Source organism: Musa acuminata, chromosome BXJ3-6, assembly GCF_036884655.1.
Source record: "Musa acuminata AAA Group cultivar baxijiao chromosome BXJ3-6, Cavendish_Baxijiao_AAA, whole genome shotgun sequence".
Taxonomy (NCBI): domain Eukaryota; kingdom Viridiplantae; phylum Streptophyta; class Magnoliopsida; order Zingiberales; family Musaceae; genus Musa; species Musa acuminata.
In genome coordinates this window covers 27,278,384-27,340,000 of record NC_088354.1, presented here as the reverse complement: position 1 = coordinate 27,340,000, position 61,617 = coordinate 27,278,384, and the positions used below count along the sequence as shown (strand labels likewise).

The 61,617-nt window shown below is 40.2% G+C and overlaps 1 protein-coding gene across 2 annotated transcripts; it reads right to left on the bottom strand.

Moving 5' to 3' along the window:
* Window positions 1–1,710: 1,710 nt before the first annotated feature.
* On the bottom strand, window positions 1,711–18,972 carry LOC135641590 (L-galactono-1,4-lactone dehydrogenase 2, mitochondrial-like). Of its 2 annotated transcripts, none has more exons than XM_065157070.1 (6): window positions 18,212–18,972; window positions 9,456–9,706; window positions 9,171–9,353; window positions 8,561–8,963; window positions 7,974–8,228; window positions 1,711–2,123 (listed from the first exon to the last, which is right to left on the bottom strand). In XM_065157070.1, the coding sequence occupies exons 1-6, from the start codon at window positions 18,833–18,835 to the stop codon at window positions 1,953–1,955; spliced, it is 1,887 nt and encodes a 628-aa protein (XP_065013142.1). In that variant the 5' UTR covers window positions 18,836–18,972; the 3' UTR covers window positions 1,711–1,952. The 2 variants fall into 2 exon arrangements, with proteins under 2 accessions (XP_065013142.1, XP_065013144.1); XM_065157072.1 differs by having other exon boundaries at window positions 8,088–8,228; window positions 18,212–18,970.
* Window positions 18,973–61,617: the final 42,645 nt, after the last annotated feature.

The following is a 61,617-nucleotide window of genomic DNA, read 5'->3' as shown; positions in this document are numbered from 1 at the left end:
GAATACAACTTTTTGAGAAGCAATTGATTGAGAGGAAGGTCTTAGAAAAGTCTTAGCAAGTCTTGTTTTCAATTTGCTAGTGTTCATCTCCTTCCTTCTTGCTGAAAATCTGTAAGAGAGTGAACCGCTTGTAAAAAGTTGTAAGAGGGGTATTTGCCCTTCCCCTTCAAGAGATTTGCTATTGGAAGGTGGGAGCCTCATCGAAGAGGGTCTCGCAAGTGGATGTAGGTCATTTGACCGAACCACTTTAAAATCTGCGTGATCTTTGGTTTGTATTTCATTATTACTATTTATATTACTGCAAACCTTCTTACGTGCTTTATTTCCTCATTACCTTTGTTGCACAACTTTACGAATACACTTTCAAGTTAAGCATTTCCGAGTTCGATTTTTATCGTACGAAAGATTTGTCAAAACTGACATTTTAATCCGCTGCACTAATTCACCCCCCCCCCCTCCCCCTCTTAGTGCCGCTCCGATCCTAACAATTGGTATCAGAGCTAGGCTCACTCTCATATTTGGTTTGATACCCAAGAGAGATGGCTTACTCCGGCATACATGAGGGTCATTCTATCACATGTCCACCCATGTTTAATGGGTTGGATTACACTTATTGGAAGACTCGTATGAGGATCTTCCTCATTTCCATGGATTTCGAGCTTTGGACTATTGTTGAAAATGGATTTCAAAAATCTTCTCTTCCGATGAGCGAATGGAATGAATCGGAGAAGAAGGTTTTTGCTTTAAACGCAAAGGCTATGAATGCCTTGTTTTGTGCACTAGACAACAATGAATTTAATCGTGTTTCAATTTGTGATTCGACTTTTGATATTTGGAGAACTCTTGAGGTCACTCATGAAGGCACTAGCCGAGTGAAAGAGTCCAAAATCAACATCCTTGTGCACTTTTACGAACTTTTCCGTATGAAACCAAGTGAGTCCATCGGAGACATGTACACCCGGTTCACGGATGTCATCAATGGACTCAAAGCTCTTAGTAAAGATTTTACTAACTTTGAACTAGCAACTAAAATCTTAAGATCCCTCCCTAAAAGTTGGGATCCAAAGATACGGCCATTCAAGAGGCCAAAGACCTTGGTTTACAAAGGTACGAGCTTTTTTTTCTTAATTTACCAAATATAACTATGACAAGATTAGAAAGTATATCACAATCGGATAGCTTTATTAGAAAAATGAGACAATTGAATTTGTGGACAAGAATCAAATATTTATGAAAACGATTGACAACAAGGTCCTAGTTTTGAATTGGGCCATTCCCTACTTATCCTTTTGCCAAAAAAACAAATTACATACTTTAAATCTATCACAATCCATTTACGGCTGAGATCTGAGCAAAAAAAGCAACGAAAACTTATGATGACAGAAAATATCTGACAGTATCCATTCTTTGGATGTTGCTAATTTCCATAACATTGCCAGCCATTATTTGAGATGAAAAGTAGCCCCATTCTCGTCGGGTCCCTGCACCGTATAACGTGTTCATCACTTCCAGAATTTATCCAGGAGAACATGGCATGAGCACATGACAGCTTGCAGAACTCCAGTCTAGTCAATTTGAAATAGAAGGAAAATTATATTTTATGTTTATGCAATCAGATAATTCTTGAAGCTAGTCTTATTTCTATGGTAAGTAGGAAGTACTACACTTGGGAGTAAATAAAATTACACACAACAAATACAACATCTCATGTTGAACTGAGAAACAACCACTTCTTATTTCCAAGAGAAATGTGAGAAATTCTTTGGCAATTGCAATGGCCAACCCAGATATATTGACAAGATGAAAGGCATGGAACAAAATCTTGCCTCCGATGCAATTATTAAACCATAAGAGCAGCAGATTATTCGTCTCTCTCAACAGATTCCAGTTATCTCAGTATATAATTGTAGTCCAGAAAAGCAAAGCAACAGACACAAGCCAATCCAGTTCAACTAACATGAGACTCGAGCAGTCTCCTTCCATGGGAAAAGCTTTTCTAGCACTGCATTTGAAAGAATCCTATTAGGATCCAATTCCCCGCGTACTTTGTTATAGGTGTCAACAGGAAAACGCTTCCTTAATCTTTCTTGGAGTGCAGCAAGCTCTTCCTTGTCCTTTGGAACCTGCGGAGAGACACCACAAGTTCTGAAATTAATGAAACTTTGAGTAATTGACATAATTCCAAGATTGCATCAAGAAACACTTATTTGCATTTTTGAGTCCTGTACCTTCAAAATGTATAGAATATATCTAAAGAAATATAAATTTCAGCATGAAAGTGAAACATCTATCTTTTATATGCTCCTCCGCAAGTATTATATTAAGCACCCTTACTGTACACAAAGACATCCAAGTATCACACCAACACCAAAAATTACTGAATTTAAACGGTTCACTTGATATTATTTCTCTCTCTCTCTCTCTCTCTCTCTCTCTCTCTCTCTCTCTTGAAATGGCTCCATTTTTGGAGGGGAAGAAAAAGGTGGTCAGGAAAGAAGTAGGTCCCATCACTTCTTCCTCATGGTATCTGATGAAAGAAAATTACCTTCCATCTGCTTCTCTCATCTGTTGAAACAAAAGAAGATAAATTAACTTTCTCCTGATTTCTATTCTCTCCTCCCCACTACCCTCCATCTAAACATGTCATTGAAGAAACACATAAGATAAACCATCAATTCTACTACTATAAAACTATTCCTTGATAAATAAATGATGACAATTTTCTTATCTTCTCAAAAGTGATCATAATCTATTGGCAATATAAAACAAAAAGTAACTTTAGCATGTGAAGCACACAAAAAAACCCTAGAAGGCTTGTTTCCTAAATAAAGTCATCCAGTTTTAAAAGACTTATTTGCACACCCGAATTGTACTTCACGCATGCATATAGCTAATACAAGAAGTTACATTACAAAGACCTACAAAAGCACTAAATACGACATGGTCCAACCCAACCTGGACATGCCAAGACCTCTATAAAGGGCTAGCTTGACTGCTGATCAGAGATACTTGGAAAAAACACCTGGACTGGGTACAAACTACAAGGCTTATTACTCATTGAGGAACTTAGTCAAGGGCATTCATCACTTGGCCTCTCTCCAACTTGCCTCAACCAGTGATTTAAAAAGCGCTAGGCACCATAGTCCCAAAACGCCCGAGGCACTAGGCGCTCACCCAAGCAAAGCGAAATGCTCTGAAATTTTAAAATATAAAAATTATATAATACAATTGATATATAGAGATTAACAATGCTAAAATCTAAATAGGGACTATTATATGATAACAGTAGTTAACAATCTACTGTTAACAGTATTTAATCTACTGTTAACAGTAATTAGAGGGGAGAAAAGAGTCACCAACGATAGAAAGTGAGGAAGGAGAGGGCGGCGATGACGGAGAAACTTTTAGACAATGGTGGCGGCGACAGAGGAAGCTACGAACGACAGTAGCAGCAAGGAAGGAAGCTTCGGACGACAACAGTGATGGAGGAAGCTACAGACGACTGCAGTAATGACAGAGAAAGCTTCGAACGGCTATGGCAATATGTTAGGACTCTAGCTAGGAGAGTCCTAATTGAAAGGGGCATTCATGTAAAACCTACCTAGCCGACCCTTATTAAAGAGGTGAAGAGGCCGGCTAAGGATAGGATTAGTTTGGAGGTTGCTTCTTAGAGAAGCATTAGGAGTTGGTTAGAATTAGGAGTCTTGAGTAGGAGCCCTATTAAGAGTCTTGAGTAGGAGTCCTAATTGAGTAGGAGTCTTGAATAGAAGTCCTATTAGGAGTTGGGTTTAGAAGACCTATAAATAGTCATGTATTCATCCTCTTTTGATAAGAAATAGATGAATCTTTTTAGCAGCCTTTAAGCAGCAACTTGGAGGAAAGAACCCCTATGGAGTTCCAAGGAGGCCGATCCCCTAAAGAGATCAACCCCAAGCTTAGAATCCGCAAGGGTTCTAACACTTAGTATCAGAGCAGCGTTCTTGGCGTCTCGCTGCCCTTCCACAGCCATCCATCATCCCTCCACAGCTGCCCAAAGCAAGTCCCACAATTGCTTAAAAGATCATCGTCGAATTCCATCGTGAATTACAACAACGGATTTCCCTTTGGTTTTATCAAAAAATTCTCAATATAAACCATTGACCTTTTACATCCAAACTGCTACACTTTAGATGCAAAAATCTACTGCAGTACCTTTCCATGATCCTTAATTTTTTCGAACCTTCCACCACCCCATGCTATTAACCCGTCAACAGAAAAAAGAAAGAGACATCTCTGATCTACAAGCATATTCTATGGCTTCTCAAGAACCAATTGATGCCAAATTTGAAGCATTGGAATCTCGGATTGAATCGCGGCTTGAATCGCGCTTGGAGGATAAATTGCGCACATTGTTTGCATATTCAAAATTGGACAACCACCGAGTCCAACCAAATTTCTGCGATGAGAGAGTTCAAAGAGACCTCCAGACAAGGAAGGACAGCCCTCGGACATGCTTCAGCCACGCATGAGGGTGGACTTTCCGCGATGGGAAGAAGTAGACCCGGCGGAGTGGATTTCATACGACGAATGTTACTTTCGCTACTACCGAACGTCGGATGATGCTATGGTGGAAATTGCTATCATCCACCTTGAAGGAGATGCTATTCAATGGTACAATTGGCTGGAATACAATTATGGGGCTCCGACGTGGAATCAATTTAAGAACACACTACTAAATCGTTTCGGACCTACGGAGTATGAAAATATCGATGGGCAACTCGCAAAGATTCGACAAACCTCTACGATTCAAGAATACCAAACCAGGTTTGAGAAGCTATCCTACCTTGCTTGTGATTGGACTGACCGTCAATTATTAGGAACATTCATCGAAGGACTCAAGCCAGAGATAAAAGGGGAGGTTAAGGCGCGACAGCCCCGTACCATGACAGCTGCGATTTCTTTCGCTCGAATACAAAAAGAACGGCTCAAGCAAGATGCTCGGAGGTTGAGAACCTCTCCTAGGCCCGTGACATATAAACCTCCTTCTGCTCCCAACCATTCTTCGCTGCCAAGAAAATTGAGAAGGGAAGAACTACGTGACCGATCGACAAAGGGTCTTTGTTGGCATTGCGACGAGTCGTGGAACCGCGATCATCGCTGCAAAAGGGACAGCCTCCTACTGATTGAACCTCTTGAAGACATGGAGGAGGAGGTCCAGGAGCATGAGGAAGAGGTCGCGGATGAAGAACAACAGCCGATTGATATTACGATGCATGCCCTTGCCGGTTGCGTGAACCCGCAAACGATGAAAGTGGGAGGACTTCTGAAGCAACAACCTATCACCATTCTTATTGACACCGGGAGCACTAATAATTTTATGAACAGCATGGTTGTTGTCCGGATGGCCTTACCTATCGAGAATTGCAGCAGGTTTAACATTAAGGTCGTCGACGGACGAATTTTAAAGTGTGATCATAGGTGCCCGTAGGTGAAACTGTTGCTGCAAGACTAAGAGATAATTGCATATTTCTTCCTCCTCCCTCTTGATGTTTATAAGGCTGTGCTCGGCATCGAATGGCTGACGGCATTAGGTGATGTTTCCTGGAACTTTGTAAACTAATTATGAAATTTTACAATAAGAGGAAACCGATGATACTGCACGAGAAACGTGGGGGCGACGTAACGACGATTTGCACACAACGAATGAAGAAGGTTTTGCACAAAGCATGCAGCGGTTTTTTGGTACAACTTGAGCAGCAAACTAAGGGAGAGCCAACAGAATTTGAAGATCCAAACCTACTTCCTTTGCTTGCTGAATTTTTAGATATATTTGACGAACCGCGCAACCTACCTCCTACCCGTCGGCATGATCATTGTATACCGATTCTTCCGGGCAAACCTCCAGCAAATACTCGACCATATCGGTATCCACATCTCCAGAAGGATGAAATAGAAAGGATTGTAAAAGAGATGCTCAAAATAGGAGTTATTCGGCCAAGTTGCAGCCCCTACTCTTTACCAGTGCTCCTCGTATGAAAGGATGAAACATAACGAATGTGCGTTGATTACCGAGCTCTCAACGGCATAACCGTCAAGGACACATACCCTATTCTAGTAGTAGATGAATTGCTTGATGAATTAAAGGGAGCACGGGTCTTCACAAAGCTGGACCTTCAATCTGGGTATCATCAAATACGAGTGTACGAAGAAGATATACCGAAAATCGCCTTTCGAAAACACAACGGCCAATACGAGTGCACGGGTCTCACCAATGCTCCCTCCACCTTCCAGAGTCTTATGAATGATATTTTCCGAAATGTCATTACTGATCAACGGATCGTGCCCTGCATCTGGAATAATTCTGTCTAAAATCTGCTCATGAAGACCCTATCACGACCACTTACAATAGATCTCGACATCCCATGCAATTTTCTAAACCAACGGCCAGACTAAAGTAGTGTCATTATTGATCGACGGATCGTGACTCGACGACGACAACCCACTACTGAAGTGCTAATATAGTGAGCGAACCTACTAACAGAAGATGCCACTGGGGAGAAATATGACGACTTGAAGATCAAATTCTCAGAATTCATGGATCGTCAGCCTCGAGGACAAGGCTGATTTGAAGAGGACGGGTATGTTAGAACTCTAGCTAGGAGAGTCCTAATTGAAAGGGGCATTCATGTAAAACCTACCTAGCCGACCCCTATTAAAGAGGTGAAGAGGCCGGCTAAGGATAGGATTAGTTTAGAGGTTGCTTCTTAGAGAAGCATTAGAAGTTGGTTAGAAGTAGGAGTCTTGAGTAGGAGTCCTAATTGAATAGGAGTCTTGAGTATGAGTCTTGAGTAGGAGTCCTATTAGGAGTTGGGGTTTAGAAGCCCTATAAATAGTCATGTATTCATCCTCTTTTGATAAGAAATAGATAAATCATTTTAGTAGCCTTTGGGCACCAACTTGAAGGAAGGAACCCCTATAGAGTTCCAAGGAAGCCGATCCCCTAAAGAGATCAACCCCAAGCTTAGAATCCGTAAGGGTTCTATCATAGTGGTGACAACAAAAGCTGCAGACAACAGCGTCGTGGGCAAGGGAAGCTTTAGATGTGTCCATCAATAGAGGACGTTGCAGTCTTCTCCCTTAATATTGGAAGGAGCTACACACGGAAGCAACGATGGCGGAGAGAACTACACATGAAAGCTACACCTTCAAACACTTCCATCGATGACAAAGAAAGCATCAGTCTTGTGCGTCGACGACAGAGGCAGTGGCAAAGGAAGCATTGGTCCTATACATCGGCAACGGAGGTAAAGGCTACGCTAGAGTTGCTTAGGGTCGCGCGAAGGGGGGGGAGGAGGGGGAGAGGCGACGTGCAGGGGGTAGATTTTGCAAATAAAGTAACTTTATGTAGCTTAGTTGGTTCAATCGAACCAACTAGCTACTATTCAATCGAACTGTAGGTGCTAGGGTTGCATGGTTTCAATTGGGCGCTGGACGGAGGCACCCAATGCTCAGGTTCAAGCGAGTGCCCAAGCGGCGCTTCATTGAAGCACATCGCCTGGCGAATCTATGAGGCGCTCGAGCCTCGCCTCGCCTCACCCGAGCGCCTAAGCGAGCACTTGAGCACCTATTTAAACCATTGGCCCCATCCTATCTTATCAGGAGTAGAAGTTTCCATGGGCTAACAAGCACATCTCGTTTAGCGCACATAACCGACTTTCACTAATGGAAGGTTAGCGCTCCACTAAATTATCTGCTCAAACGACATGCCAACACCACCTACATGCCCTCATAGCCCCTATATGACCAGTGATGGTCGTCCACAAGATAGGACCTCAGGCTAAATAAAAGTATGGACTCCAACTACCTGCCTAGGTACACAACTGACACCCAGAAACTTCCCAACATTCCAAAGATATAATCCTGTCATATTTATAAATGGGAAAATTAAGCACTAGAACAAAACAATAATGAGACATTCTATCACTTTTTAATACCTCAATCTTAGCCCAATGTTCATAAGCAGAATATTCATCCCTCGTTCTAGTTTTTTTCAAATGTATTTGTAGTTGAACAAAAGAGTCAGATGATATACTATAACTGATTGATACCTCAATCTTTGCCCAGTGTTCATAAGCAGAATATTCATCCCACAGTCTAGTTTGTGTCAAATATCTGTAATGGAAAAACTCCTCTGTTATATCCTTCCTTTGACGAGCATCTATTGTAGGCAGGTACATGATGATGCCAACCTAAGAAAACAAAGGACAAGGATACAATAAGTGAGCACAGGAGACTTTTTTTCCAATTACAAAAAAAAAAAACTATTTCTAGTGCTTTATTGTGTCACATATAACAACTGTATAGTAAGCTTATGTTGTAAGAAAACTTTCAACGAAGATTTGCAATTGGCAGAAGGAAAATATACTAAAGCAAAGACCAATATTTGAGGACTAAAATGTAAGAGGTTTGATGTTAATTAGAGGAACTGCAGATTAAAATTTCTCTAAAAATGTAGCCAAAAATTGACTACACATAAATTGTGCTCTTATTAAAGAATTGAAAATGGCAAATTTTGTCTTACCCATGAAAATATATCATCTTCTTCTGAGCTTGAGGCTGGGCTCATGAGGCTCTTGCTGCAAGCAGTCCAACGCTGCTCAATTGGAGCAGGTGCTGGTATATCCTCCTGCTCTATGAGCTGCTTTAATTCTTCTATGTAGTCCAAATCCTTCATGTTAGGCATTTTAAGGGTCCCTGCTGGGAAACAGGTTTCAGACACCCATTGCTGCCCACCACAATCAAAACCCAGTATTTCATCACTCCATCCTACACGATATCCTTCAGACTTCTTCCAGTACTCAGCTTCTGCTTGGTTGACTTTCATGACATGATCTTTATTAAGAGGATCAAGGGCAAGAAGTTTATCTCTCAATTCTGTGAAAGATAGTTGATTTATATCTTGTTCATCATTACCAACATCAGTTCTGCAACCATTTACAACTTCAAATCAATGTCTTTGCAGATAGGACCAGCACAAAAGACTCAGAAAACTACGGGCAATGTAATCAAGAAAGCCTGTGTAATTGTTGCAAAAAGGCCTGAGTGCTCCAAGGATCACTTGTTTACAAGCTTAAGTGATGAGATCAAAGTAATTATCACGATAGAGTAAGCTGCCTGGGCAATATGTTCACCTGTACTTCCTGAGTGAATCACGGTAGAGATCACGGATGTGTTTCAATGCTTCATCCTTCCCATATTTTGGTTTAAACTTTGGATTTTTCCACTTAGACAGAGGATTGCACCGCACCACTACAACCGCATCTGTATACGGAATCCATAAATATTTTATATGCTTGTTCTCAGCTAGCCACTTCCTGAATAATAACATATAAAATAGATAAACAAGAAGGACCAAAACAATAACTAGGATAATATTACTTGCGAATAGTTAAACAGCCACTTAGTGATGATATTACTTGTGATTTTTCCTGATCTCACTGGCATTAGAAACAAATGTGTGTTCTACAAGCTCGTGTCTATCTACACATTGAATGGTGACTTCTGCAACGACTCCAAGGCCACCTAGACCACAGCGAGCTAGAAAGAACAGTTCGGGATTTTTCTCTTTTGAGACCACAATTGTTCCCTTCATGGGGGTCACCAACTTCATGCTGATAACCTGCTCATCAATGGGCGGCAACCATGCGCCAGTACCATGAGCTCCAACCTGGAGATAAGACAACTCCAGTCTAAGAGACCTTGTGATGACTCAAGCAGATCAGATAGAAGATTGATTTGATATCAATCCAACATGAAGAAATAAATGTAGCACAAAGCTCTCAGGCTGACAGATGTATTGCAAATAAAGCAAACTCAAGAATATGATAATCCAGAAAGCAATAAACACCCAAGAAAAGGTAAAAAAAGAAGAGAGAAGAGGCTGAAAAGATCTAAGTAGAAAATGTTTAACGACCATTCTGGTCAGATAATTTGATATTTGATGAGTTATTATCTGAGCTTGATGGCTTCAATTAATTTGCAGACCAACCTATTCTATTGTTGCTTAAAAACTGATAGTGAAACCATAAATGTGTGTTCATTGACGCAGTCCACCATCCATTATTTTACCTAAATTTTCATGATGTACTATGAACTTTTCATGATCAGGTCTCTTGTGGTTATAATATATTCAAAACATATGCCAATAAGATTCTGCCAATTATAACTCAGTACAAAATTTACTAGGAACCTAACACTGCTGTTGAGTGTATTAGTTTTAATCAAACTCCACTGAGCAGAAAACAGTCAATATGGACCCCACTGGCTAATGGACCTGTCATAAGTGAAGTTGATAAAGACTGGCTGGTTAAAGATGTGACTGATCAGGTGTGCAATTAAAGGTGATAAGGATCTAGATTGTGATGGCTACACCTCCAAGCTTCTTCAAATAGCCTGAAGCATGCTTCGTAGCAATGTCTTTGGACATTATGTGCAGCCTACTATAAACTAATGGTGAAGAGGATCATAACATAGGCACCAAGCATCACTTGTTTCATCTACAATTATCATTGAATGTATGTGTTATGCAAAAGTTTACATAGAGCGAACTTCTGCAACCCATGTCACTCAATTGACCATCACTTCATCTCTAAAAAATCCATCTAGCCAAGAAAGATCAGATGGCAAAGCCACACAGAAGCACATTCTATCCTCCAAATTTTGGAATAAATAACAGATAGCATTGTCATCTTGGAGTCCTTGCACTAATCCTGCACCACATTAGTATAGAAAAGAGGCCATCAGTGGATGACATGTATCACATGATATGCACTGCAAAGGAGAAGATATGTTAAATGCTTGACAGGGCTTTCTTGTTTGCTTTGTCTCTTTTAGTGTATGAATGGGCTTCAAACTATCCACATCTAATCTACTTGTATTTATAGCCCTTGGTACTATCCTTTCATTACCGCTACTGTCCTAGTAGTGGTACACGTCAGCTGCATATTATAAATTATCTTTCTTTAAATATATACTCCTCTCACCCTTTTGCAAAAGAAAAAGGATACATTAAATACAAATTGAGGCAATATAAATCTGAGTCATATATCAACTCAGCAGACATCTATTTCAAGAGGCTTTGGGCACATTTAACAAGAAAATTATCCAATTTATTACTAAAATTACTAAAAGTTGGCTCTCTTCATATCAATCAAATAAGTTCATATTAATGTGATTGTTTAAGTACCCTTTGTCATCGTATGTTGACCACAATTTTGGAGAATCCATATTGAACTTAAGGAAAGTAACACCGAAGTGTCACGGACTTAGCTGGTTTTGCCTAAGTCGTGCGGCACCCTTGCATGTCCGTCCGCAAAGGTCAACCTCCCCGAAGCCTCCCATTTTCCCTTAGGACCAACAAAAGAGAGAACGGGTTAGAGAGAACGCCTAAATCGGGATCCACAAGCAAACATCTCCGAAAAACACTTCATAGACAATGCAAATTACAAACAGACTTTACAAGCTCTGAACAGTGGCACAACAAAGGGTAAAATGGTCCATTACAGACCGAAAATCTCTCGCACGTGTCCACATGACACAACCTTTATTTACAAGCCTAAAGAGGCCACCAACCCAACTAAAATGGGACTATTAATCCTTCGGTCGTCCCTCTACATGCTGTACAAGGCATGAACATGCCAAAAGACACGGACATACATAAGCATTACATCAAACATCTTGTTTAGAAGTTTGTTCGTGACATTCTCCCCCACTTATTCCTTCGACGTCCTCGTTGAAGCCTTTGTCGACACTGCAACTCCTCGCCTTTGCTGAGTCTTCAATCTTCTGCTCCAGCTACAATGCGCCTCTTGGCTCCTAGCTGCTCTCCGTTGCTGTTTTTGAGTAGTCGAACCTTTGATCCGCCATGCTGCTTCAACTCACCAATGACTCTGACTCTGGTGTGGGGTTGGCTGAGTTGTGTTGATCCTTGTTGATTCCTGCGGATCCCCCAGATGAAGGAAAAGACCATCCTTACTGCGCTAGTCTCTCAAATTCCTCATGCTGCTTGAATTGGGTGGATGCTTGTTGGAGCTTTAACGAGCATCGTCTCGCAAACTTCTGAAGTTTTGGGTCCTTCCTCCACAAAATTTGCTCATTGACTCTTCTTTCACTTAGTTGTCACATCCAAGTAGGTTCGCATCACTTCCGCTTTCGATTGGCATTTCGTTGGGAAATGAAGCGGACAATCTACTCTCAGTAGCATTGATCACCGTTGGTGAGGATTTGACAACTATTGTCTTCCATTATCTTCGAAGGGTCTTTGAACTTGTGTAGAGCTCCTCTGCTGGATAGATAAGAGAATTGGGGTACTCGATTTCGTCCATTCTCTTAAGAGTTGAGAAGGCAAAGGTTACTTGACTTCGCCCGCCTCCTCGAGGTTGTACTTCATGCATCGAGCTGGTTACTAGCCTTCGCCTGCTCTTTGCTCACACTTCTGAAGCACTTGAAGTGTTTGCACTCCTTGCGTTGAGTTAGTTACTGAGATTCACCTTCTCAATGCCATCGAACTTCTGGAATGCAGGAAGTTTTCACCCCCTAACTTGGAGTAATTCTCTCATAGGTTTGGTCGCCTCTGGGATTGTACCATCTTCTCCATCAACCCTGCCGCCTACTCCACTGAGTAGCAAAGGTACAGCACCGCGTACTGCCTGCTTCGTTCCTTGGTTATGCACTCTTGCATGACCCGAAGTCCTTCACTTTCGGCTATCTTGATGAGAAGCTCATTGACACTGGTCTTACGATGTTCCTTGGCCTCTGCCCTTCAGCCTTGTCTCGGTACTTAGATATTGCCTCTGCATGCTCCACCTCCTCGGCCCCTTTCACGACCAAGCGCTCTCCTCCAGGAGAGCAAGGGATCAATAACTTTCACGGAAGTCCCGCCTCTGCGGTACCATGGCGCTGCCATGCCCATGGCACTACTATCCGTCGCCTCGCATCTGCATCCCTTTTCTTCACAATCAGTAGATATGCCTCTATGATACTCCTCCGAGTCCACCTCCATTCTAACTGATGCTTAATTTTGGATAGCTAAGTCCCTCTGGACTCGTCGTCGCTTCCTCGCCCCTTTCGACCCCCTGCTTCAACACCTCTGTGTTCTCCAAGCAGTCCGTTTGGTCGACGGAAAGACAGACTGCAACTCCCATGCATGGCCTCTGCCATCACATTGTAGGGTTTGCACCGATTCTGTTCTCCTTAGCTTCCTTGGTAGCAACGTTCGCTTACTCGACCTTGTCCTCTGACTTGTCGGGCTCCCTTAAGCGAATATGAGCTCTGGAGCAGTCCAACTCTCCAACTGCTTCGATCATACCTCTGTATGATCTAGTTCCTCCCATGGAACTCACTGGTACTTACATTCGAACTTTTCCCTTGGTGGAACACAGCCCCCATATGCTGATGACCAAGGCTTTCATCCGATGCAAAATTCGACGCACGCACGGAAGACCCGCCTCTGCGGTACCATGGCCTTCACTCCTTGAATCCATAGCCCTTCTTGCCGTCGTGTTGTTCACCGAAGTGGAGCTTCCAGTAGCTCCCGATCATACCTCCGTATGATCTAGTCCCTCCCGGGACTATATCGTGTGTATCGCATTGCCACGAACTGTTCCACCACGATCCGCTGCACCATGTCGCCTCCTGGTGACATCTCCATTGCATTCTGATCCTTGTGAAATAAACTCGAATTGTGAACCCTCCATGTGTGGCCTCTGCCAATACATCGCAGGGTCTCCTCCACCTTCGATTTTGTTCGCTCCTTTGGCAATCGACCTTCATCCACCCACTCTTGAGTCACACCTAGATGAAGCACCGCTCTAGGACAGTCTGTCGCCTAGTAGCTCCCGAAGTCCACCGACTTCATTGTAATTTGTGCATCATTGTCTGGATCCTGGGCCTCTGCCCCTACCAGCACAATCTCCGCTGCGCACCGCTTCCTTCAAGGCAACTTGAATGGCAACACTGTGACAGATTCTTCAAGAGTACCCGCCTCTGCGTCCTCTTGCCCCGTGCTAAGGCCTTCTGAACCCAACTTCGCCTCTGCAAATTGAGTCACCTTAGTTCCTCCATCAAATGCTCCTCCGAGATAAGGTGCATGTGCCTAGAAGCTCCCTTCGTCTTTGGCACCATGCAAGATGAGTCTGCTCCGTTAGAATGAAGGACCCATGGAACAACATGATCCTACTCTTGCCTCTGCAAGAGTTCATGTCCTTGACCTCTGTCTAAGGAAAGCACTGTGCCTCTGCTCCATGTTCCAACTTCTATGCTGGCTCCCTTCATGCGGCTTGGGTACTTCGCCAAGTTACACCCAAGTTGCTCCGCTCCTCGTTTTTGCATTGAGTCGATGGTGGCCCTCGTGCCCACCATTCCACGGGTCAGCCCTCCCTTGAGTCCGATCTCCACATCGACTCCAAGTGTGCCTTCATTTAAGTTGCTTTGGGTCGCTCCCCCACTTGATCTCGCAATGCATTCTCTCAAGCGAGATCATGCGACGACTCCTCGCCGCCTGCTCAGTCCATCGAGCTTCGTGGAGTTGTTGTTTGTTGAGGTACTCCTCCTCAACATGTGAGGTCCGTCCCACATGATTCTCCCTCTGGAGAGCCGGGACTTATCCCTCCTGGATAACTATCCCGTTGGAGCAACATCTCTCTTAGTTTTGGAGACCACCATCCCCTTGGACTACTCCGATCTGCTGAGCAAACTGTGCATTGTTCTGCCTCCTGCAAACGCACTTGCTAGATTGCGACTCCCCGTCAATACAGTCCCCGCTGCACCCCTCAAGGCCTAGCAACATGCTAAACTCGTTGCACACTTCAGCCTCCTACGGACGTATCCTTCACATGCCGAAGAGAAAGTTTCAATGCTCCATGGCACCGAGTTTCGGTCGCCTTGGGATGGCCACGAACATTCCATCGTCCGCATACAAGCCCATGCATGAGTACCAAATTCTTCGAGTTAGCAATTCCCCTCACCTTTGTGAGCTCTGCAGAACTCTTTTGGTCGTTGAGCAACTCATTCCACCTTGGATGGTCTCATCCTTTACCAAGCGCCTCGCTTGTCTTGAGCACCATCAAGTATAGTTGTCAACGTTGAGCCGTAGCTCAAACTCAGTCATCCCAACCTTTGTGCGCTTCGCATTCTTCCAAGCTTGCCTGTTCTCGTGGTGCCTTTTGCGCAAAGGGTTGGCCATTCCTCTGAATGCCAATGTCAGATGCCCGCTCCTCCGAGCGACTCCTTTTCCCTACATCTCCATGCCCGTTTTCCCCCAAACGGTCGCGCGTGTGCTGACTGCCCTCAACGCAGCCCTGCTAGGTCCCCCACGTTTGCATGCTAAGTGTTTCTATGAGTGCTTGTCCCGCTCTGATACAATCTGTCACGGACTTAGCTGGTTTTGCCTAAGTCGTGCGGCACCCTTGCGTGTCCGTCCGCAAAGGTCAGCCTCCCGGAAGCCTCCCATTGTCCCTTAGGACCAACAAAAGAGAGAACGGGTTAGAGAGAACGCCTCAATCGGGATCCACAAGCAAATATCTCCGAAAAACACTTCATAGACAATGCAAATTACAAACAGACTTTACAAGCTCTGAACAGTGGCACAACAAAAGGTAAAATGGTCCATTACAGACTGAAAATCTCTCGCACGTGTCCACATGACACAACCTTTATTTACAAGCCTAAAGAGGCCACCAACCCAACTAAAATGGGACTATTAAGCCTTCGGCCGCCCCTCTACATGCTGTACAAGGCATGAACATGCCAAAAGACACGGACATACATAAGCATTACATCAAACATCTTGTTTAGAAGTTTGTCCGTGACAGAAGGTCAACCATTTTATCTAGCGATCACAAGTGTGACTGGTTGACATTTGCCTTGATGCACATAAAAGTCCACAATTAACTTTCTTATAGGCAATTGGAGAAAATTGTTTATCTTCATCATAGCATGCCTGTCAAGCTATGTTACATAAACTTGGTAAGGAACAAAGGAGCCCAAGACAAATCCATCTATTCTAAAGTTTTATAATGATGACTCAAACTCAATGACAGGTTGGAATGTGCAACAGAAAGCTTAGGTGATCCACTTTTGGATACAAGAGGAGATCCATCATATGCTAATCATTTTATTTTAGAGGTAATCGAGGAGGATTGACTAGGTACCAGGAGGCTTAATATGAGGAAGAGCGGCATCAGATATCAGTATAAGGTTGGACTATAAGCAGTCAATCCTCCATAGACCATGGTAGAGCACGTTAGAGTCGATTGTCCAGCTTTCAGGGCAGAAAAAAGATTGCTCATCACAATTGGTTGACCTTTGGATGCAATCGATGAGCAACAAGTACAATTAAATGAGGAGATGCCTTTTCCCTCAAATTCCGCACTTCATGAGATTCACAAAGATGTCAAGATATCATGTGTTGGTATGCCCCAATGTTGAGATCATACCAAGTCAAGACCATGCCAGTTCGCCCAGGAACGGATATGAATCTCAAACCAAGATTTTGAGCCTTGGTCTATTGAAACTAAGAGGGATCAAATCTGGCTTTAACTTGTTGCTCTTCTACCGTTATGTTCTATGCTCTTATTTGCTATAAAGTTTTAGCCAGAAAGTGGCAAACTTCCATTACAATTTTATGTGCTTTTTCAATTAAATAACATCTTATTTTTGCTCAGGGATTAAATTAACTTTTTAGTGATAGCTTATAATTCCAAGCCTCATTGCTGTGAGATAATGCAAATATACAAAATAAACTCAATAACAAGGACAACCATAAAGAAAACCACTTATGAAAGGGCTTGTTTAGATAGTTAAGAATTCAATAAACATGACGTGTGCATAAGAATCTAAATGTTAAATTCAACAACTATTATTACTAGAAAAAAGAAAACAACTAATAGAACATATAATTTATCATGTGTATACAGAGAAAGGTCATTGAAAGATATATTAGTAAATGACCTAGGAATTGCTATATCCATAGTAGAGTAACTGGTTGCTAATCTCTAATAAGGAGACTCAAGAATGAACCAATAAGATATTGGATAAAATAGGGTATTATGAAGTTGTGAAGAGGATAATATTATAAACATGGCATTGTCACATAGCATCATCGAAATAGCACACAAGTCAGTAATCCAGGAAGCATGTTTTAACTGCAATAAAAAGAACATAAGCAAAGAAAAATAAAAAAAGAAGCAAAATATGACAGATAAGCCTGGGACATCTCAATTTGACAATAGAACATTCATTTAGATAGTTGGTGGGTTCATTCATTTGTTATACATAAAGTCCTATGTAAAAAAAGAGTTAAATGGTACTAAATAAAGCATAGTTATGAGACACGAACCAAAATAAAGAATAAGAACAATAAATAATCAAATTAGGCATCACTGAGTACAACAACAACCAGTAATGAAGAGGCTAGAATTTACATCTAAGAAGATTTTATGTATGAAGATATGCAAACTGACATAAAAAATAGACTAGCAATTAAAAGTTACCAGGAAATTATAGGCAAGCCCATAGGTACTTCTCTTTCTTCTCTACTTCTCTCCTCTTCTCTTTGTTTCTCTTCTTCTTCTTGTTTATTCGTTACTTTATACTCTCCTCCTGTCCTCATGTTCTCTATTCCTTTACACTTCTCTTCTCTTCTATTTTGTCTTCTCCTCTTCTTTTATTCTTTTTTTTTTTAACAGTATAATTGGAGAGGGCAGTGGAATCCAAATCATTCTCCCTCCCTCCACGTCTCTTCCCCAATAGATGTGGCATTCAAGAAATTCTGACCTTTCTCTTCAATTGTCATTGTCCAGAATAACCCTCAAATGATGGGTCTCGTATACATTCAATAAAAAGTTACTTTCTTGCAAGATGTGCAAACTTATATAACCAAGTAAGATTGAAAAATGAAATCTAGACTATCAACCAGCTTTTTTTGACACTCAAAAAGAGTCGCAGAAAATCCCTTCAAGAAATAACCTCACTCCATATGCATGAATCTCCTAAAGTAATCATCAAAAAAGACAATGTAGGATAAACCTAAACAACTATATTAGATTGTTTGAATAAGTAACTATTTTACCTGACCTTGAAACAAATTAATCCTAGCAGGAGTCTAATTCTTTTTCTATCTTCAAGTGGAATATATGCAGCTTAAAGTGAAGGAACAATATCTATGCAGACGGACCTGTAAGATTCCTCCGATCTGCTGTTCCCTGATGGACGCGAAGTTCTGGAGGGTAAGGCCATGCTCCTTGAGTGCATCCACGAGTTGCGATACCCTAATCCCAGCCTGAACCGTCACCCGCTTCGCCTCGCGGTCCACCTCAAGCACCTTGTCCATGAGGGCCAGGTTCACCATGCCGGACTTGGCGAGGCCAAGCCCATTGGGAGAGAGCCCGGAGCCGACGGGACGGATCCGGCGGCGGTTCTGTTGGGCGTCTCGAACAGCGGCCTCAAGGTCCGCGAGGGTCTCCGGCTGGAGGAAGACGCGGGTGTGTACCTCGTGGGTGCCACTCCAGTTGGAAACCGTGTGGAGGTCGTCGGAAAGAGGGGCGTAGCGGAAGATCTGGGCCTTCTTGTGCTTGGCATCCGCCGAGAAGGGGAAGGAGTAGTAGGTGGCGGCGCCGCACCCGACGAGTAGGACAAAGTAGCCGGCATACTTTCGGAGTTCGGCGTCGGAGTCGGCGGAGGAGGAGAGGGGGCGGAGGAGGTGAGAAGTAGGGCTAGGGATGGGGTTTAGGGTTGTAGGGGGATAGCGGGGAAGGAAGGGAGAAAAGCGGAGCGCCACGCGGGCGGTGCGCCGAAACATCCCGGCGCCTGCAGCAGTGCAGTGAGATCCAAACGAAACTTCTTCCGAAACTTTTTGGAGCCGTTTACAGTTTTGGGTGGAATATAATGGAATGTCGTCTCTCCTGACGCTTCGACGAAGGATAGACGAAAACCTTTTCAAGATTTATTCGATATGGATTCGAGCGAAGTGTTATTGGTGTTAAGTACGTACACGTTCAACTGTTTCATGTCTTATAAATTACAAAAAAATTTTCAAGATTTTTATTATAATTATTCAAATTTTAATATAAATTTTTATTATAATTTTGATTATATTATAATAATCTAATTTAACTATTTCAAGCTATGCATGATAAACTACAGAAATTCTTCAAACATTTTTAATATAATAAACTAAATTTTAATATAAAATTTTATTATAACTTTGATTATATTACAATAATCCAAATTAACTGTTTTAAGCGATGTCTTGTAAATTACAATATTTCTTCGAGGGTTTTTATTATAATGATCTAAGTTTGAACATAAAATTTTATTATAATTTTGATTATATTAAAATGATCCAAGTTCAACTATTTCAAGTCATACATGATAAATTACAGGAATTTTTTGAAAGTTTTTATTATAATAATTCAAGTTTTAATATAAAATTTTATTATCATTTTAATTATATTATAATGATCCAAGTTTAACTTTTAAGTTAGGCTTTACAAATTACGAAATTTCTTCGAATGTATTTATTATAATGAGCAAAGTTTTAAAATAAAATATTATTATACTTTTGATTACATTATAATGATCCAAGTTCAATTGTTTCAAACCATGTCTTACAAATTACGGGATTTCTTCCAAAGATTTTATTATAATAATCCAATTTAAAATTTAATTTTAATTATATTATAATGATAGAATTTCAACTGTTTCATGCTCGACAAATTACAAGATTTTTTTGAAGGTTTTTATTATAATCATCAAATTTTTAATATAAAAATTTATTATAATTTTGATTATATTATAATGATCCAAGTTCAACTATTTCAAGCTATTCCTTACAAATTACAAGATTTTTTCAAAGGTTTTTTGAAAGCACTAATTTATAGAGGATTGTGGAGGCAACATTACATGTACAACCGAAGAACAGAAAATAAAAATCCTCATATTTCTCATAAATTATATTCGTCATCATGTGAAAATTAGTACGTAAAATCCGTAAAATTGAAAACTGAGTATATGATGTTGAATCTTGGATTTTGATGATGAAATCAATTGATAACTTGTTTGATCTAATCTATATGTTGAGAAAAGTATACATGATTAACTATGATAGGCGTAAGACATAAAGCAAATGTTGTGTCAGAGTCAAGATCGAGATCTCATTGGGAGTTCAAGAGTTCTTCGGAAGTCAAAATGTTCATCGAAAGTTCCACCGGAATTAACCGAGAAGTCCAAGAGATTGCCAAAGAAGCTCGTCGAAACTCGTTAAGAATATCGTTGTGAAGTCCGGGAGCTTGCCGAAAGTCCGTCGGAACATTGTTGAGAGATCGTCGGAAGTTCACTAGAAGAACGATTGACATACCGGAACAAGAATGTCTTAATTATCGTAGTTAGACCTTAAGTTGAGTTAGGATTGGGAGATAATCTCACTAAGGCTCTTAATAGGGCTGAAGTGGGCCAGTTGAGTAGCCTATTCAGCACCTGAAATCACGGTCGATGGTGGCATCGCTTGGGACTCAGTCTCCCAAGTTCTTAGGGCAGTGGTACCGCTAGCAGTTATTACTTACCAGCGGTGGTACTACTTATCAGGCGATGGTACCACTAGAGCTCAATCTTTGAGAGCTTTGTCAAGCGGTAGTACCGCCTAGTGTTAAAGAGTCAAGCGATAGTACCACCTAGTGTTAGAGAGTCAGGCAGTAGTACCACCCAATAATGATGGTGGTACCGTCAGTACTACAAAATCTAGGGAAGTGACACTTTTTGGCTCCAATTCTGAAGCCATTGAGGTCTATAAATACCCCACCCTTTTCTATATAAAAGGGTAACAAAGTGCAATCAAAAGTGTGAAAAAATCATCTAAGAAAGAGGAGTGAGACTTGTAAGGGTTATCTCCTAAACCCGTGAAAAAGAGAAAGCACTGTAAAGAGGTGGTTGGTCTTCACCTATTGAAGGAGGACCATTAATGGACGCTAGTGACCTCGATGGAGGAGGAATCGAAAGTGGATATAGGCCACAATGACCGAACCACTATAAATTTCGGTGTGTTCTTTCCTTATTGTAAATTCTCTTTACTACATTCAACTTTACTACATTACAAACTGCCCAACCTTCTCCTCTCTACTTATTCAAAGTGAAACAAATGATTTGAGTCGAAACCGATTTTTATCGAAACGAAATATTTTTCGGAATCGACGTAATTTTTCCTCTGCACTAATTCACCCTCCCCTCTTAGTGTCACTCTTGATCCTAACAATTAGTATCAGAACAAGGTAGTTTGGTTTAAAAGGGTCATTCAATTACACGTCCTCCCATGTTCAATGGGACGGATTACACATATTAGAAGACTAGAATGAGGATCTTTCTAATTTCAATGGATTTTGAGTTATGAAATCTTGTGGAAAATAGCTTTCAAAAGTCTTCTCTTCCAATAAGCAATTAGAATGAGTTGAAGAAGAAAACTTTCACTTTAAATGCCAAGGCTATGAATGTCTTAATTTACGCTTTAGATAAAAACAAGTTCAATCGAGTGTCTATCTATGAAATGGCCTTTGATAGTTGACACACACTCGAAATCACTCACAAAGGCACTAGTAGAGTAAAGGCAATTGTTTCGGATAAAACCAAGCGAGACTATTGTCGACATGTACACCCGTTTTATAGATGTTGTCAATAGTTTAAAAGCTCTTGGCAAATATTTTTCGAACTTTGAACTTGTTAATAAAATTTTGAGATCACTTCCAAAAAGTTGGGACCCTAAAGTAACGGTCATTCAAGAGGCCAAGGATTTAAATAACTTTCCTCTCGAAAAACTTATCGGGTCACTAATGACCTATGAGATGACTTTTAATGCTTATGAAGAGCTTAAGAATAACCTTCCAAATAACATGAAGGATATGATACTAAGAACTCAAGAAGACCACTTGAAAGAAAATTCAAGTGATGAGGACTATGATGATGACTGATACTCTTAACAAGAAAGTTAAAAAAATTCATAAAAAGGAATAAATTTAAAAATGACACTAAAAATAAATTTGAACCCAAGAAAAAACAAGTTATATGCTACGAATGCAAAAGGCCGGGACATTTCAAAAGTGAATGTCCCCAAGTAAAGAAGAAGCAACCAAAAAAGAAGAAGGCTCTTAAAGCAACTTGGAACAATTCAAGTGCATTTGAAGAAAAGGAGCCAACTAACACAAAGCAAGTTACTCACTATGCACTAATGGCTATCAGAGATGAGGTAAGCAGTTCATTAGATACAAATTTATCTTTCAATGAGCTTTTAAGTGTTTTTTATGATTTATTTAATGAATGTAAATTAATTAGTAAAAAATATAAACCATTAAAAAAAGAGTATGCTTCTCTTGTTAGTGATTTTGATAAATTAAAAGTTGAGCACAATGATAGTTTAGGTCCTTATACAAAATGTGATGAATTAGAAATGCTTAAAAAGAAAAACTTACTACTCAAAGAAACCTTAGAAAAGTTTGAGGTTGGTAGCAAATCCTTGAACATGATCCTTGTCAATAAGACTCACGTTTATGGAATAGGCGGAATTAGATTTGTGAGTAGCTCTCACCAAAATCCAACCACCTTTGTTAAAGGCTCTACCTTGCATGTTTCACCCCAAAACAAATGTAACTTTTATTACAAATTTGGATATGTTTCGTATAAATATCCATTTAAGAGACATAGTCCATATAAATTGATTTGGATTCCTAAAGGAACCTCAAATGACTCAATGCAACATGATAAATTATGTAGATTGATTTTTGAGGTGCCCAAGGTCAAATAAGTACCTAAAAATCATCTTTTTTTATAGAATTATCTATCATAATAAGCTAAGAGCAAGAATGATAGTTTGATAGTAGATGCTCAAGGCTTATGACTAGAGATCCAAAATAACTCATAAAGCTCTCTAACCAAAATAACAAAGAAAAGATCATTATAATTAAAACTATCAATTACAAAATGATACTTATATTCCATAAGATCATGTTTGATGACTTGATGATGCAATGATTATTTGAAATCTTATATGATAAACACTTGATCTTGATCTCTCGATATTTGAAACTTGAGAATTCTTATGCATGAGTTTCTTTCTCACAATTTTTGGATTTCTAGATTTCTCGGCATTTGAAAATTGAGTCTTTATTTGCTATTATTTCTTCTCATTGCAAAAAGGGAAATTTGATTCATGGAATATTGGTATAATTGGTCTTTTATGAATTAATAATTTTAATAAAAGTTCTTCCTCCCAATTACGAAAATTGAACTTCATTTTGACTTGATACAATATTTACGTGAATAAGCATTCGCACCACAAAATGACTAATGTCTTGCTTAAAAGAGTAGGTAAGAATTCTTGCCTATTGAGAAGCAATGATGCTAGATGAAGAAAAATAATAAGTTAAGGAAAACAGTGCACCGGCGGTGGCACCGTCGGATTGGCAGTAACACCGCTAGTAGGCACTGGTTGTAGGTAGTGGCACCGCCAGTAACTCTGTCCTATAAAAAGGCTTTTAGGACCGATGGTAAAACCGACCGCAGGCCCTCCTACATCTCTTTCCCATACCTCTAAACCCCTCTCCACCCCTCATTCTCCTTGCTCCTCCTCTGGAAACTCAAGGAAACCCTTCTCTTCTTCAAATCAAAGGATCAATCTCAACTTTTCAAGAAGATCACTACAAGGGTAATTCTCAAACCTTTTTTCTCAATTCATTAATAGATCTTGCCTCTTATATATAGTTCTTGTTAGGATCAAGAGTCGGCACTAAGAGAGGGGGTGAATTAGTGCAATGGTAAAATAACGTCGGTTTAAAAACTTTCGTACGATAAAAACTGATTTCGACGAAAATCGATTTCGGAAGCTTAATAACTTGGAAGCGTATGGAAGTGTAGTGACTAAGTAAAGTAGTTTGCAGTATGTAAATTATAATATCCCTCACTTTTGAAAATTATTAATAAAGATTTATTTATAAATCGGAGGACCTATATGTAAATATAGAAATTTCAAGGACTAAACTGTTAAGTTACAAAAAAAAAAAAAGAAAACCGAAAATTTCAGTTTTATCCCACCGCCCCCACGCTCTCTCTGTTTCTTCGCGGTGGGGCGTGGGGAGAAGAAGAAGAGAAGTAGAGGGAGAAGAGAAGAAGAGGGAAAAGAAGAGAGGAAGAAGAGGGAGAAGAGAAGAAAAGAAGAAGAAGAAGAGAGGGAAGAGGGAGAGGAAAGAGAGATAGCTGCAGTAGCTAGGGCTGCAGCACCTCTGTTTTGTGTAGGAGGAAACAGAGGAGTTCATGTGTGGGGCGTCGGGGAGGAGAAGGGAAGAAGAGGAGAAGAAGAGAAGCAGAAGAAGAAGAAGAAGAAGAAGAAGAAAAGAGGAGGTGGCTGCGACAAGGGCTGCAGCGAGGAGCTGTGGGGCGTTGGGGAGGAGAAAGGAAGAAGAGGAGAAGAAGAAAAGAAGAAGAGGGAAAAGAAGAGAGGAGGAAGAAGAGGGAGAAGAGAAGAATAGAAGAAGAAAAAAAAAAGAGAGGGAAGTGGGAGAGGAGCGAGAGGTGGCAGCAGCTAGGGCTGCAGCACCTCTGTTTCCTGCAGGCGGAAACAGAGGAAACGAGGTGTGGGGGCGTTGGGGAGGAGAAGAAGAAGAAGAGGAAAAAGAAGAAGAGAAAAAGAAAAAAAAGAAGGATGGCTGCGGCATGGGCTGTAGTGAGAAGGTGTGGGGTGTCGGGTAGGAGAAGGGAAGAAGAGGAGAAGAAGAAGGAGAAGAAGGAGAAGAAGAAGGAGAGGAAGAGAAGAAGTAGAAGCGGGTGAAGAGGCGGCACCTCTGTTTCCTGCAGGAGGAAACAGAGGAAAGGAGGTGCTGTTCGTCGGGGAGAAGAAGGGGAGTAAGGAGAAGAAGAGAAGAAGAAGAAAGGAAGGAGAAGGAAGAGGAGAAGGGAAAGAAGTAGCAGCGGCTGCGGCTGTGGCAGCTGCAGCTGTGGAAGGGAAAGAGGGAGAGGAAGGACGAAGGGAAGGAGAGGAAGAAGAGAAGGAGAAGAAGGGGCTGCGGCTGCGGCGATGGCAGCTGCAGTTGGAAGAGAAGAAAGAGAGGAAGGTGAGCAGGGGAGGAAGAAGAGGCTGCGGTCGTGGCTGAGGCTGCGACTACAGCAGTGCAGCTGGGAAAGAAGAGAAGGAAAGGAAGAAGAAGAGAAAGGAAAAGGGAAGAAGAGAGGGGAGGCAGCTGCGGCAGTGGCAGCTGCAGTTGGAAGAGAAGGAGAGGAAACAGAGCAGGGGAGGAAGAAGAGGCTGCCACTGTGGTGGCTGCGACCGTGGCTGCGACTGCGGCTGCGACGTTGGCTGCGGTAGCTGCGGCAGCGATGGTGGCTGCAGCAGCTGCTTTCGGGAAAGAGAAAGAAAGGAAAGGGGAAAAAAAAAAGGGGTTGTGGCCGTGATTGCGGCTGAGAAGGGAGGAAGGAAGTAGTGCAGGGGAAGGGGCTGCGGTCGTGGTTACGACTGTGGTAGTGGCAGTGGCGATGGCTACGATAGCTACGTTTGAAAAAAAAAAGAGCACTAAGAGGGGGGGGGGGGGTGAATTAGTGCAGCGGAAAATTTTCTGCGATTAAAACGAAACTACGTTCGAACGATAAAAACAATTTATGTGTGAAAACCGATTCTAAGCAAGATGATGTTAAAGTCAATCTATGAAGGTAGTTTGCAGCTATGATGAAAATCAGAATATAGGCGCAAACTGAAATACAACGTTCGTACGAAGAAACTGATTTACGTCTAAATGCTGATTCGTAAATCACTTGATTAGGCAAGATACAGTTTAAGCAAGAGTATAAAGGCAGTTTGCAGTTATGGTAGAGCTCAAAACGTAAACGCAATCTGAAATATGATGATCGTACAAAAAAACAGATTTACGTCTAAACGTTGATTCGGAAAGCACTGAACTTTGAAACACGTTCGTAAAAGCACAGAAGGCAGTAAGCTATTGAGGAGGTTTGTAGTAAAGATAAGATGCTCAAAGTAAATGTAAACCGAGATTTAGAGTGGTTCGGTCAATCTTGACTTACTCCACTTTTGGCTTCCTCCACCGACGAGGTCACCGACGTCAACTAGAGGCCTTCCTTCAATAGGCGAAGGCCAACCACCCTTTTACAGTTTCACTCCTTTTGACGGGCTTAGGAGACAACCCTTACAGAATTTTCTCTCCTCTCTTTACAACTCAGAACTTGGAAGAAAAGAGGGAGAAGAACTTTTGGCCTTTACAACAATTTTGAGCTCTAAGAATCACAGAAAAAGATCAAGTTTTTGGTGTAAGTTCTGTGCTTTCAGTGCTGAATGGATGAGGTATTTATAGGCCCCAACCCAGTTCAAATTTGGAGCTCAAAACTATCAATTCCCGGAATTCCGAGATCAGGCGGTTGCACCTCCTGACTGGAGCGGTTGCACCGCCTAGCAGAGCTCGAAGATTGAGCCTCTGGGCGGTGCCACCTCTGTCAGGGGTGGTTGCACCTCCTGACAGAGCTCGAAGACCGAGCTCATGCGGTTTCACCTCTTGACTGAGGCGGTTGCACCGCCTGGCAGAGCTCGAAGACTGAGCTCAGGCGATGCTACCTCCTATCAGGGGAGGTTGCACCGCCCAGTCTCGCTCGGAGACTGAGCCCCAAGCGGTGCCACCGCCTGGCTGGGGTGGTTGCACCTCCCAGTCTCGCTCGGAGACTGAGCCCAGGCGGTGCAACCTCCTGCCTTGGGCGGTTCAACCGCCTAGCAAAAATCAGGGTCTGAATGGGTTGATCTATTCAGCCCAATTTGGGTTTTTCAGGGGCCTAATTGCCCCAAGATTAAGTTAATGGGATCACCTCCCATTTCCAACTTAATCAATGTGCTAACTACGATTTTTCCTAAGTCATTTACTGCAACTTGCTCCGGTGCGTCAATCGCTTCTTCCTGCGAACTTCCGTCGATCATCCGATGAACCCTCGGTGATGCTCCTACGGACTTCCGGCAAACTCCTGGACTTGCGACGATTCACTTGGCGAGTTCCGACGAGCTTCTTTGGCAAGCTTATGGACTTCTCGGATTTGTTCCCGCAGAACCTCCGACGACTGTCCGAACTTCCGTCGAACTCTCGAACTCCCAATGTGATCATTGTCTTGACTCCGACACAACTCCTACAGCATGTCTTACTTTCATCGTAGTTAATCCTGCACATGTAAACAAAACTTCGATCGAGACAATTAATCCTAAGCAATTAACCAAGTTATCCGGCATGTCATTGGTCCCTCGACGCTTCGTCCGATTCTTCGGCGCATCGTCCTTTCTTGCGGCCTATTGCCCAATCGGCCAGTTGGCTCTGCAACTCCAATATCCTTGGCACAATACCCGCTCTTCTTAGCCCGATGCCCGAATCCACGGCCCGAATCCTTCTGTCGATACGTCGACCGATCCACCGGCCCGACGTCCAATCTTCTAACATGTTCCTCCGGCACAACATGATTTTCCTACTTTAATTGTCTCATCCTGATCGAGGCATCCCGCGTCACTCAAAACGCAGATTAAATCATAAACATATATCAAGTAGTTTCATCATCAAAATACGAGATTCAACAATCTCCCCCTCTTTGATGATTGTTGAATCTCGTATTTTGATGATGAAACTACTTAATATATGTTTATGATTTAATCTGCGTTTTGAGTGACGCAGGATGCTTTGATCAGGATGAGACAATTAAAGCAGGAACATCATGTTGTGCCGGAGGAACATGTCAGAAGATTGGATGTCGGGCCGGTGGATCGGTCGACGTATCGACAGAAGGCTTCGGGTCATGGACTCGGGCATCGGGCCAAGAAGAGCGGGTATTGTGCCAAGGATATCGGAGTTGCAGAGCCAACAGGCCGATTGGGCAATAGGCTGCAGGAAAGGACGATGCGCCGAAGAATCGGACGAAGCATCGAGGGACCAATGACATGCCGGACAACTTGGTTAATTGCTTAGGATTAATTGTCTCGATCAAAGTTTTTGTTTTAATTGTGCAGGATTAACTATGATAACGATGAAGACATAAAGCGAAACAAAGTGTCAGAGTCAAGCGCGAAGGATTTGTTGCGAGTTCGAGAGTTCGACGGAAGTCCGAAGGTTCGTCGGGAATGCTACCGGAACTAGCCGAGAATGAGTTGGGAGCTTGCCGAAGGGTTTTTCGGAAGCTCGCCGGAAGGTTCGTTGGGAGTTCGCGGAGCTCGCCGAGAAAGATCGGAGCTTGCCGAAGAAGCTTGTTGGAACTCGCTAAGAACAAATCGTGAAGTCTAGGAGCTTGCCGGGAGTCCGCAGAATGGTTTCCGAGAGTTCATCGGAATATCGCCGGAAGTTTGTCGGAAGCTCGCCAGAAGAAATCTTGACTTGCGGACTTTGTAATAGCTTAGAAAATATCTTTAAAATCATAGTTAGCACGTTAATTAGGGTTAGGATTAGGTGTTAATCCTATAACCCAAGTAGGGGTCAATTAGGCCCAAGTTCGGACTGGTTTGGGCCAAGTTTGGAGCCAAACCAAGTGAGCTGAAATAGTGAAAGAGGTGGCACCGCCCCAGCCAGGAGGTAGCACCGCCCAGGCTAAGTCTTCCAACGAGGCTGGGAGGTGCAACCGCCCCAGCCGGGAGGTGGCACCGCCTGAGCTCAGTCTTCGAGCAAGACTGGGCGGTGCAACCTCCCTGACAGAGAGGTGGCACCGCCTGAGCTCAGTCTTCGAGCTCTGGTAGAGAGGTGCAACCGCCTCTGTCAAGAGGTGGCACCGCCTGAGCTCAGTCTTCGAGCTCTGCCAGGCGGTGCAACCTCTCCAGTCAGGAGGTGCAACCGCCTGATCCCGGAATTCCGGGATTTGATCGTTTTGAGCTTCAAATTTGAACTGGGTTGGGGCCTATAAATACCCCACCCATTCAGCACTGAAAGAGTAAGAACTCAAGCCGAAATCTTGATTTTTTCAGTGGTTCTTAGAGCTCAAAACTGCTAGTTTTCCTCCTTCTGTTCTTCAAGTTTAAGTTGTAAAGATAGGAGAGAAAACATTTGTAAGGGTTGTCTCCTGAGCCCGTCAAAAGGAGTGAATCTGTAAGAGGGTAGTTGGCCTTCGCCTATTGAAGGAAGGCTCCTAGTTGACGTCGGTGACCTCGCCGGTGGAGGAAGCCAAAAGTGGAGTAGGTCAAGACTGACCGAACCACTCTAAATCTCTGGTTTGCGTTTATTTTAAGCACTTTATCATTACTACAAACCTCCTACATAGCTACTGCTCTCTGCGCTTTTACGAACGAGTTCTGTGCAGTTTACGTTCACATCTTAATTCCATTTACAAACTGCAAACTGCTCTCTGCGCTTTTACGAACGAATTCTGTGCAGTTTACGTTTACGTCTTGATTCCATCTACAAACTGCAAACTGTCTCTCTGCGCTTTTACGAATGAGTTCTGTGCAGTTTACGTTTACGTCTTGATTTCACTTACAACTGCAAGCTATCTTCTGCGCCTTTTTTACGGACAATGTTCTGTGCAGTTTACGTTCACGTCTTGATTTCATTTACAACTGCAAACTGTCTTCTGCGCTTTTACGAACAAGGTTCTGTGCAGTTTACGTTTACGTCTTGATTTCATTTAGAACTGCAAACTGTCATCTACGTTTAGATGCAAACTGCGTTTAGACGCAAACTGCGTTTAGACGTAAACTGCGCTTAGACGCAAACTGCGTTTAGACGCAAACTGCGTTTAGACGTAAGCTGCAAATCTGCGTTTAGACGTAAATCTATGTTTAGATGTAAATCTGCGTTTTAGACGTAAAACTGCGTTTAGACGTAAACTACGTTTAAACGTAAAACTGCGTTTTAGACGTAAACTGAGTTTGGACGTAAATCTGCGTTTAGACGTAAATCTGCGTTTAGACGTAAATCTGCATTTAGACGTAAAACTACGTTTAGACGCAAACTGCATTTAAACGTAAATTGTGTTTAGACGTAAACTACGTTTAGACGTAAACTGCACTTAGTCATAAGTTATCTTTGAGTCGGCTTTTGCTTCAAAACTGATTTTTATCGAACGAACGCAGCTTTTGTTTTTAATCGCTAAAAGATATCCGCTGCACTAATTCACCCCCCCCCTCTTAGTGCTCTCGATCCTAACAATTGGTATCAGAGCGGGGTATTTCTCATTTCGGATTTACACCCGAGAGAAATGGCTCTTCAAGAGGGCTTTTCGATCTTTCGTCCACCGTTCTTTAACGGATTGGACTACACTTATTGGAAATCTCGAATGAGAGTTTTCTTGATTTCTCTAAATCTGGATTTATGGAATATCGTTGAAAACGGTTTTCAACTTCCCTCTAAACCGATGAACGAATGGTCGGATTTAGAGAAGAAGTATTTTTCTTTAAACGCAAAGGCTATGAATGCCTTATTTTGCGCTTTGGACAAAAATGAGTTCAATCGGGTTTCTTTGTGCGAAACGGCTTTCGATATTTGGCGTGCTCTTGAAATCACGCACGAGGGAACTAGTAGAGTCAAAGACTCGAAAGTTAATATTTTACTGCATGATTTCGAGCTTTTTCATATGAAACCAAGCGAAACCGTTGTTGACATGTACACCCGTTTTACGGATGTCGTCAATGGTTTAAAATCACTTGGTAAAAGCTTTTCGGATTTTGAACTCGTTAACAAAGTTTTGCGTTCACTTTCTAAAACTTGGGATTCAAAAGTAACTGCTATTCAAGAATCAAAAAACTTGAACCAATTTCCACTTGAAGAACTAATTGGTTCATTGATCACATATGAAATGACGTGCAATGCACGTGAAGAACTTGAGAACCACCTTCCAAAGAACAGGAAGGATTTGGGACATAGAACATTTGAAGACCACTCGAGCATAAGCTCAAGTGATAGTGAACTTAAACTACAAATGAAACGAAAATTAAAAAGCAAAAAGAATCAAACTACTTGCTTTAAACGCAAGAAGAAGAACAAAAATTGGGATGAATCGAGCTCCTCCGAAGAAGAGAAAGTCAACAAAAGCAAGGCGGCAAACTACGCCTTAACAGCCCACAATGATGAGGTAATCGAAATCCCCCTAATTTATTTTGAAATTACTTGATGCTTTCATGATGTATTTTTTTCTTTTAGTTTAGAATTAATTTTCTTAAAAATTACATGTTAAAAAAAAAAAATTATTATGATCATACTAAGTAATTTCGAAAATGATAATATTGCATATTTTATGATAAACAAATAAAATGATCTTGATTGAAAATATGAAATCATGGTTAAGAAGTAATAATGTGCATTACGTTGATTTCCATTGTTATTTCTCGATTTTGATTAAAGATCATGTTTGATTTGAAGAAATGCATAATGATGAAATTAAATATTTCGATTGACAATTTCATGCATGAGATATACATGATGATTTTTGTGATTGATGGTTTTATGATGAAATTCATTTTATGATCCTAAACGTTGATGCATGTTTTCATTTGACATAAATGAAAAGGCATGCTAACATGAAATCGATCACTTAAGATGAAACACTTAAAAAAGGGGAGAAATATATGAATTGATGCTATGATTGCCAAATTTGCATTATGCCATGTTTAAGATATCAAGAACTTGTATCGTAATTTTACGCATTGATATCTTACCATATGATGAAATGCTACAATTGATGAACACTTGAAATGTAACCCTCTATCTTATTGATCTTTCAATAAATCTATGCTTGTCATACATGAATTTATTGAATGTAATTTTGAGGATGATTTCAGATTTGTCAAATGCTTGATTCGTATTTACGACATAAGATACACTTTAAATATGAAACATGCTTCAATCATGTTAAATGCTTCAATCATTTTCTATCTCTAGAGTTCTCGATTTTGATGAAATACAAGTGATAAATTCATTTATGATATCTTGTAAATCACTTGAATTATGAATGAGTTTTTTATGATGTGTTAAAAGAATCACTTAAAAAGAAAATGCTTTTCCCATCTGATCGAGATTAATGATTTCATGATATTTTGTGAATCTCGAAATTAATTTTAATGACTTGATTATGAATTTCAAGTTAATGATTTGATTTGAATAAGTTTTATCTAAATCATAATCTTAATCTTGCAAAATTGAAGTCACAAATAATATCCTGTGGTATTCATGAATTGATACTCACAATATGAAAGCATTGATATTCATGACTTGAATTGGATTGAAACATTGTATGCTTAAATTAATCATTCTCCTATGTTTCAAAAATTCCTTAAATGCCTTATGTGATGATTGAAAACTAACTTGCTTTATGATGAATCACGAATCATAACTTGATCTATGATGCCTTGAAATGATTGAAATATTTAACACTTTTATGCTCTACCCCCTACTTTCTTCTTGTTTTCAATGATAAAATGGGGAGAAGTTTTGATCATGCATGGTAGGATATAATTTGACAAAATTGATACCATCATGATATGAAACATTTATGATGTGCAATTATGCATGCAATACTTGTGCTTTCTAATTATGATGTGATGTGTTGCATATGATGTAAATCATGATTTAAAATGCTATGAGTGCTAAGTTACACACTTTGAGAAGAAATTGCTATATTGAAACATTAATGTAATTATGAATGGTGATATGAAATTATGCATGTAATACTTCAACCTATGATAACGATGCATGCAATGATAAAATATTCATGATGAAAAATTGTCTTGACATTCAGAACTTGATTATTCATCCTTTGTCATGATTTTGAAATCATTATAAAAGGAAAAAGAACTACAAAACTATATTCTTCCTTTCTTTTTGACAATGACAAAGGGGGAGATAGCTAGCTTGCACAAGTCAAGAAGATGCAAAAACTTGATTGCTAACTTGCTTATTTCAAGAAGCAAAAATTATCTTCTTGAAAATCACTATCTTGAATATCTCAAGAAGTAAGACTTGCAACCTGCACATTACAATAGGAAGCAATAATCATGAGCCTACACAAGAAAGTTATCTTGCATTTGCTTTCGAAGTTTTTGCTAGCTTGTATATTGCGAAACTTGTATATCGTAAAAATTGCTAGCTTGTAGTCTAAAGAGAAGCGAAAAGTTGCTATCTCAAAAGAAGCATATGTGTTATCTTGCCTATCTCAAGAGGCAAAAATGCTAACTTGCACATCTAGCAAAACTTGACAAATTTGCATATCTCAAGAAGCAAGAGTTGCTTTCTTGAACATCTCTAAATTGCTAGCTTGCATATTTCTAAAAGTGCTATCTTGTATACTGTAAAACTTGCATATCTAAATCTTGATAGCTTGAATGTTCGAAGCATGATATAACAATTGCTAAATTTTTTGGCTTCAAAACTGCATGATGATAAAACTTGATATTATGTTTTTCATGCAATGAGTTGAACCAATATCACAAACACTTGATTGTGATACTTCTCCTTTTTGTTGATGACAAAGGGGGAGAAGTATGTTGATGACATGACATGTGATGCATAAGTTTATGCATATGTTCATGTTGACGTGTTGCAAGTATTCATGATGAATATTGCAATGACTTGAATTCAGTTTGAATTCAAGGTTCTATCAATATGGCATATTCATAGGGGGGGTTTGTTTAAACTCTGGGAGTTAAGGTTAACTCCGATTATGATGACATGTTGCTTAGATTTTTGAATCTAAGAGTTTCTATCAATATGGCATATTGATAGGGGGAGTTTGTTTAAACTCCGGGAGTTAAGGTTAACTCCGTCATCAAGTAGTTGTCATCATCAAAAAGGGAGAGATTGTTGAATCTCATATTTTGATGATGAAACTACTTAATATATGTTTATGATTTAATCTGCGTTTTGAGTGACGCAGGATGCTTTGATCAAGATGAGACAATTAAAGCAGGAACATCATGTTGTGCCGGAGGAACATGTCAGAAGATTGGACGTCGGGCCGGTGGATCGGTCGACGTATCGACAGAAGGCTTCGGGTCGTGGACTCGGGCATCGGGCCAAGAAGAGCGGGTATTGTGCCAAGGATATCGGAGTTGCAGAGCCAACAGGCCGATTGGGCAATAGGCTGCAGGAAAGGACGATGCGCCGAAGAATCGGACGAAGCGTCGAGGGACCAATGACATGCCGGACAACTTGGTTAATTGCTTAGGATTAATTGTCTCGATCAAAGTTTTTGTTCTAATTGTGCAGGATTAACTATGATAACGATGAAGACATAAAGCGAAACAAAGTGTCAGAGTCAAGCGCGAAGGATTTGTTGCGAGTTCGAGAGTTCGACGGAAGTCCGAAGGTTCGTCGGGAATGCTACCGGAACTAGCCGAGAATGAGTTGGGAGCTTGCCGAAGGGTTTTTCGGAAGCTCGCCGGAAGGTTCGTTGGGAGTTCGCGGAGCTCGCCGAGAAAGATCGGAGCTTGCCGAAGAAGCTTGTTGGAACTCGCTAAGAACAAATCGTGAAGTCTAGGAGCTTGCCGGGAGTCCGCAGAATGGTTTCCGAGAGTTCATCGGAAGATCGCCGGAAGTTTGTCGGAAGCTCGCCAGAAGAAGTCTTGACTTGCGGACTTTGTAATAGCTTAGAAAATGTCTTTAAAATCATAGTTAGCACGTTAATTAGGGTTAGGATTAGGTGTTAATCCTATAACCCAAGTAGGGGTCAATTAGGCCCAAGTTCGGACTGGTTTGGGCCAAGTTTGGAGCCAAACCAAGTGAGCTGAAATAGTGAAAGAGGTGGCACCGCCCCAGCCAGGAGGTAGCACCGCCCAGGCTAAGTCTTCCAACGAGGCTGGGAGGTGCAACCGCCCCAGCCGGGAGGTGGCACCGCCTGAGCTCAGTCTTCGAGCAAGACTGGGCGGTGCAACCTCCCTGACAGAGAGGTGGCACCGCCTGAGCTCAGTCTTCGAGCTCTGGCAGAGAGGTGCAACCGCCTGAGCTCAGTCTTCGAGCTTTGCCAGGCGGTGCAACCTCTCCAGTCAGGAGGTGCAACCGCCTGATCCCGTAATTCCGGGATTTGATCGTTTTGAGCTCCAAATTTGAACTGGGTTGGGGCCTATAAATACCCCACCCATTCAGCACTGAAAGAGTAAGAACTCAAGCCGAAATCTTGATCTTTTCAGTGGTTCTTAGAGCTCAAAACTGCTAGTTTTCCTCCTCCTTCTGTTCTTCAAGTTTGAGTTGTAAAGAGAGGAGAGAAAACATTTGTAAGGGTTGTCTCCTGAGCCCGTCAAAAGGAGTGAATCTGTAAGAGGGTAGTTGGCCTTCGCCTATTGAAGGAAGGCTCCTAGTTGACGTCGGTGACCTCGCCGGTGGAGGAAGCCAAAAGTGGAGTAGGTCAAGACTGACCGAACCACTCTAAATCTCTGGTTTGCGTTTATTTTGAGCACTTTATCATTACTGCAAACCTCCTACATAGCTACTGCTCTCTGCGCTTTTACGAACGGGTTCTGTGCAGTTTACGTTCACATCTTAATTCCATTTACAAACTGCAAACTGCTCTCTGCGCTTTTACGAACGAATTCTATGCAGTTTACGTTTACGTCTTGATTCCATCTACAAACTGCAAACTGTTTCTCTGCGCTTTTACGAATGAGTTCTGTGCAGTTTACGTTTACGTCTTGATTTCACTTACAACTGCAAACTATCTTCTGCGCCTTTTTTACGGACAAGGTTCTGTGTAGTTTACGTTCACGTCTTGATTTCATTTACAACTGCAAACTGTCTTCTGCGCTTTTACGAACAAGGTTCTGTGCAGTTTACGTTTACGTCTTGATTTCATTTAGAACTGCAAACTGTCATCTGCATTTAGACGCAAACTGCGTTTAGACGTAAACTGCGTTTAGACGTAAACTGCGCTTAGACGCAAACTGCGTTTAGACGCAAACTGCGTTTAGACGTAAGCTGCAAATCTGCGTTTAGACGTAAATATGCGTTTAGACGTAAATCTGCATTTTAGACGTAAAACTGCGTTTAGACGTAAACTACGTTTAAACGTAAAACTGCGTTTTAGACGTAAACTGAGTTTGGACGTAAATCTGCGTTTAGACGTAAATCTGCGTTTAGACGTAAATCTGCGTTTAGACGTAAAACTACGTTTAGACGCAAACTGCATTTAAACGTAAATTGTGTTTAGACATAAACTACGTTTAGACGTAAACTGCACTTAGTCATAAGTTATCTTTGAGTCGGCTTTTGCTTCAAAACTGATTTTTATCGAACGAACGCAGCTTTTGTTTTTAATCGCTAAAAGATATCCGCTGCACTAATTCACCCCCCCCCTCTTAGTGCTCTCGATCCTAACAATGATGACAACCACTTGATGACGGAGTTAAACTTAACTCCCGGAGTTTAAACAAACTCCCCCTATCAATATGCCATATTGATAAAACTTTGAATTCAAACTGAATTCAAGTCATTGCAATATTCATCATGAATACTTGCAACACATCATCATGAACTTATGCATAACATCATACTTCTCCCCCTTTGTCATCAACAAAAAGGATAAGTACCACAATCAAGCGTTTGTGATATTGGTTCAACTCATTGCATGAAAAACATAGTATCAAGTTTTATCATAATGCAAGTTTGCTATTATCAAATATCAACATGTAAAATTGCGATGTAAGCTTTTGATATCATAACGTAAACATTTCAAGTGTTTATCAATTGTAGCATTTCATCATATGGTAAGATATCAACGCGTAAAATTACGATACAAGTTCTTGACATCTTAACACATGATGCAGACATGGCATAATGCAAATTTGGCAATCATAGCATCAGTGTTCATAGCATCAATTCATATATTTCTCCCTCTTTGTCATCAACAAAAAGGAGAACGATATAAGCAAATTTTAAATATAAGTGCGATGCCATAAGCAGGTTCATGTCATTTTTCAACAAAAAGTGATAAGATACCAAATATTCAAATATTTCAAGGAAAACATGACATGGAGATAGCTTTGAAAACTTCTTCCATTTTATTTGTTATTTTCTTTTTGCATGACGGAGGAAAGCTATTTCTGAGCTTACTCGAATGAAGTTAAAATCGATAAGATATTAAAGCACGCTTCATTTTTACAAGTATCAAGATATGTATCAAATCCTTGTACGTAAAAATGACTTCCTTTTTCAAGAAGGAATTTATAAGTAGGAATCATTTCATCAAATCCATTTCTCAAAACAAAATATTGTTCACATGATAAGTGTATAAGAGATGTATTTGTTGATTGATTCCATATGTCAAAAATTAATGATATGAATTAAACTTGATATGACATATGCTTATTAAGTCTGGAAGAGGATAATTCAAAAATCCAATTGTTAGGATGCCAATAGTTAAGAGAATTCGAAAATGAAATTAACACTTTCATGCATTCGGACAAGGTTGTGCTATTGATTTTCAAATACAATCATGAGGACAAAACATGCTTATTATCATGGAAATTTTTGTATCTAAAGCACATAATTTCCAACCTGTTATTAGGGCATGTAATTGTGTAAAATCATCATGGCAGTCGAGTGATTTGATCATTCAATCAAGAAAGTCCGAAAATTAATTTTAACAAGTTCAATCATTCGGACATATTTTTGTCATAGTTTTTCAAATACAATTATGAAGATAAGACATGCTCATCATCATGATAGTACGATAGCAAGTTTACAATATACAAGCTAGCAAAAAATTTTCAACATTTTAAGACACGAAAGCTAGCAATTTTCTCTTTGAGATATGCACATTAGCAACTTTTCTCCCCCTATATCATTGGGAAAGAGAAGGGAAGACCCTTTACATTAATTTCTAAATCATGACAAGGGAAGGTTTCAATCTTATTTGTGCATCATTATATTTTCAAATTCGAACATGCACAATTTCAAAAACCTTATATTTCATTCATGCATGATACTGAATAAATCAATTAATATTATGAGCATATCATACATGATACTTAAATTTTTAACTATTTATCAACATTTTGATCATGATACCAAACATTCATCATTTAGAGTATTCATGACATTAAATCAACATACATCATTTTAGTAACAACTCATAGCATTTTAAATCATGATTTACATCATATGCAATACATCACATCATAATTAAAAAGCTCAAGTATTGCATGCATCATTGCAAATCATAAATGCTTCATATCATGATGGTATCAATTTTGTCAAATTATATCTTACCATGCATGATCATAACTTTTCATTTGTATACATCAAAATAAATTAATGAATATTTCATGTATTCATATCATCACATAAGGAATATCAAGAAGAGTTAGTAATGAGATTTATGAATCATGTAGACAAATTATGAATATTTATAGACATATTATGATTCTTTTTAGATACCTCAAATAGCAAAAAGAAAGAATCACAGTAAGTTATTTTGATTTATAAAAAACATTCTCAAGTTATAATTCTAAGAAATCATGATTCATTTCAATAAATTTCAATAAGAACACATCATCAAAATCTCAACATTACTTTCAAGAGATTCAAAATGGCATAGATAATTTTATTGATCTCTTAGTGAAAAAGTCAATATGGTAGAGAAAAATAAATTTTCAAGAAAAATACTTTTCTCCTTTTAGTTGTTTTAGTTCATATGATTTTATTTCATCTATGCCAAATATGTAGCATGTTTTAAAATCGAAAGTGCAAGTTTTATTACGACAAAGATCAATAAGGCACTTTCATTACCATGAAAATCGAAAATCGCAAGATTCATCATCCATAATTATAAAACCAATAAACACGATTTTTAAAATCTCATGCATAGAATAAAATCATGGTATCAAAACATCATTATATCATCAAGCATGATTTCATATTTTCAATCAAAATCATTTTGTTTGTTTATCATAAAATATGCAATATTATCATTTTCAAAATTACTAGCATGATCATAATATTTTTTTTAAACATTAATTCTAAACTAAAAAAGAAAATACATCATGAAAGCATCAAGTAATTTCAAAATAAATTAGGGGGATTTTGATTACCTCATCATTGAAAGTGGTTAAGGCGTAGTTTGCCACCTCGCCTTTCTTGATTTTCTTCTCGTCTTCGGAGGAGCTCGATTCATCCCACTTTATGTTCTTCTTCTTTGGCCTCTTCCTTTGTTCAAGTTTGTTGTTTATTTTAGATTTTTGTTTAATAAACTTATTAAGATTTAGTGTTCGAAGTTCAAGTTCAAGTTTAATAAACTTCTTCTTTGGTCTCTTCCTTCTGTCTAGTGGTCATTCAGAAATGGATGAATCGCATTCTGTCTGTGGTCCCACTATATCTTCTGTATGTTTTATATGATATCTAGAGCTTTGGTTATGTGTTTCTGTACATGCTTTGGATAAGAATGATATGAATGCAATGTCAAATATGATGTTTGAGCTTCTGTTTGGTATTTGTTATTGATATATTTTGAAATGTTTCATTTGTTATTGATATGCTCTGAAACATTTCATACCCCATTGATATGCTCCGAAATATTCCATCTGTTATTGTTACGCTTCGAAATGTTCCATGTCATTGATATGCTCCGGAACATTTCATACTCCATTGATATGCTCCGAAGTGCTTCATATGCTATTGTCTCAAATTATTGTTCACAATACCCTTTTGTACTCTGGTGTTTGTGGGATTATTTGGACCTTTGCCAGAAATGGTAAAGGGTATGTGCTTAGAGCCTGCGATGCTCTAGATTATGTTTGGTGGTCATTCAGAAATGGATGGACCATATTATGTTTGGAATCCCACTTCACCTTCTATCTGTTTCATCTGTTATTGTTACGCTTCGAAATGTTCCATATGTCATTGATATGCTCTGGAACATTTCATACGCTATTGATATGCTTCAATTACTCTGTGCTCCATTTGCTAAGAACTGATATATTCTGAAATGCCCTATTTGCCATTGATATGCTCCAGAACATCTCGTATGCTATTGATATGCTCCAATTACTCTGTGCTCCATTTGTTCTGAACCAAATATGTTTTGAATGACATGACACATATGATTTTGTATCTAATGAGATGGTATCCTTGAGAATTCTTGTATTCTGCCTTGCATTATGATATCTTACTTGTTTGAAACCGTTCCTTTTGTTCTGAATATGCTTTGTCACTTGCTGAGCTGTTTTTAGCTCACTCCATTGTTATATAAATCTTTCAGGTCAAGTTGTCACTCTTTGAGATGTTTGAATTGGGCTGAGGTAGTGGAGAGTTATTCAGAATTATGGGCAAGTCTTGTTGGTTGTTATGTTATTGTTGTATAAGTATATTTTGTATGTAATGAAATGTTGTCGATGAACCGAAATGGATATACCTTGTAAAAGTGTTAGAAGATCTCTCTTAATTGGAATTTCGGAATGTTAAGTCTAGTTTACGATGATATGAACTTGTGGTAAATGGTTGGAGTTATGATTGTATAAATTATTTAGCTTGTGAATTTATAAATGTTGTTCATGTTTGTCAAGTTAGCTTGGGTTGCCATAAATGTGAATTATCGAGTGATGTGATATATGATTATAAACTGCACAGGTTTTATAGATGTGAATTTGATAGAATGTTTTTCAGTGTCCTCAAATGTTAGTTTGGATCCTAGATTAGTTTGTGATGAAAATTTTAGAATCATCGATATTATTTGAGGGGTGTGACATAAATAGCAAGAATAAAATACAAACCAGAGAACACAATAGTTTTAGAGTGGTTCGGTCAACGTGACCTATATTCACTTTCGGCTTCCTCCTCCGACGAGGTCACCGACATCCACTAGAGGTCTTCCTTCAATAGGCAAAGACCAATCACCTTTTATACCCCTCTTCTCCTTTTACTAGGTTTAGGAGATAACCCTTACAAGCACTCACACTCCTTTTACAGATTTCTAAACTTAGAGTGGAGGAGGGAATTTCTAAAGAGATTGCAGTAGCGTTTTTCTACTTTTGAACTCTCTGTGCTTATATGCTTTAACCAGGGATGAGAGGGGTATTTATAGGCTTCAAGTTGATTCAAACTTAGAGCCTAAAACTTTTCCATCCCGGGTTCCTCGGGCACGGGTGGTACTACTGCCTGCGTTGGGCGGTACCTGTTGGGAAATCATGGGGGGGCGAAATCACATGCGCAGCGGAAGAACAAGAAAACAAAAATCCCCGATTTCCAAAAAGATGTTCGTCGTCGTGCGAAGATTGGTGCGCAAAAATCCGCAAAACACAAAACTGCGTATAGAGATTGTGTTACCTAGGGAGATCGTATATCCCTGTTTCCTTGTAGATCCTTAGGAGAGGGTGAAGGAGGTCAAGCGTCCTCCTCTCTAGCGGTGATCCACACAGCAGGGTTGCGACGACGCTCCTCAAGACTCTAGGCCTACTCTGAGGTGGAGAGGGAGAGGAGAATAGGAAAGGCAAGCAAAGACTCTAGCCTATGAGGCTGTGAATCCCTCCTATTTATAGAGATCCCGTGTCAAACCCTAATGGGTCCTTCCCTAATGGGTATTGGATCTGCATCCAATAAGACAAGGGCTCCGTCGAATATCTCATATCCGAACCTCTACTCATCGCAATGCCTACCATATGTGTGTGACCCTCTAGGCCCAATATCGAGCTGGCCGTGAGTCATACCTGTCAGAACTCCTTCTGAATTATTATCTCTGTAATAATTCACTCGACTCATCGACTACGGACGTACTAGGCCACTACGCCGTAGTCCCTAGACGATACAGGGGAATCCAATCCATTGGACCTGTTTGTCCTCAGTTACCATGTACCTATAGTCCCTCATCCATCTAATATCCCAGAGACCGTATATCGAGCATGGTGCTGTCAGACCCATACGGTTTCTACTCGAGTCTCGCTCTAATCGGATTCTCCCGGAGAACTCTTTCTCTCTCAACCCGAATGACCCTGGCCAGGGATTTGTCTGAGCAAGAACACATAGGATATTCCTCTCATGACACCGAGAGTGGATGATCCTCTATCGACACTCAATAGCCCTCGTAAGGTCGACTACCACTCCCAATGACCAGCTGTACTAGATCTGGGGACAGCCAAACCTATAAGTCTGGTATCAAAGAGTGGAGCACTCATACAGGACATCCTTGGTGTCTCAAGTTTAAGGACCAGATACACCACTAGGACTACGGAATCGCTGTCTGATAATAAGGCATCATCAACCATCCAGCATTCCGTAAGCGGATCAATCAGTGAACTCATTCTCCAATGAGCACCTGTACTGTATCCCTAGTGTCCCTACACGAGCAGCTATGAGACCAGCTGCATCCATCATATGGACGGGTATACAGCACACCAGTCTATCTGGTTATCACGATGTCCCTCTCGAGTAACCTATGACCGGGATTATTTAGGATATGTGTTTAAAGGTGAATCGATCTCATTATCGTGATCTCATCACGATCCGATTCCCATTGCACAAATCCAAGGACATTACAATATATATATACATTTATGCAATAGTTATAAAGTGATATACGCCAAAATATAATAAGCAAAAAGATTCTGTATCAAGTCACACGTGCCATCACTCACGTGATTGGCTTGCTGGGCACCTATGACTATCAATCTCCCACTTGACCTAAAGCCAATCACCTATGTGTCTGATCCCCATTAGACTCCTGTGACGCTCAAAGACAACCTGAGACAACGGCTTTGTCAGTGGATCTGCAATGTTATCTTCGGATGGAACTCTTTCCACTACTACATCTCCTCGGGTTACGATCTCTCTTATAAGCTGGAACCTCCTCAGAACACTTCTGATGAGACCCGGGTTCCCTTATTTGAGTAATCACCCCATAGTTGTCGTAATATAAGGAAGTCGACTTGTCGCTATCTGTATCGACTCCCAAATCTGTGATGAACTTCTTCACCCATACTCCCTCCTTTGCTGCATCTAATGCAGCAATGTACTCCGCCTCTGTGGTCGAGTCAGTAGTGGTATTTTGTTTGGAACTCTTCCAGCACACTGCTCCTCCATTCAAGGTGTACACATACCCTGAATTCGACTTGCTATCATCGACATTAGACTGAAAACTTGAGTCAGTGAAGCCTTCAACCTTAAGGCTATTACCTCCATATATTAGTAAAAGATCCTTAGTCCTTCTCAAGTACTTAAGGATACACTTTACTGCTTTCCAGTGCTCCAAGCCTGGATCCGCCTGATACCTGCTCGTGACACTCAGAGCATGCGCTATATCAGGCCTAGTACATAGCATGGCATACATGATAGACCCTATTGTTGAGACATAAGGTATCATATTCATGTTTGCCCTCTGGAATTTTCCATGCCAAACCTTTTGACAATGGTTTCTATGTACCTGGACTGGGACAAGCCAAGCATCATCTTGGATCTATCTCTATAGATTCTAATCCCCAAGATATAGGATGCTTCCCCTAAGTCCTTTATGGAGAAGTGTCTAGATAACCAAGTCTTTACTGTGGATAGCATTCCTACGTCATTCCCAATGATGAGGATGTCATCCACATATAACACCAAAAAGGTGATAGCACTCCCACTTATCTTCCTGTACACACAAGGCTCACCTTCGTTCTTAACGAAGTCATAAGATCTGATTGACTCATCAAATCTTATGTTCCAACTTCGGGAAGCTTGCTTTAGTCCATAAATGGATCTAAGCAACCTACACACCTTATCTGGGCAGTTATTGGACACGAATCCCTCAGGTTGCATCATATACACTTCCTCCTCGAGGTTCCCATTGAGGAATGCGGTTTTCACATCCATTTGCCAGATCTCATAATCATAGTGTGCTGCAATAGCCAATAGAATTCTGATGGATTTTAGCATTGCTACGGGTGAGAAGGTTTCGTCGTAGTCAACACCTTGCCTTTGACGATACCCTTTAGCCACTAGCCTTGCTTTAAAGGTCTCTACCTTTCCATCTACTCCGAACTTTTTTCTTAAAGATCCACTTGCAACCGATGGGTACAATACCTTCGGGCACATCAATAGGTTCCAAACCTTATTGGAGTACATAGAATCCATCTCAGAATTCATGGCTTCTTGCCACTTCCCGGAGTCTATACTCATAATAGCCTCCTCATAGGTCTGAGGATCAATATCCTCTACATCCTCTCCTCTAATATGTCCCACATATCTCTCAGGAGGATGAGATACTCTATCAGACCTGCGTAAAGTTGAAACTTGTGTATTAGGTACCTGAACAAACTCGGGCTGTAGAGTGGTGCTTGAGCTTGGTTCTCTAACTTCGCTCAACTCTATCATTCTCCCACTATCTCCGCCAAGAATGTGTTCCTTCTCAAGGAACACTGCTCTCTTAGCTACAAAGACCTTTTGGTCCTCGAGATGATAGAAGTAATACCCACAAGTTTCCTTGGGGTATCCCACAAATATGCATCGCTCTATCCTTGATTCTAACTTATCGGGGTTGTGTCTTTTAACGTGGGCTGGGCAGCCCCAAATCTTAACAACCTTAAGATCAAGCTTCTTCCCTTTCCATATCTCATATGGTGTAGACACTACCGACTTAGTTGGAACTCTGTTCAGAAGGTAAGCTGCGGTTTCTAAGGCATATCCCCAGAATGAGATGGGTAGGTCAGCGAAACTCATCATGGACCGTACCATATCTAATAACGTACGATTTCTCCTTTCAGAGACACCATTGAGCTGAGGTGTGTAAGGAGGTGTCCATTGGGATAATATCCCATGGTCCTTGAGGAACTGAGTAAACTCTGTACTTAAATACTCACCTCCTCGATCTGATCGAAGAGTTTTGATACTCTTTCCAGTCTGGTTCTCCACCTCATTCTTATACTCTCCGAATTTCTCAAAGGCCTCGGACTTGTACTTCATTAAGTATACATATCCATACCTTGAGAAATCATCAGTAAATGTAATGAAGTAGGAGTAACCTCCAATGGCATGAGTTGACATGGGTCCACATACATCACTATGTATGAGTTCCAACAACTCAGTGGCTCTCTCTCCAGTTCCACTAAATGGAGAGTTGGTCAATTTTCCATGAATGCAAGGCTCACAAGTTGCATAAGACATATAGTCGAATGGATCTAGATATCCATTATTTAGCAACTTTTGAATCCTTCTTTCATGGATGTGACCTAGCCTACAATGCCACAAGTATGCACTGTTCACCTCATCTCATTTCCTCTTAGACACATTTACATTCATGATATGTGGAGTAGTGTCTAACATAAATAAACCATTATGCAATGTTTCTTTCGTGATGATCTTATCATCTAATAATATTGAACAACCATTGTTCTCAAAAACAAATTTATATCCACTAACTGTTAAACATGAAATGGAGATAATGTTTTTGATAATAGAAGGAACAAAATAACATGCATCTAATGCAATAAAAGCTCCACTAGGCAGATATAAGGCGATCTCGCCAACAGCTACTACAGCAACTTTTGCTCTATTACCCATCTTGAGGTCCATCTCGCCTCTTTCAAGTCTCCTAGGCCTTGTCAGAACCTGCAACGAATTGCATATATGATAAGCACTACCGGTATCCAATATCCATGTGTTATCATAAGATTCTGACAAATGGAGACTGATCATGAATGTACCTGAAGCTTCATCAAGCTTTTGTTTCACCCTTTCTGCAAGGTACTCTTTGCAGTTTCTCTTCCAATGCCCATCTTTACCACAGTGGAAGCACTGGCCTTTGTCCTTTGCTGGGTCTTTCTTAGCAACCTTTGCTTTACCTAGTTTGTCCTTGCCCTTTCCCTTCTTAAGGGACCTTTCTGCTTTCCTTTTCTTTCTGGTCTCACCAGTGTAGAGAACTGCCTTCTCTTTCTTAATAGTACTCTCTGCCTCCCTCAACTCAACATATTGAGGAGCTCTGGGAGAGTCACCTCAAGCTTGTTCATATTAAAATTCATTATGAACTGTGAAAAGGAATCTGGTAGGGACTGAAGCACAATGTCCACACACAAGTTATCCTCTAGGACCATTCCTAGACCTGTGAGTTTCTCTATCCACTCAATCATCTTTAGGACATGGTTCTGAACCGGTGTCCCCTCAGTCATCCTAGCGCGGAAAAGGCTCTTGGATATCTCATATCGTTGAGTCCTTCCCTATTCCTCAAACAATTTGTGGACATGTAGGAGAATGAATCTGGCATCCATCTTTTCATGTTGTCTTTGTAACTCTGGAGTCATAGAGCCCAACATATAGCACTGAGCAAGAGTGGAGTCATCAATGTACTTCACGTAGCGAGCGATCTCATCCTCGCTTGCCCCTTCTTCGGGCGTAGGCATCACTGTATCAAGGACGTACACGATTTTCTCCGATGTGAGAACAATTCTCAAATTACGGAGCCAATCCGTATAATTTGGACCAGTGAGGCGGTTGACATCAAGTATGCCACGTAAGGGATTTGAAAACGACATTTTCTGAAAATAAAGATGTAGCAGAAATGAATAACATGCAGATTTTGCAAGAAATAAACTATCAAGATATGGACTTCTATCTTAATATGCTCCCACTATTTTACCATCGAGTCACGCGACACCCTCAGCACGTGAAACGGAAGTCTCCAGCAGACTTCTAGTGGGGATCAGGATCCAATCAGCGTCTTAGTGTAACATCGAGGGACTCGACCAATCACACTAAGCCTAAAAGGTAGGCAACTCTTGCCGATCACAACTCCTTGTGATTCCCGTCCTGTTCGGCCTCCGAATCACCATGGCCTCGAGGGACTCGACCAACCATGATGCTCGGTTAAGTCAACACCTTCGTTATAAGATGAGTCTGATTTGATGATATACCCTCGAGGGACTCGACCAAGCATACCATGCCCTCAGGTCACCGGTGACATCTCTATGTCGTAAGCAAGATAGCGAATCGCGATATAGGTGAGTCTCGAGGGACTCGACCAACTCAACCTACACCGGGAATCGGTTCCTACTCATAACGATGGAAGGCCACGTGGGTCAATCTAATTGCCTCACGTTTACCGACTTAATATTATCGAGAGATGTTTCTATAATTTGGTCTCCTAATATGACATGTCACACATATACATATTTAATATATATCTACATCGCATGCAAATATATATACATATCTAGTATGTGTATAAGCAATCACACCAGATGATCATGGACCACAACCTAATATGATTAGGCCCGAGCCAGTAGGCCTAATCACTCACATCAAGATCTATGTGAGCAACGGTGCATCTCCATGCCCTGTGATCGTCCATCTCGTCCTCGTCGGTTCCGTCGACATCTTGATGCATCTCCATGCATCACGATCGTCCGTCTCGTGGGTCCCGTTGTCGCATCCACGCTCCCGCTGCGCCTCCTCATGTGATTACAACTTAATCATAGGCACGTAGGCCCGACAATAAACGAGAAATATAATGGAGGTTCGCAGACCTCAATAATAATAATCACAAGTACACATATCACACGGTCCATGATCATCCGTCCACACATCATACATCACATGTATAAATAATCATCATCATGTAGGACTACTAGATAATAATAAAAATAATAATCAACTAAACATTTTAATTAATTAATATTTTCTGAAATTAGGGATATGTAGGGAATTTCTCAATTCCTAAGGGTATTTTCGTAATTTGGACAAATGATAGAAACTGGAATTTCTCAAATTCCGAGGGGCAAAACTGTTTTTTTCCCAAAAAAACCCTAATTCCCTCTTTTTGTTGCCGCTGCCGCCGCCGCCACCCTGCTGGCGGCGGCCTGTGCGGCGGGGCGAGGGCGCTGCCCTCGCCTGCAGGCGGCACGCCCGCTGGCGGCGCTGCCGCTACAGGTGGGCTCCCCCTTCGGGCGTCGCTGCTTCCGCAGGCGGTGCTGTCCCGCCGGGCGGCCGCCCCTGTGGGGGGGGGGTTTCGCCCGCGGGAGCAGCAGCGGCAGGCGCCGCTGCCCTGCGGCGCCTCTGCCCGTGGGCTGCCAACCCCGCCAGCAGCAAGCCTGCTGTAAGCAGACCGCCGGCCGGCTGCTGCAGGCACAGCGCTTGCGCATGTGCAGGCGTTGTGCTGCCTGGCTGCGGCTGCGGCTGCCGCTGCAGGTGGCTACAGGCATGCAGATCGAGGGCAGCAACTGTTGCTGCCCTTCCTCGCTTTTGCGTCAACGATTTTGACGTCAATATTCTTCCTAAACACAACACACGCAGTTCAAAACCAATCATTCGCACGAACAACCTGGCTCTGATACCACTGTTGGGAAATCATTGGGGGGCGACATCACATGCGCAGCGGAAGAACAAGAAAACAAAAACCCCCGATTTCCAAAAAGATGTTCGTCGTCGTGCGAAGATTGGTGCGCAAAAATCCGCAAAACACAAAACTGCGTATAGAGATTGTGTTACCTAGGGAGATCGTATATCCCTGTTTCCTTGCAGATCCTTAGGAGAGGGTGAAGGAGGTCAAGCGTCCTCCTCTCTAGCGGTGATCCACACAGCAGGGTTGCGACGACGCTACTCAAGACTCTAGGCCTACTCTGAGGTGGAGAGGGAGAGGAGAATAGGAAAGGCAAGCAAAGACTCTAGCCTATGAGGCTGTGAATCCCTCCTATTTATAGAGATCCCGTGTCAAACCCTAATGGGTCCTTCCCTAGTGGGTATTGGATCTGCATCCAATAAGACAAGGGCTCCGTCGAATATCTCATATCCGAACCTCTACTCATCGCAATGCCTACCATATGTGTGTGACCCTTTAGGCCCAATATCGAGCTGGCCGTGAGTCATACCTGTCAGAACTCCTTCTAACTCAGTGAATTATTATCTCTGTAATAATTCACTCGACTCATTGACTACGGACGTACTAGGCCACTACGCCGTAGTCCCTAGATGATACAGGGGAATCCAATCCATTGGACCTGTCTGTCCTCAGTTACCATGTACCTATAGTCCCTCATCCATCTAATATCCCAGAGACCGTATATCGAGCATGGTGCTGTCAGACCCATACGGTTTCTACTCAAGTCTCGCTCTAATCGGATTCTCCCGGAGAACTCTTTCTCTCTCAACCCGAATGACCCTGGCCAGGGATTTGTCTGAGCAAGAACACATAGGATATTCCTCTCATGACGCCGAGAGTGGATGATCCTCTATTGACACTCAATAGCCCTCGTAATGTCAACTACCACTCCCAATGACCAGCTGTACTAGATCTGGGGACAGCCAAACCTATAAGTCTGGTATCAAAGAGTGGAGCACTCATACAGGACATCCTTGGTGTCTCAAGTCTAAGGACCAGATACACCACTAGGACTACGGAATCGCTGTCTGACAATAAGGCATCATCAACCATCCAGCATTCCGTAAGCGGATCAATCAGTGAACTCATTCTCCAATGAGCACCTGTACTGTATCCCTAGTGTCCCTACACGAGCAGCTATGAGACCAGCTGCATCCATCATATGGACGGGTATACAGCACACCAATCTATCCGGTTATCACGATGTCCCTCTCGAGTAACCTATGACCGGGATTATTTAGGATATGTGTTTAAAGGTGAATCGATCTCATTATCGTGATCTCATCACGATCCGATTCCCATTGCACAAATCCAAGGACATCACAATATATATATACATTTATGCAATAGTTATAAAGTGATATACGCCAAAATATAATAAGCAAAAAGATTTTGTATCAAGTCACACGTGCCATCACTCACGTGATTGGCTTGCTGGGCACCTATGACTAGCAGTACCACCGCCTAGTGTCAATCGACACTAACACTGTCCTAGGTGGTACCACCGCCCAGTTCTAGCGGTACCACTGCTTGGGGGGCAGTGCTGGGTGGTACCACCACCCAAACTGGCGGTACCACCGCCTGGCACCCTGCAAGGGCGGTACAACCGCCTAGATCGGTAGTACCACCGCCTGACATAGTCTAGAAGGCTATGTCACGACGGTGAGACTTCTTAGGGTACTGTTTGGGCCTCTTTTTTGGCCCAACATAGTCCTTACATGGGCCTAGCTAGCTCCTAATTTGGTTGGCCCAAATCCAAACCCAATTACGTGCTAACTATGAAATCTAAGACATAATCTGAGCTAAACAAGTCCGTAAGTCTATTCTTCCGGCGAGCTTCTAGCGATCTTCCGGCGAACTTCTAACGATCTCTCGGCAATGCTCCGGCGGACTCCCGGTAAGCTCTTGGACTTCACGACGATCTTCTTGGCGAGTTCCGACGAGCTTCTCTAGCAAGCTTCAAGACTTCTCGGTTGGTTCCGTCAGAACTTCCGACGAATGTCCAGACTTCCGACGAACTCTCAAATTCCCAACGAAGTCGCGTCCTTAACTCCAAGACTTCATTTTGCTTTATGTCTTGCTATTGTAGTTAATCCTACACATGTAAAACATACTTCGATCTAGACAATTAATAATAAGCATTAATCAAGTTATCTGGCATGTCATTGGTCCCTCAACACTTCGTCCGATTCTTCGGCGCATCGTCCTCTCTTGCGGCCTATTGCCTAATCGGCCAGTTGACTCTGCAACTTCGATATCCTTGGTATAATATTCGCTCTTCTTAGCTCGATGCCCGAATCTACAGCTCGAAGCCTTCTATCGATACGTCGACCGATCCACCGGTCCGACGTCCAATCTTTTGACATGTTCCTCCGGCCCAACATGATTTTTCCTGCTTTAATTATCTCATCCTGATCCAAGCATCCTACATCACTCAAAACGTAGATTAAAACATAAACACATATCAATTGGTTTCATCATCAACATACGAGATTCAACAATCTCTCCCTTTTTTATGGTGACAACCAATCGATGACGGAGTTAACCTTAACTCCCGGAGTTTAAACAAACTCCCCCTATCAATATGCTGTATTGATAAAAACTCTTGGACTCAAAAATCCAAGCAACATATCATGATCAAATCATGCATGACATCAACATACTTCTCCCCCTTTGTCATCAACAAAAAGAAGAAGTTCCACTTTCTAGGTGTTTGACATAACAGTTTCAAATCATTGCATAATAAATCTTCAAGTTTTACCATCATGCAATTTTGCTATCATCATAGGAGGTAGTAAGATAGCAATTTCTACAATACACAAGCTAGCAAATTTTATAATATTTTAGAACATGCGAGCTAGTAGTTTTAAGATGTTCAAGAAAGCAACACTTGCTTTTTGAAATATGTATGTTGCAGGCTAGCAATTTTTTGCTTCCTTTGCAATGTTTGAGCTAGCAATTTTGCTTCCGTTGCAAAGTATAGGTTAGCATGTTTTGCATCTTGAGATAGGCAAGATAGCACTTTTGGTATGTAAATTTATAGTATGCAAGCTATCAAATTTTACACATAAAAAAGTTAGCAAAATTTAACATTTTTTGAGATGTGCAAGATGGACTATTTTGCCTCTTTTTGAAATGTGTAACTTGGCAAACATTGCTTCTCTTGAGATTTGCAAGGTAGCACTTCTTGCTTCCTTTTTTAGATTAGCAAGCTAGCAAGTTTGCCTCTTTTCGAATTGTGCAAGCTAGTAAATTTGCTTTCTAGCAAGTTTTGCTCCCCCTTTGTCATTGTCAAAAAGAAGGGAAGACCCTTTACATTAATTTTCAAATTATGACAAAAGTAAGGTAACAAAGATGAAAAATCAAGTAGTGAATATCAAAATAATTTTTCATCATGAATATTTCATCATTGCATACATCAAAATAATATCATGAGTATTTGATGCATTCATATCATCACATGAAAAATATAAAAAAGAACTTGGTGACGAGATATACTTCATAAATTCAAAGAATTTTACATAATAAAATTCAAGTCATAAACCTTAAGAGATGTCATGAGAGAACACATAAATGATCTTGATTCATGTATAATATCTCTTAATTCATTATAAATCATAAAAATTATAATTATGAAAAATAAAAAAAATCGTGATTCATTTTAACAAATCTCCTCTTAAATAAATAATGTAAAGAATTCTTAGGAGATCATGAAAAATCTTGATTCATATAAAAGATTTTATGAGAGATTATGATTTCGATAAAACTCATTCAAATTCATTAAATCATTTTCATAGTCCAAGAGATTTACAAAAGCATAATATACATGGATTCATTAATCTTTTATCAAAAAATCAATAAGATAGAGATGTTTCATCTTAAGTTATTGGTTTCATACAAGTATGCATTTATTTTTTTATTGTAAATAAAAACATGCATCAACTTTTAGGATCAAAAAGTGAATTTCATCATAAAAACCATCAAGACCAATAAATCACAAAAATCATAATGTATAACTTTAAAATCTCATACATAAAGTCGTCAATCATGGTATCTAAATATTTAATATTTTCATTATATCATTATGCATTACTTCAAATCGAATATGATTTTATTTAATCAAAATTAAGAAATAACAATGGAAATCAATATGATACACATTATTACTTCTTAAAAAGCATTCATAGGATCATCATTAGATTTAAATCTAATATTTTATTCCATTAACATAAAACATGTAATTTTTATTATCATTTTTAAAATTACTAGCATGATCAAAATTTTTGTATTTTTATTTTTAAACATGTAATTTTTAAGAAAAATTAATTATAAACTAAATTTAAAAAAATGCATCATGAAAAGTATCATGTAATTTCGAAGTAAATTAATAGGGTTTCAATTACCTCATCGTCAAAAGTCATTAAGGCGTAGTTTGCCACCTTGCCTTTTTTGATTTTCTCCTCGTCTTCGGAGGAGCTCGATTCATTCCAATTTTGGTTCTTCTTCTTTCGTTCAAAGCAAGTAGTTGCATTCTTTTTATTCTTTAATTTTTGTTTTATGAACTTTTTAAATTTCATAGTGAGTTCAAGTTCACCATTACTTGAGCTTATGCTTGAGTAGTCTTCAAATGTTCTAAGTTCGAAATCCTTCATGTTCTTTGAAAGGTGGTTCTCAAGTTCTTTACGTGCATTGCACGTCATTTCATAGGTCATCAAGGACCCTATTAGTTCTTTGATTGAAAATTGGTTCAAGTTTTTTTATTCTTGAATAGCCATTATATTTGAATCCCAACTCTTATTAAGAGAACACAAATCTTGTTTACAAGTTCAAAATCCAAAAAATATTTGCCAAGAGCTTTTAAACCATTGATGACATCCGTAAAACAGGTGTACATATCAACAATGGTTTCGCTCGACTTCATTCGAATAAGCTCGAAATCATGCATTAAAAAATTAATTTTTGAATCTTTAACTTTGCTAGTTCCTTCATGTGTGATTTCAAGAGTGCGCCAAATATCGAAAGTCGTTTCACAAGTAGAAACATGATTAAACTTATTTCTATCTAAGGCGCAAAATAAGGCATTCATAGCCTTTGCATTTAGAGAAAACGTCTTCTTCTCCAAATCATTCCAATGATTCATTGGAAGAAAAGACATTTGAAAATCGGATTCGATTATATGCCATAAATTGAGATTCAATAAAAGCAACAAAACTTTCATTCGAGTTTTCCAATAAGTGTAGTCCGTCCCATTAAAAAAGGGAGGACGAATGAGAGAGTGACCCTCTTGAAAGTCGAAAAGAGTCATTTCTTCTGGGTGTTAAACCAACTAAGAAATCACGAGGCTCTGATACCAATTGTTAGGATCAAGACTCGGCACTAAGAGGGGTGGGTGAAATAGTGCAGTGGTAAAATAACGTTTGTTTAAAAACTTTCGTACAATAAAAACTGATTTCGACGAAAATCGATTTCGGAAGCTTAATAACTTAGAAGCGTATAGAAGCGTAGTGACTAAGTAAAGTAGTTTGCAATATGTAAATGGCAAGAACAAAATGCAAACTAGAGAACATAGTAGTTTTAGAGTGGTTCGGTCAACGTGACCTACATCCACTTTCGGCTTCTTCCTCCAACGAGGTCACCGGCATCCACTAGTGGCCTTCCTTCAATAGGCGAAGGCCAATCACCTTTTACACACCTCTTCTCCTTTTATTGGGTTTAGGAGGTAACCCTTATAAGCACTCACACTCCTCTTACAGATTTCTAAACTTAGAGTGGAGGAGGGAATTTCTAAAGAGATTACAATAGCGTTTTTCTACTTTTAAACTCTCTGTGCTTGTATGCTTTAACCAGGGATGAGAGGGGTATTTATAGGCTTTAAGTTGATCCAAACTTAGAGTCTAAAACTTTCCCATCCCAGGTTCCCCGGGCACGGGCGGTACTACTGCCTGCGTTGGGCGGTACCACCGCCCATTGTCAGTCGATACTAACATTGTCCCGGGTGGTACCATCGCCCAGGTTTAGTGGTACCATCGCCTGGGGGGCAGTGCAGGGCGGTACCACCGCCTAGAATGGCGGTACCATTGCCTGGCACCTTGCCAGGGGCGGTACAACTGCCCAGACTAGTGGTACCACCGCCTGACACAATCTCGAAGATTATACCACGATGGTGAGACTTCTTAGGGCACTGTTTGGGCCTCTTATTGGGCCAACACAGTCCTTACATGGGCCTAGCTGGCCCCTAATTGGGTTGGCCCAAATCTAAATCCAATTACGTGCTAACTACGAAATCTAAGATATAATCTGAGTTAAACAAGTCCATAAGTCTATTCTTCCGGCGAGCTTTCGACGATCTTCCGGTGAACTTCCGACGATCTCTTGGCAATGCTCCGGTGGATTCCCAACAAGCTCCTAGACTTCACGACGATCTTCTTGGCGAGTTTCGATGAGCTTCTCTAGCAAGCTCCGAGACTTCTCGACTGGTTCCGCCAGAACTTCCGATGAACGTTTGGACTTCCGACGAACTCTCGATCTCCCAACAAAGTCGTGTCCTTGACTCCGGTACTTAATTTTACTTCATGCCTTACTATCGTAGTTAATCTTGCACATGTAAAATACACTTCGATGTAGACAATTAATACTAAGCATTAATCAAGTTGTTCGGCATGTCATTGGTCCCTCGACGCTTTGTCCAATTCTTCAACGCATCATCCTCTCTTGCGGCCTATTTCCTAATCGGCCAGTTGACTCTGCAACTCCGATATCCTTGGTACAATATCCGCTCTTCTTGGCCCGATGCTCGAATCCACGGCCCGAATCCACAGCCCGAAGCCTTCTATCAATACGTCGACCGATCCACCGGCCCAACGTCCAATCTTCTGATATGTTCTTCCGGTCCAACATGATTTTTCCTGCTTTAATTGTCTCATCCTGATCCAAGCATCCTGCATCACTCAAAATGCAGATTAAAACATAAACACATATCGATTGGTTTCATCATCAAAATATTAGATTCAATAGTTCTCTCATTGTTTATGTGTTTAATCTCATAGCTTTTTGAAGATCCTCAAGGGATAAAGGAAAGAGGAGAGTAGATCAAACTTATGACCCCACACTCTTTGATTCTCCTTAACATGCCCTTAAATTTCCAACCATAGCATCTAGAAATGTTCATAAGTGGAAATATGTATATTTAGAGGAATTGGGCAATTTGGAATCAATTCAATGATTTGCTAACCTAGATATCCTCCCAATCCTTCAAATAAATGAACCTATCTATCCTAGACTGTTAGATTATTTCACAACAACTTGACTATGGATTAATACGATAGGGTCTCCACTTATCTCTTAGGACATCATATACACATTATGGATAGCATAATTTATAACCTCATAGGAATTGCTGAAAAAAGGAGATGTTGTTACTTTAGAGGACAATGGGATGAAAAATTAGTTGGGACCACTTATTCTGATGCCTTAAGTATAATTTTTGGTAATCCAAACTTATCTATTCTTCCAAAAAGTTATGAACATTTACTACCCTTCAACACCAAATTACTTCATCACATCTTGAGAAGTATTATACTCCCAAAACAATATCATCATGATGAAGTTTGGTATGATGTATTGGATTATGAAGGGACATGACAATTGTTTTGGTTACCTAATACATCAAAATATGATCAAACTATCAAAAAAGGATATGATGCTTCCATATGGTGGCCTGATCATTAGACTAATCCATATGACATAGTCATTCCACTTGACGAAGAAATAATGAAACTAGATAGATTCAACATCCTAAATAGAAACCTGCTAAGAAGATTAAGATGTGTTGTCATAAATGGGATATGGACTATATTTCTTAGAAGGACTGACCTCCCCCCACCCGATCAAGAACCTGAAACACCAATATTTAGGGGAAATCAATCTCCTCCTACTGGTCCCTATGAGGCAGCACCTCCAATAGAACAAGCACCCTCCTCATCTGCCGATTCAATAGTGACTCGACTGGATCAAATTAAACTACATCAAGAGCAAATCTTAAGATGTATTGTCATAAATGGGATATGGACTATATTTCTTAGAAGGACTGACCTCCTCTCACCCGATCAAGAACATGAAACACCAATATTTAGGGGAAATCAATCTCCTCCTACTGGTCCCTATGAGATAGCACCTCCAATAGAGCAAGCACCCTCCTCATCTGTCGATCCAATATTGACTCGACTGGATCAAATTAAACTATATCAAGAGCAAATCTTAACCACGACACAGCAAATTTGTCAACAATTGAATACTTTGTTTAGGCATTTTGATTTACCACCCCCTGAATGAGTTATGTATTTCCTTTTGCTGATAAAAGGGGTAGAGAACTAAAAAGTACCATAATGAGTTGTACTCTTTGATACACTATACTTCTTATGACACACCCTTTGATGTCATGCATTTCTTGATGATGGCTTAATGCATGCATCACTCTAAGAATTAGACTTGATAAATCTTTTGAATGGAATAAATTCCTTGATACATTCTTCAAATTTCTCAGTTTTCTTTCAGGAACGCTTTTCCTTCTCGTGATATTTACACTAGAAAAGATTCAACTTTTGATATTTATAACTTAATGTATTATTTCTCATTGATGATCATTTGTAGAATTAGGGATGTTAAATTGTCTGAATGCATGAGTTTGTTGTATTTCTTTTCCAGACTATCTTTCTCTTAATGTATTTCATGAATGGAGCTTTCATGAATTTATTTAGTTTTTATCTTCCTTCGTATCAAGTTTACTCCATACCCTTGCTCCATCACGTAATGATGTTTGATACACTTAGTCCCTTCACCCATTGAATTCATTGACAAATGCATCTTTCACGGATTTCACTCTTATGAATTCTTAATGAGAAACATATTTAATTTATGAAGTTTTATTGATGAATTTCTTTTTATCCTTTCCCATGGATCCTTCCTTACTCTTCTCACGAAGGAAGAATGTTTATGAATTTTTAATGTGTGATGATCATTTGCAAGAATGAGGATTTGATTTCATATGGATATCTTGATCATTTTCATAAATCTCTTCTCTTTGTTAAAATTGAAGCATGATTTAATGAAACTCATTTATTGTTTTGAATTTGACTTGGTTCAAATCCTTTCATGAAATTTGGTTCTTGATGGATTCTTTCCTTACACTTCTTCCTCTTCTTATTTTTTTATGACAAAGAAAGAAAGAAACTTGCACAACTAAAGAAAAACTAAATTGCCATTGAGTAAAAATGTTAGCTTTTCAAAAAGTTATCATGTAAAGTTTTTGCCTATCTTCCTTTATGGCTTGGATAAATAGGTGTAAAACTTATTTGAATTTTTACCACACTTGTATTGTTGAATTATTCTCTTTTTTATTGATGACAAAGGGGGAGAAATATGATAAATTGATGACAAATTGGAATGTCTTAGAAAAATACATAAAATATGTCTTAAATAAATGCATACAATGTATTGTAAATGATTGAATGTCTTGCGAATGCTTGAAATATGAGCAAATATGATTGATATCGTCAAATACATCACAATTATCAAGATGTTTGCTTGAAACATATCGGAATGTGGCATGATGACTTGTAAATGTTTTATTCCTAGGATCATGCTTGAATTCGTATTATTTTGATAAATATCTTTTATTATGATAAGGCGTCATGAGCTTAACTTGCTATTCACAATTAATATCATGCTGTGAAATAATGGATTATCATCTTTTATTAAGAATTATCATCTTGCTAAATTTCATATTCGAAATTCGTATCATATTTAAAAATGATGATTGTCTATCATTGGACTTGAAAATGGATGCCATGCCTTGACATCATTTTTATTGACAAATACATAGTATTGTATTTAGAATTAGTAAATCATGATAAGTATCATGATTTGCACATTGATAAGTTTAAATGAATATAGCTTATCAATTTGATGCTTAAATTCAAAGGCCTTGAATTCAAGAATGTCTTTTCTCAAGTATGGCATATAGATAGGAGTTAAGGTTAACTCCATCATCAATTGATTGTCATCATCAAAAAGGGGGAGATTATTGAATCTCGGATTTTGATGATGAAATCAATTAGTAACTTGTTTGATCTAATCAATATGTTGAGAAAAGTGTGCAGGATTAACTACAATAGGGGTAAGACATAAAGCAAATATTGTGCCAGAGTTAAGATCGAGATCTCGTTGAGAGTTCAAGAGTTCATTGAAAGTCCGGATGTTCATCAAAAGTTCTACTGGAATTAATCAAGAAGTCTAGAAGCTTACCAAAGAAGCTCATTGGAACTCACCAAGAAGATCGTCCTGAAGTCTGGGAGTTTACCGGAAGTCCGCCGGAACATTATCGAGAGATCATTGGAAGTTCGTTGAAATATCACCGGAAGAACAATTGACGTACCGAAATAAAAATACCTTGTTAAATGTCTTAATTATCATAGTTATGTTAGGATCGGAGCGGCACTAAGAGGGGGGGGGGGGGGGGGGGTGAATTAGTGCAGCGGCTTAAAACGTTGGTTTCGACAAATCTTTCGTACGGTAAAAATCGGAATCGGAAGTGCTTAACTTGAAAGCGTATTCGCAAAGTTGTGCACTAAATGTAATGAGGAAATAAAGCAAGTAAGAGGGTTTGCAGTAATGTAAATAGCAGTAATGAAATACAAACCAGAGATTACACCCTTTTTAAAGTAGTTCGGTCAAGTGACCTACATCCACTTGCGAGGCCCCTCTTCGATGAGGCTCCCACCTTCCACTAGCAAATCTCTTGAAAGGGAAGGGTAAATACCCCTCTTACAACTTTTACAAGCGGTTCACTCTCTTACAGATTTTCAGCAAGAAAGAAGGAGGTGAACACTAGCAAATTGAAAACAAGAAAGGAAAAGACTCTTCTAAGACTTTTTTCTCAATCACTTGCTTCTCAAAAAGTTGTATTCTCAGCTGAGACTTGAGGGGTATTTATAGGCCTCAAGAGGATTCAAATTTGGGCTCCAAAAATTTTGAATTCTCTTATGTTCCCGATGTTGGTGGTGCCACCGCCCAGCCAAGCGGTGCCATCGCCCAGCGCTCGGGTGCTGGACGGTGCAACCGCCCAACCCAGGAGGTGTCACCGCCCAGCTCTCGAGTGCTGGGCGGTGCTATCGCCCAGCCAGGCGGTGCCACCGCCTCGCTCTCCGATTCACTGGTTTGGCTTAATTTTAGCCCAAACCAAATCTGACTTTGGGCCCAGTTGGCCCCTAACCATGATATAGGATTATCTCTTAATCCTAATCCTAATTACAAGTGAACTACATAACAAAAAAAATATCCTAAGCAAGTTTTCAACCGTGAACGTCGAGTCTTGTTCCGGCGAGCTTTCCGACGAACTTCTTCCGACGGACACCCTGCAAGCTCCCGATCTTGTGATGACTTTAACGAGTAGCCGAGCCTTCTCGATGATCTCCGTGAACCTCCGACGATCTCTTCGACGAACTTCCAAAAATTCTGATAGGTTCCCGATTTCTTCTCGGTTGGTTCCGACAGCATCTCCGACGATTCTTCGAACTCTTAAACGTCCATCAAACTTGACTCCAATATACTTGCTTTGTGTTTTCTGGTTATCGTAGTTAATCCTGCACACTTAGCTCAATAATATGGATTAGATCAATTAACCCATCAATTGATTTTATCATCAAAATCCGAGATTCAACAATCTTCCCCTTTTTGATGATGATAATCAATTGATGACGGAGTTAAACATAACTCCCCCTATCTATATGCAATATTATGAGAAGATGAAAACACTTGAATTCCATCCATAGAATTCAAGCATAAACCGATAAGTTCTAACCGTAGAACTTATCGTTATTCTCATTAAGCAATAGTAAATACAAAACTTCGATGAAAATCATTTTCAAGTAGAATGATAAGAGACAATTTTTACTACAATAGGAGATAAAGATTTTCAACATGAATTTCATGATATAAATGTAAGGCAAGCTTTCAATATGATCAATCAATCTTGCGATATTTTCAAGGATTTTGCAAGGCATATAAGACATTCGTATCACACATGCTTTTGAAATTCATATCAGTCATGTTATCAAAATGGTACAAGTCATCACTTTTCTCCCCCTTTGTCATCAACAAAAAAGGGAATGAGACTTGAAGAATTTAACTTGTGATTATAATATCAGGAATTCAGCATTGATCATACGAAAATCCATCATCCAAAATTAAGTATGCTCAAATATTTACGTAGAGTTCACCTAAAGGAAAATTCAGCATTCATCCATTTTATCAAATCTTTTCTTTCTATAAATAACACAAATTGTAGGTGTGCAAGGAAGAGATTGTGATTAAAAAATATCAAGTAGTAACTCCAATAAGTCAAGATCATAATTCGAATACAAACTCATTTAAATTTACATCGTCAACTTGAAACTCATAATCAAGCCATCAAAATCAATTTCGAGATTCATAAAATATCATAAAATCATTAATCTTGATCAGATGGGAGCGGTGTTTGACTCAAGATAGGATAAGATAATTTAACATGTCATTTAGAATCGAAAGAGAAGGATCAGATTCATCGAGGAACAGAGAGAGGATGAAAAACTTTAGGGAAAATCCATTCAAACAAGTTTATTTTTAGGGACAATTTAACATACCTAATTCCCTTCTAATGAATTCAAATTGGTCTTCGTTCAAAGCTTTTGTAAATATATCTGCTAATTGATGCTTTGTGTCAATGAATTCTAGAACAACATCATTGTTAAGGACATGATCGTGTATGAAATGATGCCTAACGTCGATGTGCTTAGTTCTAGAGTGCTGAATTGGATTTTTACTAAGACATATGGCACTAGTATTATCACATTTTATGGGAATGTTTTTAAAGTGAATTCCACAGTCTTCTAATGTATTTTTCATCCAAATAACTTGTGCACAACATGCACTTGCAGCAATGTATTCGGCTTCCACCGTAGATAGTGCAACTGAATTTTGTTTCTTGGAAGTCCAAGAAACAAGTGCATGTCCTAAAAATTGGCATGTTCCGGATGTACTTTTTCTATCTATCCTGCATCCGCCAAAATCGGCATCTGCATAAGCTATTAGATCGAATTTTTTAGATTTTGGATACCATAATCCTAAATTTGGAGTTCCTTTAAGATACCTAAATATTCTTTTAACACTCTTAAGATGAGATAATTTAGGATTAGATTGAAACCTAGTGCAAAGTCCTACACTAAATATAATATCTGGTCTAGTCGCGGTGAGGTAGAGTAGACTACCTATCGTTCCCCTATATGTTTTTTGATCGAAATTTTT

Excerpts from the sequence above, each read along its gene's own strand:
- LOC135641590 (XM_065157070.1), bottom strand. The coding sequence starts at position 18,835 with ATGTTTCGGCGCACCGCCCGCGTGGCGCTCCGCTTTTCTCCCTTCCTT. Across the intron at positions 8,964-9,170 it reads GATTCACTCAGGAAGTACAG|AACTGATGTTGGTAATGATG; the intron begins GTGAACATATTG and ends AAATGGTTGCAG. Across the intron at positions 8,229-8,560 it reads AAGATGATATATTTTCATGG|GTTGGCATCATCATGTACCT; the intron begins GTAAGACAAAAT and ends TTGTTTTCTTAG.